This window comes from Aotus nancymaae, unplaced genomic scaffold, assembly GCF_030222135.1.
Source record: "Aotus nancymaae isolate 86718 unplaced genomic scaffold, 86718_ANA_hifiasm-v0.15.2.pri h1tg000028l, whole genome shotgun sequence".
In the NCBI taxonomy this organism is placed as follows: Eukaryota; Metazoa; Chordata; class Mammalia; order Primates; family Aotidae; genus Aotus; species Aotus nancymaae.
Genome location: NW_026988441.1, coordinates 2,545,060 through 2,616,739, shown reverse-complemented (window position 1 = coordinate 2,616,739; position 71,680 = coordinate 2,545,060). Strand labels below are relative to the sequence as shown.

Genomic DNA, 71,680 nt, shown 5'->3' with positions numbered 1-71,680 from the left:
AAAGACCAGGTATAGACACATAATTTGTAATCATTGCATAATTCTACTGAACATTTTTTTTTTTTTAAAGATGGGGTTTCACCATGTTGGTCAGGCTGGTCTTGAACTCCCGACCTCAGGTGATCCACCCGTCTTGGCCTCCAAAGTGCTTGGATTACAGGCATGAGCCACCACGCCCGGCCTGTACTGAACATTTAATGAAGAATTAACACCAATCCTTCTCAATTCCAAATAACTAAAGAGAAAACACACAAAAAAAATCCCTTCAATGACACCACCATTACTATCATACAACACACTCAGAAATACATGACAGCAAAACTATAGTCCAATATCCCTGAAAATACTGATGAAAAAGTCCTGAACATAATATTAGTATTGGGAAACTAAATTGTATAGCACATTAACAGGGACCATGACCAAATGGGATGACAAGGATGGTTTAAGAGAAGAAAGAGCCGGGCGCGGTGGCTCACGCCTGTAATCCCAGCACTTTGGGAGGCCGAGGCGGGTGGATCACGAGGTCAAGAGATCGAGACCATCCTGGTCAACATGGTGAAACCCTGTCTCTACTAAAACTACAAAAAAAAATTAGCTGGGCATGGTGGCGCGTGCCTGTAATCCCAGCTACTCGGGAGGCTGAGGCAGGAGAATTGCCTGAACCCAGGAGGCGGAGGTTGCGGTGAGCCGAGGTCGCGCCATTGCACTCCAGCTTGGGTAACAAGAGCGAAACTCTGCCTCAAAAAAAAAAAAAAGATACCACACTGATACAGTGAAGGACAAAAATCACATGATCATCTCAACTTATGCAAAAAAAGTATCTGACAAAATTCAGTACAGTTCACGATAAAGACAAGAAAACACACGACAAACTAGGAAGAGAAGAAAATACGAGAACATGTGATTTGGCCATGATTTCCTGGCTATGATACCAAAAGCACTGGCAGAAAAGCAAAAACGGATGAATGGAACTACATCCAAGTGAAAACCTTCTGTGCATCCAGAGAGAACGCTCCAGCGAGGGTGTAGAACAGCAAGCTCGTTTCCCAACACAAAAACTAAAATTGTCAAAACTTGCAAGTTAAAATATCACATCAAAACAGTCACTGAAAACTTTTTAAAAAATCTCCTAATAAAGGCCAGGCATGGTGGCTCACGCCTGTAATTCCAGCACTTTGGGAGGTGAGGCAGGCATATCATGAGGTGAGGAGTTCAAGACCAGCCTGGCCAAAATGGTGAAACCCAGTCTCTACTAAAATACAAAACATTAGCTGGGCATGGTGGTGCATGCCTGTAATCCCAGCTACTTGGGAGGCTGAGGCAGGGGAATCACTTGAACCTGAGAGGTGGAGGATGTAGTGAGCCAAGATCACGCCACTGCAATCCAATCTGGTGACAGAGCGAGACTTGGTCTCAAAAAAAAAAAAAAAAAGAATATGAAGTCAGAAACACAGTGACTCACTCGTAAAGTTTCAAATATAATATAAATGAGGTAGGAAAGCTTTCCCCACAGTGTTCTCATTTTAAAGCATTTAGCAGGAATTTGTGCACAGTAATATCTGACTTCATGGGCAGCCTCTTGAATCCTGTTCTACAAGGAGGTGGCATGCATCCAGATGTGGTCCCTAAACAATCCCTGCTGCCCAGCATACAACCCACACAAATATATGACAAGAAAATGAAACTACAGCCGGGCGCAGTGGCTCAGGCCTGTAATCCCAGCACTTTGGGAGGCCGAGGTGGGCAGATCACCAAGTCAGGACTTCGAGACCAGCCTGGCCAATATGGTGAAACCCCGTCTGTTCTAAAGATACAAAAAATTAGCCAGTGTGGTGGCACGCACCTGTAGTCCCAGCTACTCGGGAGGCTGAGGCAGAAGAATCCTTAAACTCGGGAGGCAGAGGTTGCAGTGAGCCAAGATCACGCCACTGCACTTCAGCCTGGGTGACAGAGCAAGACTCTGTCTAAAAATAAAAGAAGAAAACAAAACTATAGACTAACGTCCCTGAAAATACTGGTGAAAAAGTCCTGAACATAATATTAGGGGGCTACACCCCATCTCCAACCCATGCCTGGGTATTAACCCTTTCCAAGCACCCTTTCCCAAGTTCATGCCATTAGGTCGTGCGTCACGGAATCTAAGTGAGATGAGAGGGACGGACAGACGACATGGGTGAGTGAGCAAGCATGTGAGGCAGGGTGCTTCAGACTCAAAGACTTGCAACTCCAAAGAATGGCATTGTTACAGTAGGCAGCTCTTCTGGTGTGAGTAGGGCAGGGCAGGAGAGGGCTCCCCCTCCCCATACACACACAACAGGAACGTCAGGCCACCATTAGGTGATGGTCAGGTCGTTGCTAACTGTCTCTCTAAAATAATAATTAGTCACAGCCAGCACCAAGGAAAGGCAGGCTCCTCATAGATAGAAAACGCCTGAAACTGGTGATCAGCTGCTTCCCATGGGATCTCAGGAGGTGGGCGTGTGGGCTCAAGCACGCGAATGAGGACAGCCCACCCCAAGGGAAGAATCAGGGAAGCAAGACCCCTGCAGTATACCAACATATAAAACCCCGAGTCAAAAGGCCAAACTGCACGCTTGTCTCTCACGACGCCCACTTGGCAATCTCCCAAGCAGACTTTCCTTCCTTTCAGTTCTGCTGTAAAGTTTTGTTTTTTTTTTTTTTTTGAGACAGGGCGTTGCTCTGTCACCCAGACTAGAGTGCCATGGCATCATCTTGGCTCACTGCCGACCTCCGCATCCCAGGATCAAAGCATTCTCCTGCCTCAGCCTCCCAAGCAGCGGGGACTACAGGCATGCACCACCACACCTGGCTAATTTTTGTCTTTTTTGTAGAGATGGGGTTTTGCCATGCTGCCCAGGTTGGTTTCGAACTGCAGGATCAAGCGAGACGCCCACCTCAGCCTACCAACTCATTGGGATGACAGTGTGAGCCACTGTGCCTGGCCATTTCTGCGCTAAAACTTGCCTCAGTCTCTCCTTCTGCCTTGTGCCCCTCAGTTGAATTTTTTTCTTCTCAGGAGGCAAGAATTGAGGTTGGTGCAGACCTGTATGGATATGGATTCGCCGCCCGTAACAGTTTCAGAAATAAAAGAAATAAAAATCAACTGATAATGTTACTTTGCCTGAGTAAGAGCCATCCCAGTTTCCTTTTCTTTCTCTTTCTCCTGTTCCAGGCATCTTTCTTGGGTAACAGGAAGAAGCCTTTAGAAGTCAATCCTGAATGTCCAAAATATGCTGTTTAATGACTAGACTCAACATCTTCTTTTTTTTTTTTTTTTTCAAAACGAGGTTTCACCATGTTGGTCAGGCTGGTCTTGAACTCCCGACCTCAGGTGATCCGCCCGCCTTGGCCTCCAAAGTGCTTGGATTACAGGCGTGAGCCACCGCGCCCGGCCTTCTTTTTTTTTTTTTTTTTGAGACGACATCTCCCTCTGTCACCCAGGCTGGAGTGCAATGCCATGATCTCAGCTCACTGCAACCTCTGCATCCTGGCTTCAAGCGATTCTCTTGCCTCAGCCTCTGGAGTAGCTGAGGCTACAGGTGTGTGCCACCACACCTGACTAATTTTTGTATTTTTAGTAGAGACAGGGTTTCACCATGTTGGTCAGGCTGGTCTTGAGCTTCTGACCTTGTGATCCGCCCACCTCGGCCTCCCAAAGTGCTGGGATTACAGGCCTGAGCCACTGCGCCCGGCCAACACTTTCATTTCTATGCCTCAAACACCCATCCAGGGAAGGCTGTGCCTGGCCAACACCTTCATTTTTGTGCTTCAAACACCCATCCAGGGAAGGCCTCATTGTGGAAAGCCAGTCCTCTGCAAGTCACTGCACCAAATGGGACACAGACTCCTACAGGAAGACCAATAAGTGAGTTTCTGGCCCCTTTCTTCAGAACCCATTCCCCTTCTGGAGAGGCCCACACACACGCTGCAGCAGTGGGGGGCTGAGATGGACTGAGCTCCCCTTCAGGGCACAGACCCCACACTAACCAAACCCCATGCAGTCCCCTCCCCTCTCTGTGGATCCCAGGCTGATCTCAGCCTTCAGAAATAAACTGCAGAGCCTTGGAGCTCAATGCTGAACACACATGGACTCATTTTAGATATGATTAAGGACAGGCCCCAATGTATTTGAATGAAAACTTCAGGTAAGGGGGCACCAGAGGGGTACCTGCAAAATGCCCCAGTATTATAATGTGAAGCCAGGGTTGGGTTCTGCCCGGAGGGGGCAAGCCCAGCACACCCCACACCTTCTGGCTCTGCTCGCCCCCTTCGGCCTTGTCATCATGATCAAAACAGTACACAGCAAAGGAGACGAAGAAACACCCACAGCAGCCAATACGAACCCAGAGGTGGGGGGAGCGTGTGGCTGGAGTGGTGAATTGGGGTGGGAGCCCACAGAAGTGCCCTCTAAGAAGGTGGTATCAGCAGAAAGACCTAAGGAAGGGTTTTTTTTTCCCCTGCAGTTGAGGGGCCAGGGAGTCCTAGGCAGAAGGAGAGCCCAAATGAAGGTCCTGAGGCAGGAGCAACGTGGGGAAGGAAGCGAGTTCCACATGCAGCAGAGGGGCCAGAGAGTTCTAGGACAGCCCTGGCAGAGGCCCTTAGGCAAGGGCAATATTAGCACCAGAGAAAGGAAAGAGGCCTGCATGGCAGGAAGAGGCAGGAGATGATGTCAGAGAGGTCCTGGGAGAACAGATAAACGTAGCAAGCAGGCCGGGGGCGGTGGCTCACGTCTGTAATTCCAGCACTGTGGGAGGCTGAGGCGGGTGGATCACCTGAGGTCAGGAGATCGAGACCATCCTGGCCAACATGGTGAAACCCCGTCTCTACTAAAAATACAAAAATTAGCCGGGCATAGTGGCATGCACCTGTAATCCCAAGCTACTCGGGAGGCTGAGGCAGGAGAATCGCTTGAACCCAGGAGGTGGAGGCTGCAGTGAGCCGAGATCTCACCATTGCACTCCAGCCTGGGCGACATTGAGTGAGACTCCATCTCAAAAAATAAAAGGATCAAAGAAAGTATGTACAAATGTATACCCAATTCAAGCTCATGAGACACATTCTGTGGAAAAAGTCCCCACTAAGAAGGTGATATCAGAACAAAGACGGGGGGAGGGTGGGGAAGGAGGCGTGTCTGCACCTGCAGCTGAGGGGCCAGCGAGTTCCAGCAGAGACACGGCCCACATGAAGGCCTGGAGGCAGGAGCACCCTCGGCCCCAGGAACAGGAAAGAGGCCTGTGTGGCTGGAGCAGAGGGAGCGAGGAGGACACAGGCAGGAGATGAGGTCAGAGAGGTCCTGGGGACACAGATCAGACACGGGGGAGGTCTTCAAACATTTTTCTCCCACAACTCCAAAGAATCTAGAAATGACTTATTTCCTGTTTTGTACCCTTTTCTTTCTCTCATAAATTAACACACTAATGATGTCATTATTTAATAATTTTAATACCTATTGACAAGTTCAGCTAAGTCGCCCGAAATCCAGAGTCGCCCTCATCTGAGATGTGCAGGATTGCAGGGGGAATGTGTCTGGGAAGTTCAGGCCACTTTTGGACACATCAAAGTGGAGATGCCTGCTGGACTCCCAGAGGAGAGCTGAGGAGACAACTGGACACAGGTTCCAGTGTTCAGGGGAAAGGTCTGCAGGGAACACGGAGCCCTGCAGGAGGGTTTAAAGCCATGAGATGAGATGATGAGGAAGGGCAGTGGGTGTGGACAGATACCAGAAGTCCAAGGGGTAAGCTGAGGGTCACTCCATTCAGAGAACAGAGCTCAAGATATACTAGAAGAGAAAAGTGTAAAGTGATCAGGGAGGCAAGAAGAAAATCAAGAGAAATATATTTTTGTTATTTGTTAATTAAAAAAAAATTTTTTTTTTTTTTTTTTGAGACAGAGTCTTGCTCTGTCGCCCAGTCTGGAGTGCAATGGTGAGATCTCGGCTCACTGCAACCTCCTCCTCCCGAGATCAAGCGATTCTCCTGCCTCAGCCTCCGAGTAGCTGAGATTACAGGCGTGCAGCACCACACCCGGATAACTTTTTTGTAGAAACGCGGTTTCACCATGTTGGGGAGCCTGGTGTCGAACTCCTAACCTCAAGTGATCCACCCGCCTCGGCCTCCCAAAGTGCTGGGATCACAGGCGTGAGCCACCGCGCGCAGCTCCTCCTTTCACTCTTCCAGCCTCTTTGCAAATCCCGACCCACCCTCTGCTCTGCCATGTGTTTACAGATTTCTCTCATTCTTTCCTCTGTCTCATTTTTCTACTTCTGTCTCTGTGTCTCTCTGTCTCCCGATCCCCTCGGCCCACACATTCACAGGAGGGTTTGGAGTAAGACGCATGCATCCTGGAGGGGCGCATTTTCCAGGGGGTGGAACTGGGCAGGCCAGAAGACCGGGTGTCACAGGGCAGGCCCGGCACGAGGAGGAGGGAGGTGTGGGACGGCGCCTTCGGACAGGGGTGGGGTCTGCAGGATCCCAGGGCCAGGCAGAGGACGCGCCTCCTCGGGACCCGGGCTGCGCGCTGCGCTCCAGGGGCCCACGAGGGCGAGGCTGGGGGTCGCCCAGGGCGGGAATCCAGCTCACCGGTGACGACTTTTAAAAGCGCGGGGTGGGAGGAGGGGACAGGAAAGGGAAGGAGACGCGAAAAGCAGCGGACAGGGACCAGTCTCAGACGGAGACTCACCTACATGGCGAGGTCTGTATTTACCTGGGGTGGAGGGCGCGGTGTGGGGACTTTAAGGTCAGCAGAGACCCCCGGGCACCGAGGTGTGGAAACGGGGGACGGCGAATCGAAGGTTTAAGCTACACAGACGGACACTCACGCTCGTCGGCGTCACCTGCCCACACTGCGACCCACTTCCGCGACTGCAGGAAACTGCGCATGCGCACAGAGAAGAGCCAGGTAGCCCGGGGCGGGGCCGGGGGGCGGGGCCTGTGCAGTTTTAAGGTAAAAGCTTAGTGTTGTGGGGGCCCCTTGTGTTGGAAAGGAAAATGTTTTCCCCTTACCAAGATGAAAACGGTTTATCTCAAAACTATTTTTGCCAGCGGGTTGGACCGGATTCTGCTAGGGAGTTTCCTGCAGCTCAGCGGTCTGGGAACTGGGAATTCCGTGGGGGATCCAGGAGGAACTGTGATTGGATCTGGGAAAGTTCCTGCAGTTCAATTTAATTCAAGTAATTTACTTTAAAAGCTCTGAAAGTATCTGTGAAGGGGATGTAAACTAGACTGTGAAATGCAAAACTCTGCCCAGAAGGAATGTGACACTAACGCTATTGTCCAAAGGATCCTCCTTTCCATTTTTTTTTTTTTTTTTTTTTTTCTGAGACGGACTCTCGCTCTGTCGCCCACAGGCTGGAGTGCAGCGACACAATCTTGGCTCACTGCAACCCTGCCTCCTGGGTTCAAGGGATTCTCCTGCCTCAGCCTCCCGAGTAGCTGGGATGATGGGAGCCCACCACCACTCCTTGCTAATGTGTAATATTTTTAGTAGAGATGGGGTTTCACTATGTTGGCCAGGCTGGTCTCGAACTCCTGACCTCGTGATCTGCCTGCCTCAGCCTCCCAAAGTGCTGGGATTACAGGTGTGAACCACCGCACCCGGCATATCTGGCTTTTTTCTATGTAAACAAGAATATTCTCATTAGACTTGAGGACGCCTCACTGGAAAACGTGGTTCTTTGCATTAAGCTCTTTTCAATAACACAAAGGGTTGCAATGAGTTCTTTAATCTTTGCTATTTTCCAGAATTATAGGTTAAGAATATACTTCAACATTGTCACCCCATTCCATAGTCCATTTTCTGTTGATTATAAGAGTACCTGAAACCAGGTAATTTTGATGGAAAGATACTTCGCACAGTTCTAGAGGCTGAGAAAGTCTAAGAACCAGGGGATACATTTGGTGAGAGCCCCCTTCCTGGTGGCAACCGTCCAAAGTCTTGAGGGGTGGGCACAAGGCATCATATGGCCAGAGGGCTGTGGATAATGGCTTAAGTCTCTCTCTTATTATAAAGCCACCAGTCCCACTCCAGTGATAATCTATTGGTCATTAACCCATTAATTCATTAATTCATGAATGGATTAATTCACTCACGAGGGCAGAGCCCTGATGACCCAATCACTTCTTACCTCTGTCTCCCAGGTTCAAGCGATTCTCTTGCCTCAGTCTCCCGAGTAGCTGGAATCACAGACGTGCACCAACACACCTGGCTAGTTTTTTTTTTTTTTTTTTTTTTTTTTGTATTTTTAGTGGAGATGGGGGTTTCGCCATGTTGGCCAGGCTGGTCTTGAACTCCTCATCTCAAGGGATCCACCTTCCTTGGCCTCCCAAAGTGCTGAGATTACATGTGTGAGTCACCGTGCCCGGCCCATGAATCCTTTCTTTATTCACCTTTTTTCCCCACTATTTTCCCCCATCCATTCTCTTCTTAATTAACTTGATATTGTTGACACTTGAAAGTTCCAACAGGCGATGTGGAGACAGCAAATTTGATAAGGCTTCCGGAGCTGTCTTTTCGTTTTGTAGAAGTAAGGTCCCATGGAATGCACACATTCAAGGAACAACCTTAAACTATTTTTATCCCCTTTCTTTAGTTCTCAAGAATAACTTCAGGATGTATTGGGAATGTAACACCCTGAAATATGAAGAAACTGGCCAAAGCAGCCTGGGCTCCATTCCAGAGCCTCCTTCCCCTCTTTCAAAGAACAGGATGTCTTTCAGTGCTTTAGGGAAGGTCATCACGAGGCCATGTGCCATAAAACCCTAGGGTGGGCTGCTTTCTGGGGTCCCTCAGCTTCAGAGCCAGTGGGACACAAGTGGATGAGACTCCATCTTCCCCAAGCAGTTTTCTTGAGCCTTGGGAGACCAGCTTGCAGTGAAGCAATCCTAGGCTTCTACTGCCCCTTGTTGCCTGCAGTAGTCAACTCACTCTGCTGAACTTGTGTGCATGGGTTCTGTCTCACTGGAGTCAGACAATTTGGTAACCAGTGCGAAGTGAACCTCCTTCACAGGCAAGGAAGGTTTGTAATCCTCCTACACTTGCTGGTGAGAATGTAAATGGCACACCCACTATGGAAAACAGTATGTTGAAAAACTTCCTAGAGTACCTACAAAACCTTATAGCAAACATCATACATCATGGTCAAAAAGTGAAAGATTCCTTCCAAAGGGTGGGGACACGGCAAAGATGTACACTCTTACCACTTCTATTGCACATAGTGTTAGCAATCCTTGGCTGGGTGTAGTGGCTCACATCTGTAATACCAGCACTTTGGGAGGCTGAGGCAGGAGAATTGCTTGAGTCCAGGATTTTGAGATCACCCTGGGCAAGATAGGGAGACCCCATCTCTACAAAAAAAAAAAAATTGAAAATTGGCTGGTGGCGGGGCAAGGTGGCTCACACCCGTAATCTCAGCACTTTGGAAGGCTGAGGCAGGAGGATCCCTTGAGCCCAAGTCTTCAAGGCTGCAGTAAGCTCTTGACTGCACCACTGCACTCCAGCCTGGGAAACAAAGCAAGATCCCATCTAGAAAAGACTACTACTACTAATAGTGAAATAAGAAAAATAAGAGACCAAAAACGAAGACATAACAGTGTACCCATGAGCACAGGACATGATGGTTGTGGTAAGCTAATGACCTCCACCCGAAAAGATATACATACAAAGGATTTCCTTATCAATAGCCCTAGAACCTGTATTACATGGTCTCTCAAAGCAGAGTTTGCAGATGTGATCTGGTTGAGGATCTTGAGATGGCAGAATATCCAGGATTATTTGATTAAAGCAGTATAATCACTAGAGTCCACATAGGAAAAATACAGGTGGAGGTAGAATCACAGAGAATTGGCAACGCTTGCATAGCAAAGAGACAGAGATTCTATAGCGCTGCCTTCTGACTGAAAACGGAAGAAGTAGGCCAGGGGGTGGAGGATGTGAGTGGCCTCTGGAACCTAGCAAGGGTAAAGAAATCAACTCTCTCCTAGAGATTCAAGAAGGATGATAGTTCTATAAACCTGTTTGACTTCTGACCACCACACATTGACAGCATAAATCTTTTTTTTTTTTTTTTTTGAGATGGAGTTTTGCTCTTGTTGCCCAGGCTGGAGTGCAGTGGCACGATCTTGGCTCACTACAACCTCCACCTCCCAGGTTCAAGGGATTCTCCTGCCTCAGCCTCCTGAGTAGCTGGGATTACAGGCATGCACCACCATGCCCAGCTAATTTTGTATTTTTAGTAGAGACAGGGTTTCACCATGTTGGACAGCCTGGTTTCGAACTCCTGACCTCAAGTGATCCACCTGCCCAAAGTGCTGGGATTACAGGCATGAGTCACCATGCCCGGCCAAATCTTTGTTGTTTTAAGCCACTCACTTTGTGGTGATGGTTACAGCAGCAATGGGAAATTAATAAAATGGTTTATGTAGAAAAGCCTAAGAAATCTAAAAAATCTGGAGAATGAGTGAGATTTTAAGGAAATAGACTACAAAATCAACATACAAAAATCTACTTTATTTCTATATACTATCAATTAATACATGGAAATTGAAAATAAAAAAACAATACTCGTCTGGTTTGAATATCCCCAACAAAACTCATTTGGAAACTTGATCCCCAATGTGGCCATATTGAGAGATGGGGCCTTTAAGAGGTCATTAGATCATGAGAGCTCAGCTGTCATGGATGAATCAATCCATGCACAGATTAAGGGACTGTGCTATCATGGGCGCAGAAGTGATGGTTCTATAGGAGGAAGAAGGGAGATCTGAGCAAACAGTATACTCAGCCCTCTCACAATGTGATGTGCTGTGTTGCTTCAGGATGCTGCAGTGTCCACCGAGAAACCCTTATCAGCGTTGACCAAAAAGGTCACAAAATGTCTAATTTTAGCAAAGAGACCTTTATTTCTTACAAAGGGTTGCAGCCAGCAGGCTAGCCATCCAGCAGGCTGGGAAGCGCAGTCTCTGCCAGAAACGACACAGGCAGTTCAGAGGAGGAAAGCCGAGGCAGGAATTTATGTTTAATAGCAATGTGTTCAATATTAAGTAAACATACTAATGGGTTATGGGAGGGTCATGCATGTATAAGCAAACATGCATGTTCCTAGTTTATCTACCAGAGCAAAATAAAATTCCCATTTTCTATACTCTTGAAGGAAACTCATGATCATTAATCTTTTCAAATTACATCAATAATCCAAGAACATCATGAAGGAGGTTTTATCTTTATTCTACATCACTTTTTTTATTTTTATATTTTTATTTGGAGATGGCGTTTTGCTCTTGTTGCCCAGGCTGGAGTGCAGTGGTGCGATCTCGGCTCACAGCAACCTCCACCTCCCGGGTTCAAGCAATTCTCCTGCCTCAGTCTCCCAAGTAGCTGGGATTACAGGCGTCCGCCACCATGCTGGGATAATTTTTGTATTTTTAGTAGAGACAGGGTTTCACCATGTTGGCCAGACTGGTCTTGAGCTCCTGACCTCAGGTGATCCACCTGCCTTGGCCTCCCAAAGTGCTGGGATTACAGGCATGAGCCACTGCACCCAGCCAACTTTATTTCATATTTTTTTTTTTTTTTTGAGGCTGAGTTTCACTGTTATTGCCCAGGCTGGAGTGTAATGGTGTGATCTTGGCTCACTGCAACCTCTGCCTCCCAGGTTCAAGTGATTCTCCTGCCTCAGCCTCCCAAGTAGCTAGGACTACAAGCATGTGCCACTAAGCCCAGCTAATTTCGTATTTTTAGTAGAGATGTGATTTCACCATGCTGGCCAGGCTGGTCTCGAACTTCTGACCTCACGTGATCTGCTTGCCTTGGCCTCCCAAAGCAATGGGATTACAGGCATGAGTCACTGTGCCTGGCCTATTTCATATTTCTCATATTTTTACTATGTATCTTCACTTCACGGACACCAAGATGCATAGTATGGGTCTTACTTGGCACACAAGAAACTGACATGGAAATATAATATGGTGCATATGCATCAATGGCAATGCAGATTTTGGGGTGTGATAATGTGAAATTAACTTGCAGTAGGATTTTTCTTATACTCCAATAAGTATCCTAAGCCACAGTGTGGGGCACATAATTCAAGCACAAAGTGCGGTTATAGGTTTCCAAAACTGTGTTATTTGATTTCACCACACACACACAAAAATTGTTCCTGATCCTTTAACAGCCTAGCAGTACACTGTTATTCTGTTATGAAGTATCCTACTGAGACAGGATACAACTATGTTGGTAGAAAGAATGTGATTCATTCATAGAGAAAAGCCAATTCCATTTTATTAGTTAAAACATATCTATGATACATTCTGAATAAAACATTAGCAAAATGTACTTCAAGCAGATAATGTGAGTTCTACTGAAGAATATGTTACTCTAGTTCTGTTGATTAAACTCTTGACTCTGACAACTACTCTCTCTTCAATTTCTTTTAAGACGGAGTTTAGCTTTTGTGGCCCAGGCTGGAGTGCAATCGCGCGATCTTGGCTCACCACCACCTCCACCTCCTGGGTTCAAGCGATTCTCCTGCTGCAGCGTCCCAAATAGCTGGGATTACAGGCATGCGCCACCACACGTGGCTAATTTTGTATTTTTCGTAGAGACGGGGTTTCTCCATGTTGGTCAGGCTGGTCTGAAACTCCCGGCCTCAGGTGACCCACCCACCTCAGCCTCCCAAAGTGCTGGAATTATAGGCGTAAGCCACCGCACCCGTCCTCTCTCTTCAATTTCAAAAACAAGACTAATTTTTCATCACTCTTTGCTAAACAACAGGTATTGCTCTTTAAAGGATAAGGGGCGACCTTTTCTCCTGCATTATTTCTACCACACAGCCTCTAATCCCCTATTACTCTCCTCCCACAAAAGTCCTGGGGTGTTGGCCTGCTCCATCGCATGTTCAGCTGATAGACCATTTCTTTCCTCTAAACCACAGTACTCTCCTGGTAGGAGAAAGGCACCCTGGACATAATCAGAATGGTGAGTGACATCATAGTTTTACACTGTTTTTCACCACTCCGAAACGCTAATTCAGACAATATTTAATTTTAAAAGCAAAGTCCCTCCTTCTTCGCAAACTGGATAGCAATAATCCTTCCCCCAATCAAGTGAGTGCTTCTATCCCAATGATTTTTCCAAAAAACCACCATGGAAGGTGGCTAAGGATGCACAATAACAGATTTCAAAGTTCACACTGAAACTCAATAGCAGGTTTAAAAAAAAAAAAAAAAACCGTAAATAATTCAATACAACATCTTATAAGCTGAAGGTAACTGTCTGCCTACAAATATCCTGCAACCTTTTCATATATGAGTTAAAAATATATAATTTTTAGCATATTTGGACTTGAAAGTATTCTACAGTGTATAACATCAAAGGCAAACAGGGAAACCAGAGACAGTTATTCCTCATAGGAATCCTCACTTACCGTTCGTCACTGGGTACTGGTCAGTTAGTCACTGGATGCACATTACATGTGTTTGGTTTCATCAAAGACATAAATTTTGATGCCTAGTAACCTGTGAGGCCTAGATAAACCCTCTGCCACATACGTGTACATGATGCCTCTTTCTTACGGCCTCTCGTATCTTTTAATGCTTAAACCCATGAGGGCTGGCCACTGTCACTGCATTTGTAAGGATTCTCTCAAGAATGAATTAACCGATGTGAAAGGAGTGAACTGTGACTAATGGCCTTGCCACACTCATTTGTAAGGTTTTTCTCCAGTGTGCATTCTGTGATGACTTGCAAGATTTGAACTCTGCCTGAAGACCTTGCCACATTCATTACATTTGTAACGTTTTTCTCCAGTGTGGATTGCCATATGGGTAGTCAGACTTGACCGTACCCTAAAGGCTTTCCCACACTCTGTACACCTGTAAGGTTTCTCTCCAGTATGAATTCTTCGGTGATTGGCCAGGTGCGCATTTTGAGTGAAGACCTTGCCACATTCATTACATTTGTAAGGTTTCCTTCCGGTATGGATTGCCTGATGGGTGGTTAGGCTTGAACGAACACTGAAGGCTTTCCCACACTCATTGCATCGGTAAGGTTTCTCTCCAGTGTGAGTCCTTTGATGATTTGCAAGGTGTGAATTCTGAGTGAAGACCTTGCCACATTCATTACATTTGTAAGGCTTCTCTCCAGTATGGATGACCTTATGGGTAGTTAGGTTTGAATGCATACTAAAGGCTTTGCCACACTCATTACACTTGTAAGGTTTCTCTCCAGTATGAATTCGCCGATGAGTTGCAAGGTATGAATTGTGCCTAAAAACCTTGCCACATTCATGACACTTGTAAGGTTTCTCTCCAGTATGTATTGCCTGATGAAAAGTTAGGCTCGAACGATCACTAAAGGCTCTACCACAGTCATTACACTTGTAAGGCTTTTCTCCAGTATGAACTCTCCAATGCCTTGCAAGTTGTGACGTTTGAGCAAAGACTTTACCACATTCACTACACTTGTAAGGTTTCTCTCCGGAATGAATTCCCCGATGACTTCTAAGGTGTGATTTCTGAGTGAAGCTCTTGCCACATTCAATACATTTGTAAGGTTTCTCTCCAGAATGGATTGCCTGATGGGTAGTTAGGCTTGAACGAACACTGAAGGCTTTCCCACACTCATTACACTTGTAAGGTTTCTCTCCAGTATGAATTCTTCGATGATTTGCAAGTTGTGAATTTTGAGTGAAAACCTTGCTGCATTCATTACATTTGAAAGGTTTTGTTCCAGTATGAATGACCTGATGGGTAGCTAGGTTTGAATGCATACTAAAGGCTTTGCCACATTCATTACACTTGTAGGGTTTCTCACCAGTATGAACTCTCCGATGCCTTCCAAGGTAAGAATTGTACCTAAAGACTTTGCCACACTCATTACATTTGTAAGGCTTTTCTCCAGTGTGGATTGTCTGATGAATAGCTAGGCTTGAACGGACACTAAAGGCTTTACCGCACTCACTGCACTTGTAAGGTTTCTCTCCAGTGTGAATTCTCCAATGACTTATAAGGTGTGAATTCTGAGTGAAGAGCTTGCCACATTCATTACATTTGAACGGTTTTTCTCCAGTATGGATTAACTGATGGGTAGTTAGGTTTGAATGTCCTCTAAAGGCTTTTCCACACTCATTACACTTGTAAGGTTTCTCTCCAGTATGAATTCGCCGATGAGTTGCAAGGTATGAATTGTGCCTGAAGACCTTGCCACACTCATGACACTTGTAAGGTTTCTCTCCAGTATGGATTACCTGATGAATAGTTAGGTTTGAACGAACAGTAAAGGTTTTGCCACACTCACTGCATTTGTAAGGCTTTTCTCCACTATGAATTCTCCTATGACTTGTAAGGTTTGAATTCTGGGTGAACGCCTTGCCACATTCATTACATTTGTAAGGTTTTCCACAATTGTTTGCTTTTCGTCTTTGAGTGAGTAGTGAAAAATGGTTAAGGTCATTATATTTTTTAGACCTGTGGGTTTGGACACTAGAAGGCATTTGCTGAAGGGGTGACACTGAGGAACCGTTGTTGGCAGACTTCTCAACTTGATTACATCCATACATTTTCCCTTCACCTTCAAACAGCTGCAGTTCAGGCAGATGCGAACGAAAGCTTACTCCCAGCTGACTGTTAAGAAGCTTGTTTTCTACGTCTCTTCTATCGTGTTGATCTCTTTTCCCTTCTTTCTGGGTCATAAGCACTCCCTTGTGATTTTCTGTGTCATCTCCCCATTGACACTCAAAGTCATGTATATTTTTCTGGAGTTCCTTAAAGGAGAAGTCTTCGATGTCAGGGCTTCCACGTCTTTCCAACATCACTGTGTGGAATGCTGCTTCTGTACTGCTCTGCTCTTTTGGTAGCAGATCCTTGATTGTACATTTAGGAGGGATATCTACAAGAGAGAAAGAACCACACATTTCCAATTAATTACAGTATATAAACAAACATTTTACACTGAAAACACATTCCACCAAAAGTAACACTTACACTGAACTGACTTTGGAACTTCAGAACCGTGAATTTCAATTTTTAGGAACAAAAAGATAGTATTTTTTAACACAGAAAATGCAGTTATGTGTAATTCAAGTATTTGGGAAGGGCTGTGTGTTGTGGCTCATGCCTATAATCCCAATGCTTTGGGAGCCTACGGTGGGAGGATCACAGGAGGCCATGAGTTTGAGTCCAGCCTGGGCAGCATGGCAAGACCCCATCTCTACAAAAACAATTTAAAAATTAAGCCAGGCATGGTGGCTCACGCCTGTAATCCTAGCACTTTGGGCGGCTGAGGCAGGTGGATCACGAGGTTGGGAAATTGAGATCATCCTGGCCAACATGGTGAAACCCCATCTCCTCACCTCCCCTAACCCTAACTCTAACCCTAACCCTACTAAAATATAAAAATTAGCCGGGTGTGATGGCGTGTGCTGTAGTCCTGGCTTCTCAGGAGGCTGAGGCAGGAGAATCGCTTGAACCCAGAAAGTGGGGGTTACAGTGAGCCAAGATCATGCCACTGCACTCCAGCCTGGGCAACAGAGGGAGATTCTTTTTCAAAAAAAAAAAAAAATTAGCTCGGCATGCCAGCATGTGCCTGTAGTTCTGGATACTCAAGAGGCTGAGGCATGAGGACTGCCTTAGCCCAGGAGTTGAAGGTTACAGTGAGCTATGACTGCACCACTGCACCACTGCACTACAGCCTTTGAGGCAGTGAGATGTCTCAAAAAAAAAAAAAATTGCGGCAGCCTAGATTCAGACTACCTATGACCAGAACACTCACGCTGTGCAATCCTATGTTAGCCATCAAAGGATTATTTCTCCACCATGACCTCAGGCACATACCAGTTGGCCAAAAACATATGGCTATCTCAATGGAAGAAAAATAAGCTATACACATGTAAAGCATATTCATTAAATACAAATACATACTAAAGTACAATGTAATAAACTGTAATGGCAAAGAGCTCACAGAAACGTAATTAAGAAGCGGCAATTTTGAATTGCAAAACAGGAACAGCACCAGGAAAATGAATATTCAATAAAATCATGTCAGAAAAAATACTGTTTTAAATACCTGTTACATAACCATATCCACACAGAGCAGGCATTTTGCAACAGGAATAGGTGGTACATGGCGGCCATATTTCCTAATGCATGCTGAAAACCACAATGTGTTAATTTTATGAAAATCAACTAATAAGATATTCTAGCAGCCCATGATAAGAGGAATTGAGGGGAATCACTGCACACATAAAATGCTCTTTTGTTTAATGCCATGTGTGGAAACTTAAAAAAAAAATGACTAGAATAATACAGTTTTCTCTTGAGAGAAAGAAGGATTTCTATTTCAGAGCCAGCACAGATAACAATAACTGGAATATGATTTTTTTTTTTTTTTTCAGACAGAGTCTCACTCTGTTGCCCAGGCTGGAGTGCAGTGCTGTGATCTTGGCTCACTGCAACCTCTGCCTCCCAGGTTCAAGCGATTTCCTGCCTCTGCCTCCTGAGTAGCTGGGACTACAGGCGCGACAGGTGTGCTCCACCAAGTCCGGCTAATTTTAGTATTTTTTTTTTTTTTTTTTTTTTGAGACGGAGTTTTTGCTCTTGTTACCCAGGCTGGAGTGCAATGGCGCAATCTCAGCTCACCGCAACCTCCACCTCCTGGGTTCAGGCAATTCTCCTGCCTCAGCCTCCTGAGGAGCTGGGATTACAGGCACGCGCCACCGTGCCCAGCTAATTTTTTGTATTTTTAGTAGAGATGGGGGTTTCACCATGTTGACCAGGATGGTCTCGATCTCTTGACCTCGTGATCCACCCGCCTCGGCCTCCCAAAGTGCTGGGATTACAGGAGTGAGCCACCGCGCCCGGCTAATTTTAGTATTTTTAGTAGATATGGGGTTTCACCATGTTGGTTAGGCTGGTCTCCAACTCCTGACCTCATGATCCACCCGCCTTGGCCTCCGAAAGTGCTAGGATTACAGGCATTAGCCACTGCGCCTGGGCTAAATAAGTTTTTTTAAAAATATTCTATATTGACAAATTATACTTATATATATTTACAGGAAACAAACTGATATCCTGTTATAGGCATACAATGTGGATTGATGGAAACAAGTTTATTACCATACAAGTCTTCTCAAAAACACATCCTTTACTCCTAATGATTTCACCCCGTGACTGACTTCTCCCTCTTCCCTTCAGCCCCCAACCTTTGTAACCAACATTCCACTCTTCGCTGCCTTTCATTTTACTGGTTTAGATTCCATATATAGTGAGGGTATTTCTGGGCTAAAACCTGGAGAAACAGAACAGGCACCCCATGTAGGACTGAGCATCAGCGAGAGAAGGATTTCTGTAGGTGTCTTTACAGTTACGGTGAGAAGAGTCTCAGAAGATGTGACCCACTCCCTCATCACACACCCTGTGAAGAGTGGCAGAAGCAGAATGAAAGAAATGGCTGAGGGGCCTCGACAGGCAGAGAGGGCTGGAGACACTTCCATGAGGTTTGGGGCCGCAGACACAAAGGAGGAGCAGCCAGTGTTTCCGTCTCCTGAGCAGGTCTTCACGCACAGGAAATGGCACGGAACAGAAATAGGTCTAGATACCAGTGTAAGGTTTGAATGAAGCAACTAAGATTTAAATGAGGCAACTGAGGCTAGTTACTGGAATAAAGAAATTTAATCAGCTCCTGGGCGAGGTTCTATGGTCCGACAGGAGGGCCGGAGAAGTCGCGCTTCTCTTCTTGGGGCGTGGGGTTTTATAGGGAGTAGAAGTAGCTGATTGACTACGGGGGAAACAAAGACAAGGTAGTTCTATTGGGTATTAAAAGACTGGGGACGGGCGAGGTGAACAAAGCGGGGGCATTTCCATTGGGTATGAAGGGAGTGAGCACAGACGAGGGGCTGGCCGAGGACGTACGGTGGAGCTACCATAGGGCAGGTTCTTGGCGGGCCTTTTCAGAATTTCTGGCGGGTGCAGGGCTGAGATTGGAATGTGGAAATGGGCAAGGGGGAGCCCGCGTGGAGAGGGCAAATGCTGAGCAATGTGCTTAGAATGATGACGTAGTTTTTAGGCGTGGAGAGAGAAGGGCATGTCCATTCGGCTCCCAAGGAGGCACCGGCCTTACAGCCAGGACTAAGGACTATGGACGCTTCACGTCTGATCTACATGGACTGAGAACTGAGCACCATATGGAAATAAATACAGACAGACCATGAAAGAAAGCAAACCCTTCAAAAGGAACCAGAGCGTCCAAATGACAGGGTGTTTCCATCACGATCAAGACTCTGCCTCTGTCTCTGAAGCAACTTATTTTCCCAAAGAACTTTCCCATTTGCAGAGAGTTTCCGTACTCTATTTATTTATTTATTTAGAGACAGTTTCGCTCTGTCACCCAGGCTGGAGTGCAGTGGCGTGATCTCAGCTCACTGCAACCTCCGCCTCCCAGGTTCAAGCAATTCTCTTGCCTCAGCCTCCTAAGTAGCTAGGATTACAGGGCGCCCGCCACCGTGCCTGTCTGATTTTTTTGTATTTTTAGCAGAGATGGGGTTTCACCATGTTGGGTCAGGCTGGTCTCGAACTCTTGACCTCAAGTGATCTGTCTGCCTTGGCTTCCCATAGTGTTGGGATTACAGGCGTGAGCCCCTGCGTCCAGCCTCCCACACTCTATTTAATGAGTGGCCTTCTCTCTGCCCATCTGAGCTCTTACCTGTGACCACATCTTTGACACATTGCCGCATTCTTGGTTTTCTTGCTATTTTCATACAGCTCTTCACAGTCCAGGGCTCTTTCCCTTCCTCCAACATGGAGATAATATTCATATCAAAATGACACAGTCCTGTTTATAAAAAGGAAGGATCACAATGTGCCAGGGCTTTTCCAGAATCCCAGCCCTATGTTTACATGAGAAGACATTACAAGCGGATCTAAGAAAACTTCAGAAATTCATCCACTGAATGCCTCCTTCTGAAGACCCAGGAAACACGGTAACATGCACATAGAAGGTTCTATTCCACCAACCACTGAATCCAAAGCAGAGAGGCAGAAAACAGGAAATCTGACGTTTCAAAAGTCCCACATAAGGTATTATGCATACAAAAGCTCTGAAACCTCAAATGCTGAAGCCCGAAGGAGGCAGAACATTTGAGAAAGGGGAAGACTGAATTCCAGGCTTCCCATTATTAAGTTTTCCATTTCAGAGTCAACAGGACTTCCATCTCAGCCAAGCAATGCAGGGGTTCTCCAGGAACTCAGAGGGGAGAATGCAAAGATAGACAAGAACAGAGCCTGACTTTTGGGAGAAAGCCATCCTCACCCAGAGAAACAAGGCTCCAGTAGTTCTCCAGCATCACGTCCCTGTACAAAGCCCTCTGAGTGGGCTCCAGACATTTCCACTCCTCCTGAGAGAATTCTACGGCCACATCCCTGAATGTCAACCGTACCTAAAATGAAAAACACATTTCACCAAGTGGCTAAGGGGAGAGTTCTAAACTTCATGTAAAAGGAGAAGAGGTGAAAATGATGATAACAAGTCAAACTGAAGTGGGTGGGCTGACAGCTCCAGATTGTGACAATGTGACATACAGATTTGGTCTTCATCCCCCTCTCCTGACAAAAGAGCTCACTTGAAATCTGTGGAGTGGAGTGTGAAGTATCTTTTTGTACATTAATGGGATAATTGGTGGCTGGAGGCACCTGGGTAGCTTCAGGATGGAGGGTGGTCACCGAACCAAGGCTCAGAGGGTGGTCATTCGAAAGAATGAAGCTCGGTTAGACTAAGTATCTGTCCCCTCGGGGGAGCAGAGGGAATGAAGGTTCAATTGATCACGAATGGCCAATGACGGAAGCAATGCCTATGTAATGGGGCCTCCATGAAAACTCAAAAAAGACAGACTACAGCCAGGCGCGGTGGCTCACACCTATAATCCCAGCACTTTGGGAGGCTGAGGCAGGTGGATCACAAGGTCAAGAGATCAAGACCATCCTGGCCAACATGGTGAAACCCCATCTCTACTAAAAGTACAAAAATTAGCTGGCTATGGTGGTATACGCCTGTGGTCCCAGGTACTCAGGAGGCTCAGGCAGGAGAATCACTTGAACCCAGGACGCAGAGGTTGCCATGAGCTGAGGTCAAGCCACTGCACTCCAGCCTGGCAACAGAGTGAAACTCTATCTCAAAAAAAAAAAAAAAAAAGAATACATGAGAATACATCCCAGCTCCTCACTCCTTCTCTCATACCTCAACTGATAGACTACTTCCATCTGGATGTTCACCTGTAGCATCTTCCATGATAGATAGGTAAACAGAAGGACAGTGTTTCCCTGTGTTCTGTGAGCCACTCAAGCAAACTAACTGATTCCAAGGAAGGAGTCATAGGAATTCACAGTTCACAGCTGGTCACTGAGAAGCACAGGCCACAACCTGTATTTGCAACTGGCATTAAAGTGCATGCGCGGCTGTGGGATTGAGCCCTGAGCCTATGGGAGCTGACCCTATATCCAGGTAGACAGTGTCAGAATGGAATCGAATGTGAGAACACGCATTTTGTGTCCACTGCAGAATTGCTTACTTGCTGTGTGGAGGAAAACCCAACACATCCAAGATCACAGAAGTATTCTGTATTATGGAAGCAAAGTAGGAGAAACTGAGTCTGCTTTTCCCATATTTTCCTACACATTAAGGACTTTTGAGCAAGGTATGTCTCCCTAATTCTGTTTTATTACTCTTTTTTTTCTCTCTCTCTCTTTTTTTGAGACGGAGTTTCGCTCTTGTTACCCAGGCTGGAGTGCAATGGCGCGATCTCGGCTCACCACAACCTCCGCCTCCTGGATTCAGGCAATTCTCCTGCCTCAGCCTCCTGAGGAGCTGGGATTACAGGCACGTGCCACCATGCCCAGCTAATTTTTTGTATTTTTTAGTAGAGACGGGGTTTCACCATGTTGACCAGGATGGTCTCGATCTCTTGACCTCGTGATCCACCCGCCTCGGCCTCCCAAAGTGCTGGGATTACAGGCGTAAGCCACCGCGCCCGGCCTTTTATTATTCTTTTAACTAAGAGGCTGTGATATCCTCTGTATCAGTGTTGATTTCTCAGTTTTATGGACAACACAATAAGCATACATAGAATAAACTGAAAACAAGGGTATCTCTACGGAAGTGTTAGATATTACGTTTGACATACCAAGTGATATTCAATATCCACATGAACTAAGGCACAACTTATGTCTTAAGAAATGATGACACAGGCCAGGTACAGCAGCTTATGCCTGTAATCCCAGCACTTTGGGAGGCTGAGGCAGGTGGATCACCAAGTCAGGAGTTCAAGACCAGCCTGGCCAACATGGTGAAACCTCATCTTTATAAAAATTACAGAACTTAGTCGGGTGTAGTGGCCCGTGCCTGTAATCCCAGCTACTCAGGAGGCTGAGGCAGGAGAATCACTTGAACCCAGGAGGCAGAGGTTGCAGAGCCAAGATTGTGCCACTGCACTCCAGCCTGGGCAACAGAGTCAGGCTCCATCTCAAAAAATAAAAAAGAAGAAATGATGATGCATACCATGACTTTAAAGAAAGGTCAGAATCTAAAAACTGATGGTGACAGTAATAGCAATGACAGATATTTCTGAACACTGTCCACGTGCATGGCATTATTCTAAATACTGCATGTGTATTCATCTGTATAAAAACTCAATGGCTCATGAGAAAGATCTGTTGCCATTTTGCTAGGAAAGAACCGTATCCGAGACACTCTAAGAAACTCCCCTCAGCTCAAACAGCTAAAAATGACAGAGCAAGCACTTGCACCCAGACATCCAGAAATTAAAATGAAACTTAAAAGAATAAAACAGATAAGTAATAAATATACCATCAAAAGTAAACTGACATGACCAGCATGGCCAAAATGGTGAAACTCCGTTTCTACTACAAATACAAAAATTACCCAGGCGTGGTAGTAGGAGCCCATAATCCCAGCTACTTAGGAGGCTGAGGCAGGAAAATCACCTGAACCCGGGAGGCAAAGGTTGCAGTGAGTCCAGACTGTGCCACTGCACTCCAGCCTGGGCGACAGAGTGAGACTTTGTCTCAAATTTAAGAAAAAAGAAAAGAAGAGAAAAAAGAGAGTAAATTGACAGTACGTTACCTAACTGAACAAAGTTGAAATAAGTTCAAGAACAATAACTGGAACTTCGTAAAAGGCCTTTACATGCACAGACACATTCCTGCCCTTCATCATTACGACTCTTACTGTTAGTTCATTAACGTGCCAGCGTAGAACACATTTAAGGTCAGAGAAGATATTTAAGACACAATTTAACTTACTGATACGTAAAACTATTTTTTTTTTTTTTGAGACAGAGTTTCACTCTGTCGCCCAGGCTGAAGTACAGTGGCGTGACCTCAGCTTCCCGCTTCCCGCAACCTCTGCCTCCTGGGTTCAAGATATTCTCCTGCCTCAGACTCCTGAGTAGCTGGGATTACAGGCATGTGCCATCATGCCCGGCTACTTTTTATGTTTTTAGTAGAGACAGGGTTTCATCGTGTTGGCCAGGCTGGCCTTGAACTCCTGACCTCAAGTGATCTGCCTTCCTTGGCCTCCCAGAATGCTGGGATTACAGGTTCGGAGGCAGCACGCCTGGCCTGATTTAGATTGTTAAAAGTATGTATCATAGCAGTACTTACTTGAAGAAATTATTGGATGATTAAAAATCATGCCAAAAAGGAAATTTGGGGGGAAAAAAATCTAATACTAGACAAGAAAACCCCAGCAGACATTATAATCAACAGTACACACTACATTTCCTCTAAGGTGAAGGAAATGGGGCTGTTCCAACCAAATACGTCAGAGTATGCCTGAACACAGACCAGGAAAGAGGGGTGGGTGAAAGAAGGACAAAGCGCAAGAGCTGGATCTGTGAGAATCGGAGCAGATGACATCATCACAACCTCAAAAGAGGATATAATTTAAGTACGAGAACTAATAAAAATACAGCGAAGACAATCTTTCTCCTTTAGTAGCTCTCATTACACACACACAGGATACAGCCAGCAATTCCTGCAGAAAACATACCATGCTATTAAAGTACCTTTCCAGACCTATAAAAAGAAATTAGAAAACTGCACAGAGACTGGGCGTGGTGCCTCAGGCCTGTCATCCTAGCACTTTGGGAGGTTGAGGCGGGCGGATTGCCTGAGCGCAGGAGTTCGAGAGCAGCCTGGGCAACACAGTGAAACTCCATCTCTACTAAAATACAAAAATTAGCCAGGCATGGTGGCGTGCGCCTGTAGTCCCAGCTACTCAGGAGGCTGAAGCAGAAGAACTGCTTGAACCCGGGAGATGGAGGTTGCAATGCGCTGAGATGGCACCGTTGCACTCCAGCCCAGGCGACAGAGTGAGACTCCATCTAAAACAAAAACAAAAACAAAAACAGGCTGGGTGCGGTGGCTCATGCCTGTAATCCTAGCACTTTGGGAAGCCAAGGCGGGCGGATCACTTGAGGTCAGGAGTTTGAGACCAGCCTGGCCAACATGGTGAAAGCCTGTCTCTACTAAAAATACACAAATTAGCTGGACATGGTGGTGGGCACCTGTAATCCTAGCTACTCAGGAGGCTGAGGCAGGAGAATCACTTAAACACAGGAAGTCCCAAACACTACCTCCACCGTGGAGACACAGATTTAATGGACCAAATTGCCTTGGTGGGACACCTGGCAACCACATCAGAGTCTGGAGCTCTGGAAACACCTGCTCACCTGAGGCCCTACCCTGGCATGATGCAGCATACTTCCACTTTCTCCTGGGGAGAGAAAGTACTGGGATATCCATCTAGCATTCTGACTTCTTCTCTTTTCTTCTGTAACACCACACAAGGCTCATAACGTTCTGACTTTTCAGGACACTGATAAGGCACAAGTTTCTGTCTTGCCTCAACATCAGAACTGAAGTAACAGGCTTACTAAGAACAAAGTTTAAAACCAAAAACTAGAATAGTGGCTGATTAGTGAATTGCTGAGGTCCCAAAAGGAGGTAACAAGAGAAGAAAAAAGGAAACATGGACCACACACAGCAACATATTAAACCACCACCAAGTGATACTAAAGAGGTGGAGACATGTATATTATCAGACAAAGAAGTAACAATCAGACTCCTAAAGCCGCTCAATGTATGACGACGGTGCTTGTAAACAACTTCATAAAATCTGAAAAACAAAGAGATAAAAACTATGAAGAAGGAACAGAAATTCCAAAGTTGAAAAACATAACTAAACTGAAAAACACACTAGAGCCAGGCATGGTGGCTCACACCTGTAATCCCAGCACTCTGGAAGGCCAAGGCGGGTGGATCACCTGAAGTCAGGAGTTCAAGACCAGTCTGGCCAACATGGTGAAACCCCGTCTCTACTAAAAATACAAAAATTAGCCAGGCATGGTGGTGCGTGCCTGTAGTTCCAGCTACCCAGGAGGCTGATGCAGGAGAATCGCTTGAATCTGGGAGGTGGAGGTTGTAGTGAGCCGAGATTGTGCCACTGCACTCCAGCCTGGGCAACAGAGACTCCATCTCAGAAAAGAAGAGAAAAAAAGAAGAAAGAGAAACACACTAGAGGTGGTTAAAAAGCAGACTTGTCCAGGTGTGGTGACTCACGCCTGTAATCCCAGGACTTTGGGAGGCTGAGCCGAGAGGACTGCTTGAGCCTGTGAGTTCAAAACCAACCTGGGCAACATAGTAAGACCGTGTCTCTACAACAAAACATTAAAAATTAGCTGGGCATGGTGGCATGCATCTTTAGTCCCAGCTACTTGAGAGGCTGAGTTGGGAAGCTTGCTTGAGCCCAGGAGTTCAAGGTTGCAATGAACTATGATCGTGCCACTGCACTCCAGCCTGGGTGACAGAATAAGATTCTGCTCAAAAAAAAAAAAAAAAAAGAAAAGGAAAAAAAAAGGGAGACTTGACCATGCAGTAAACTAAACTAAAAAAGGAGAAAATGAGGCTAGCCACGGTGGCTGACGCCCCTTCTCCCAAGGCCTCAGGATGCTGAGGGAGGAGGGCCGCTGGAATTTACTACTCAACCCAGCAATCCCATTACTGGACATGTACCCAGAGGAAAATAAATTGTTCTATCAAAGACACCTGTATTCATATGTTTATCGCAGCACGATTCACAATAGCAAAGATATGGGATCAACCTAGGGGCCCATCAACAGTGGATCGATAAAGAAAATATAGTAGACATATGCCCTGTTTCCACATGCACTATGCAGCCATAAAAACAAAACCATGTCCTTTGCAACAACATGGACGCAGCTGGAGGCCATTGTCCCTAGCGAATTAATGCACAACCAGAAAAACAAGTACGCGTGTTCTCACAATGGAAGCTAAACACTGGGTGCACACGAACACGAACGTGACAACAGTAGACACTGGAGACGCCAAGAAGGAACAGGAAGGAAGAGGGGAAGGGCTGAAGAACTATCTATCGGGTACTATGTTCACTGCTTGGCTGATGGGATCTTTGGAAGACTAACCCTCAACATCATAAAATCTACTCACGTAAGAAACCGCACAGGCACCCCTGACTCTAAAAGAAATAGTACCAAATGAATCAACTAAATACCAATGTGCACACACAAATTCAAATTCATGAGACACATTCTGTGGAAAAATCAAATTGTTTCTCCTACTGTACCATCAGAAATGCTTCTAAAATCAGATGTGGCCAGGCACAGCGGCTCACGCCTGCAATCCCAGCACTTGAGGAGGCCGAGGCAGGAGGGATTGCTTGAGCTCAGGAGACAGCCTGGGCAATACAATGAAACCTCACCTCTATAAAAAAAATCAAGCTGGGTGTGGTGGCACGTGCCTATCGTCTCAGTTACTCCAGAGGCTAAGGTGGGAGGATCACTTGAGCCCCGGAGATCCAGGCTGCAGTGAACTGCGATCATACCACTGGACTCCAGCCTGGATGACAGAGACCTTGTCTCAAAACAATAAATAAATAAACAGATGTAGTTTCCCCCAATACCAGCAAGCAATCAATTGTGCAGCAGACACTGCCTGGTGTCCTCCAACCCGTTTGATTTCAACACCATCTACCTGAAGATAGCATCAGATCCCACGGGTTGAGGGTTCAGTCCTACTTCAGGTGCCAATGGCAAGCCCCAGGTTGTTTTTCCTGTGCTTTTGACTATTAATCAGAGTTCCTGTAACTCCTTCATTGGGTAACAGTTAATTTGCTAGGGTGGCTCACAGACCTCAGGGATACACTTTATGTACATTTACCCATTTATTATAAAGTATATTACAACAAGTATACATGAAGAAATGTACACAGTGAGGAATGGGAAAAGGGGCTGAACTTCCATGCCCTCCCTGGGTGCACCACCCTCAGGAATCTCCATGTGTTCACCTACTTGAAGCTCTCCGAACCGTGTGCTTTTGGGTTTTCACAGAAACTTCATGAAGTAGGCATGACTAAACCATTGGCCACTGGTGATCCACTTAACCTTCATCGCCTCTCCCCTCCCTGGTAGCTGAGGGGTAGAGTTTGAAGTCCCAATCTTCCAATCTTGTCTTGGATGTTCTGGTGACCCAGGCCCCATCCTGAAGCTTGTGAGAGGCTGCCAGCTCTCAGTCAATACGTCAGCATACAAAAAGACACTTTGGAAACTACAGATTTTAGAAGCTTTATATGCCAGGAACTGGGTCAAAGACAAAGGGCATGTGATAAAGCATTTCACTTCATAAGGCCTTTCAAAGCAAGATAAACTGAACAAATAAGTGAGAAAAGGGTGAGCAAAGATTGATTCTTTTTACAGTAGAATAATGTATCATCAAAAGTAAGAAAACAGTACGTATGTAAAGAACGAAACCAAGCGGGGCACGACGGCTGATGCCCATTATCCCAGCACTTCAGGAGGCACAGCCAGGAGGACTGCCTGAGCCCAGGAGATCGAGACCAGCCTGGACAACATAGTGAGATCCTGTCTCTACAAAGCACAAAAACATAAAAAATTAGCTGGGTGTCGCAGCACACAACTGTAGTCCCAGCTACTCAGGAGACTGAGGTGGGACAATTGCTTGAGCCCAGCAGGTCAAGGCTACAGTGAGTCATGACTATCCTGTGACCTGAATTCCAGGAACAGAAAATGGAGCAAAGTATAAAAATTCATTTCATATATACACATTCACAAAGTAATGCAACCCACTCAGACTCAAAGGAATTAGAAAATGAAAATATGATGGGCTGCATTATCCCCAGATTTTCATAATGTAAAATGAACACAGTGGCAAGTTAGCTTAATGAGGGGAAATCTTATGTGGTACTGGTGGGAGAGGGCTCCTCTGCACCTGGGGTAGGGACAGATCTAGCAGCATGGGAAATGCACCATCCTAGAAGAGATCACTCTTTAATCGCCCAACCTGGAGGAACCCTCCAATATCTGTAGTGAAACTGGCATGATCCTACCACCTGGGCCTCCACAAGTGCTGGGATGATGGGTGTGAGCCACCATGCAGCACCCTGTGTGGTGTTCTTTATAAAAGTGAAAACGTGAAAGGATCCACCTGTCTTCGTTCCCAGATGCTCCAACAAGGATGTAGAAAAGTGAGCTCCTGTTTCCTGACACGAAAACATGTAAATGTTCGAAACTTGCAGGTTAAAATATCACAAAACATTCATTGAGGGATTTGTTTAAATTTCACAATGATGTAAAAATACATTTCTGTAGGACTCGCACTGACCCTTCCCAAGAACTGAGAACAGTGGCTCCCCGCTGAGATGTCAAGGAGGGTGGAAGGCTGACGGGAAAGGGGATGCTTTACCTCTTGGCACATATATGCGTCATTTCACTATCAAACAAATATATACACGTTTAAAATAAAAGAAGTGGAATGTTGAATCGTAACTGGTAAAACAAAAATACAGTTCCAGTCTCTCTAATGGCAAGGCTGTTCTGCTCATATATCTGAACAAAACTACCTACAATACCTGATGGACCAAGGTTCCTGTAAGAACACCACAGTCTCCGTGAGATAGATTTTCTGATAGTTTAATGAATCTTGTGTTGCTATACATTTACGTTGACGTCATACACTAAAATGATGAAATGGAAGAATCATCTATCTCTGACGTCTGTGTCTAAACTTTCCATTCTGTTCCAAGTCTTTAAGAGTTTGGAGTCGGAAACATGGTGACTCACTTGTTCAACTTGAAATGCAATATAAGTATGAGGCAGGAAAGCTTTCCCCTTAGTGTTCTCACTCTATACCAGTGAGCAGGTACTTCTGCACAGTAAGGCCTGACTTCACGGGCAGCTGCTGTTACCATGGTTTACACAGAGCTGACGGTGCATCCAGGTGTGGCCCCTGAACAACCCCTGCTGCCGAAGAGCCCTGACACCACAGAACTCATGCCCCGTCTCCATCCATGTCTGGGGTGAGCCCTTCCCAGGACCATGCCCAGTGCAGCCTCTTCCCAAGCTCATGTCACTGGGTCCCGATGAGATGGAATCTAAGTGAGAGGAGAGGGACTGAGGGAAGGCATGGGTGAGTGTCAGCAAACGTGTCCAGCAGGACGCTTCAGATTCAGAGATTCGCAACTCCAAAGCCCAGCATTTCAGGAAGAAATAAAAGAACAATCCACCAGGAATATCACTTTACCTGAGTGAGAGCCATCCCTGACTTCTTTTCCTTTCTCCTCCTCTTCTTCCAGACTTCTTCCTTGGGTAATATAAGAGAGTATTTATAAGTCAACACTGAATATCCAAAATATGCTGGTTAGGGCTTAGCATCTATACATCCCCTTCATGTGCCACAATCACACACACAGAAGACTGCACGCTGTGGAAATATGGTCCTCTGCGGCCCAGTGCAGCAGAGGGGATACAGGGACGAGAAACTCCTAGAGGAAGAACAAGTGAGTTTCTGGCCCCTTTCTTCAGAACCCACTGCCCTCCTGGAGAAGCCCCACACACCAGGCAGCAGTGGGGAGCTGGGCTGGACTGAGCTCCCCTTCAGGGCACAGACCCAGCCCTGACCAAACCCCACGCACAGCACAGCCCCTCCCCTCCCTGTGGATCACAGGCTCGGCTCAGCCCTCAGAAATGAAAGCGAGGGCTTGGTACTATGCTGCATACAGAATAGAGTCAACTTTAAATATTACTCAGACTGGACTCTAAAAAAAAAAACACCTAAATGAAAATATATCAACAGGCCACAAGAGATGTTCCTGCAAAATGCCTGGGCACTCTAATGTGAAGCCAGGGTTGAGCTCCACTGAGGGGGCAAGCCCAGCACAGCCCACCTTCTGGCTCTGCTCTCCTGTTGGGAACCTGTTCTCTCCAGGATCCAGACTGGATGTTGAAGGAGCAAAAAGAATCACACAGAACAGGCAACAGGAACCAGAGGTGGGGGGAAGGTGGAGCTGCAATGTCAAATGGGGGGCTGTGGGACATCACAAAGGTTTCCACAGAGAAAAGCGGTGTCAGAACAAAGACCTAGGGAAGAAAGGCTGCTTGTCACTTGTAGCTGAGGGGCTAGAGAGTCCTAGGCAGTGGGCCAGCCCACGTGGAAGCTTTCACGCAGGAGCAACCTTGGCTCCAGGAACAGGAAAGAGGCCTGTTTGGCTGGAGCAGAGGGAGTGGGGAGGACACAGGCAGGAGATGACGTCAGAGAGATCCTGGGGGAGCAGATCGCGCAGGGAGAGGTTTTCAAACATTTTTCTCCCACACCTCAAAAGAATTTCTGAAGCCACATATTTCCTCACCTGTTTGAAGTAAATGAATAACTTTTTCTTCATTTTACAAAGTAACACACTTACAATGTAATATCTTATGTATTTTAAACATGACAGAAGGCTGGGCACGGTGGCTCACGCCTGTAATCTCAGCACTTTGGGAGGCCGAGGCGGGCGGCTCACGAGGTCAGGAGTTCGAGACCAGCCTGGCCTACATAGTGAAACCCCGTCTCTTAAAAAAAAAAAAAAGTTAACAAAAAACAAACAAACAAACAAAAACATGACAGGAAGTTCAGTTGAGCCCCAGGAAGTACAGGGTTGCCCTCAGCTGAGATGTGCGGGACTGCAGCGGTGAACATGTTTGGAAGAGTTTGGGAAGTCACTTTATTTAATTCATTCATTCATTCATTCACTCATGAGACGGTGTTTCGCTCTTGTTGCCCAGGCTGGAGTGCAATGGCTCAATCTTGGCTCACTGCAACCTCAGCCTCCCGGGTTCAAGTGATTCTCCTGCCTCAGCCTCCTGAGTAGCTGGGATTACAGGTATGCACCACCACACCCGGCTAATTTTTGTATTTTTAGTAGAGGCCGGGTTTCACCATGTTGGCCAGGCTGATCTGGAACTCCTGGCCTCAGGTGATCCGCCCACCTCGTGCTCCCAAATTGCCGGATTACAGGCGTGAGCCACCGCCTGGCCAGGAAGTCACTTTGAGACACATGAAGATGGAGATGCCTGCTGGGACATTCCTGCAGAGAGCTTTGGAGACAAGCGGACGCAGGATTCTAGACCTCAGGGGAGGGTCTGCAGGGCACGGAGCCTTGTAGTAACAGGTGGGGCAGAAAGGCACGGGATGAGACAATAAGGAAACGCAGTGAGTGTGGATGGAGACAAGAAGAGGTGTAAGGACTGAGCCAAGAACACTCGCACATTCAGAGAACAGGAAGTCCTGGAGACACCAGAAGAGGAGAGCGGAAAGTGATCCGAGTGGCAAGAAGACTGAATAGATGGTATTCAATCTTCTTGTAAAAGTAATGGGGTGTCATAAAAGCCAAGACAACAGAATAGGAAGTGACCAGCTGTGCTACATGCTACTGACAGGAAGAGAAAGATGAGGACAGGACATGAGCTATGGCATTGAGATGGGGAGGTCCCTGATGACGGAAAAAGGAAGAATCAGTGGAATGCTGGTATGAAAGCCAGATTCAAGCAGTAATTCAAAGGTTTAAGCCAAAGTGGCCAGACTCAGTGGCTCACACTTGTAATCCCAGTACTTTGGGAGGCTGAAGTGGAAAGACTACTTAAGCCCAGGAGTTCGAGACCAGCCTGGGCAACAGAGTGAGATCCTGTCTCTCTATATTGTTGAGTTTTGAAGACAAAGTAAAAACCGGTTTTTAGTACATTACGGTCTTAAATGGAGCATTAAAAGGCACTTATTACAGAGGGAAATGTAGTTGAGGGTATTTTTTGTTTAAAGATGGAAGAGTAGAAGGAAAAAAGTCTTTATTATACATTGGAGATCTGCTGAGAGGAAAAAACTCATTCATGCTACTCTCACACTCAACAGAGAATATTTCACCTCTAGTCACCAAAATATGTGTTGCTGTCCCCACAATGACCGGTTCTCCAGCAGCCTCCCAGCTAGGGCGACCTGCAGTTTCACTCAGTTCTGACACTGTCTATAAGACAGAATCAGACACCACTGCTTGAGAGCTCAGTCGCAGACTGCCATCACTTCAGATGCTGTATGCTCTGACTGGCCTGGTCAATACGCCTCCCTAACACTCTCCTTGGGTTGGAATCACTGGCTAGCACAGCTTCTCCATCTGGCTGTTCCTCTGTGTCCTTTGCAATATCCTTTATAACAAATGAGGAAACTAAGTGTTTTCCTGAGTTCGGTGAAGGGCCCTGGCAGATGACTACAACCTGAGGAGGAAGTCAAGGGAATCCCCAGTTTATAGTTGGTCACCCACAAGTTCAGGTCACAACCTGCGACTTGTGACTGGCATTTGAAGTGGGGGCAGCCCTGTGGAACTGACCAACCAGTAGCATCTGATCTGAATTCAAGCTGGACAGTGTCAGAATTGAGCTGAAATACAAGGTCATCAAGTTATCATCAAGTTAGCGTCGGACGGAAAATGCACCGCTGGTGGGAAGAAGTTCCTCCACATTTTGGTGATCAGTTTTCTGTGTTGCGTGTTCACTATTAAATATTGAGTGTACACTATTATACTGGTTTTTTTTTTTTTTTTTTGAGACGGAGTTTCGCTCTTGTTACCCAGGCTGGAGTGCAATGGCGCGATCTCGGCTCACCGCAACCTCCGCCTCCTGGGTTCAGGCAATTCTCCTGCCTCAGCCTCCTGAGTAGCTGCGATTACAGGCACGCACCACCATGCTCAGCTAATTTTTTGTATTTTTAGTAGAGATGAGGTTTCACCATGTTGACCAGGATGGTCTCGATCTCTTGACCTCGTGATCCACCCGTCTCGGCCTCCCAAAGTGCTGGGATTACAGGCATGAGCCACCGTGCCCGGCCCTATCTGTGTATTTTAAACATATTTAAAATCTGTTAGATTATAAAGACAGAAATCAACATGTCACAACTAAATCACGCATATCCAATCAACTCAGCACCCGCTGGAACCAGGGTCCCCTCTTTCCTCCTTCCCACGTGTTTCCCTCCCCCATTCTGGACATATCTCATGCTCACCTTCTCTCTGGCTCCTTCTGTTTCCCTGGCTTCTGCTCCTCGTTTTGTGCCCCTCTCCTCTCCTGCTCCTTCTCCCCTTCTTCCCTCCATTCCTTCTCTTCCACCTGTTCTGCTCCATTCTTACAGCTTCCTTCACCTCTTATTCCTCTTTCTGCCCAACCTTTTCATTGTTTCAATGCCAATCTCCACATATTTCTGCCACTTTCTTCCCCAACTTTGCTCCCCATCTGCTCCCTGTTAAATCCCCTCTTCCCTGCTACACCTCCCCATCCCCACTCTCTAGCATCCCAGATCCCAGGTCTCACGCTGCCGTGGTTCTCCCTCTGCTCTCCTTGTCACCAGCTGTCCCCTCTTGCCATCCCAGCACCACGCTGCCCTCTCTGCCCTGGCTCCAAATCCCTCCTTCTCTCCCCCACTCCCTGAGGAGCCTCCCCCTTTCTGCCCCTCTCCCTATCTTGCTGTCCTTCATCTCTCTGGAGACCCAGCTTTTCTCTCTGTTTCTCCAGCTGTTCCCCACCCCACACTTTCTCAGCTTTGTCTTTCACTCTCAATGTCTGTCTGAAATCCCCCACCATCCTCTGCGTTGCCATCTGTTCATGGTTCTCACCCGTCCTTTCTACTCCTTCTCAGTTTCTGTTTCCTCTGGGTTGCCCTCCTTTCTCCTGATCCCCTCTGGCCACGTGTTTATAGGGAAGGGAATGGAATAAGATGCCCACCTACTGAAAGCACGTTTTCTAGTGGGGTGGAATTTGGGACAAAAGAACATTGGAGGTGAACAGACTGGCTCAAGTCACTTCTTTCGATGCTGGGTCAGAGGAAGCCATGCTTAAGACGGGGAGGCCTTCAGGGCAGAAGGGCAAGGCTCAATGAGGGCAAGATGGGCGGGTGTCCAGGGGAGGGGTGGGATCTGTGGAATTCCAGGACCAGGGCAAGGACTCTTGCACCGGAGCTGCGGTGCTGCTGAGCAGAAGCAACGAAGGGCGAGGCTTAGGGGACCCAAAGGGTGAATGCAGCTCGAGGGTGAGGACCTTACAAGGCACAGGGTGGGAAATGAATAAAGGGTTTAAAGCAGGAAATGGTGTGAAAGGTGTCTACATGGGCTGAAGGCAGAGATACTGCGAGCAGGACCAGCCTGTGTGGCCCAATGGGAATTGGCCCCTGACATCTCATGGACACCTCTGAATTTACTTGGGGATGAGAGAACCATGAGGAGACATTAAGGTCTGTAGGACCCAGAGCGATGGCTCACACCTGTAATCCCAGCTGAGGCGGGAGGATCCCTTGAACCCAGGAGTTCAAGACCAGCTCAGGCAACATAGTGAGACCTCCTCTCTACTAAACATTTAAAAAAAATTATTTAGACATGGTGGTACACACCTGTGGTCCCAGCTACTCAGGAGGCTGAAGTGGGAGGATCGCTTGAGCCCAGGAGCTCCAGACCGCAGTAAACTACGATCTTGCCACAGTACTCCAGCCTGGGCTACAGAACCAGACCCTCTCTTAATTAATATAAATAAATAAGTAAATAAATGTCTCTAAGGACTGCCAGAAGTCAAGTATGGAAGTCCAGGAGTCTGGGAAGTCCAATTTTAACCTAAACAGAGGGAAACACATGTAAGGGCTTCACTCCAAGCAATCAGCTTCCAGAGTCTACAGGAATCTGCCAGAAGAGCTGGGTCCCCTGGAGGCCAGACCTGGGCTGGCCCAGTGTGCAGAGGGGCCAGGAGTTGGGAGGGGCCTGAGGGATGAAGTGTGGAGGGCTTGGGGAAATGGAGCGGCGTGAGAGGGTGGGGGCAGTATGCACCTGCGCTTCCCTCCGTCTGGCTCCCAGGAGTCTGTTTCCAGGGCTTTGGAGGAGAACCACCAGTGAGGCTGAAGCCACTCAGTGGGCTGGGAGCTGGGATCTCTCTAGGTTGTCCTGGGGCAGCGTTCGAATCCAGGAAAGTTTCTGCAATTAAAATTGAGCATTTAGAGAAACCCTGTAACTGTGAACGAGATGCAAACTAGAATGTGAAATGCAAAACCTGAGCTTAGCAGGGAGTGTACGATTTCATGCTGACCAACGGAATCTCCTTTCCATGACCATTCGCCACTCACCGAGGAAAGACAGTACCAACCTTCTGCTCAGTTCCACAGCAGGGCTAAGGCCTATGATTAGTTGGGCCAATAACCTGCTTTTTTAAAAGCAGTAACTTTTTACCAATAGAAATACATTCCATTGTTCTTCCTTTATCCCACTCCACTCTTGAGATAACACCGCCTCAAATACCTTTGAGACAAACTTTGGTCATCATAATATGCTTATGTCAATAGTTTCTACATATAATGTAATTTGGAATTCACTTTACATGCTTTCTGAAAGTACTTTAAGAAACAGAAGAGAAACCAAAGAGCTAACATAGGTTACAATTTTTTTTCTTTTTTTTTTTTTGAGACGGAGTTTCGCTCTTGTTACCCAGGCTGGAGTGCAATGGTGCAATCTCGGCTCACCACAACCTCCGCCTCCTGGGTTCAGACAATTCTCCTGCCTCAGCCTCCTGAGTAGCTGGGATTACAGGCACGCACCACCATGCCCAGCTAATTTTTTGTATTTTTAGTAGAGACGGGGTTTCACCATGTTGACCAGGATGGTCTCGATCTCTTGACCTCATGATCCACCCGCCTCAGCCTCCCAAAGTGCTGGGATTACAGGCGTGAGCCACCGCGCCCAGCCAGGTTACAATTTTTAAATAAAAATTGTTTTCTAAGTACTTATTTTCATCTGTTGTGGAAAAGAAGCCAGTAAAATCATCTTCAGAACACATTTATATTCACTTCAAGGGTAATTCTAAGGATATTTTATAGGGCATCCTTTTTTTTTTTTTTTTTTCAGATGGAGTCTCCCTCTGTCACTCAGGCTGGAGGGCAATGGAGTGATCTCACCTCACTGCAACCTCCGCCTCCTGGATTCAAGCTATTCTTCTGTCTCTGCCTCCCAAGTAACCAGGATTACAGACATGAGCCATCATGCCCAGCTAATTTTTTTGGTATTTTTAGTAGAGACAGGGGTTCACCACGTTGGCCAGGGTGGTCTTGAACTCCTAACCTCAAGTGATCCACCTGCCTTGGCCTCCCTGAGTGCTGGGATTACAGGTGTGAGCCACCACGCCCAGCTGGATATTCTCTTTTATATGAACAGTACACAAAGTAAAACTAGATTAACAAATATTAAATGGCATCATATGTACTAGCAATAATTTTATTTCAACATCTGTGAATTCACCTCCACTTTGAAGTATGTTTGCCTCTCACATCTCTACATGCGGAATATTTCATCGATGGAAAAGTGGTGATCAATTGAAAATATAATTGTTTAGATAGAAAAAATAGTATATTTAACCACTTTTTGTTTAAAATGAACAGGATGTCCTGTCAGGGCACAGAGATGAATATGAAAAGATATATCAACACAGCTTCAAAAGATACAGTGTGTGGGAGAGGTTTGGGAACTTTTGCAAGGTAGACTGTTCTATGCTATGCAATATTGCTAAGTACCTATGTTGCCAGGAAAGCAGTTTCAGCATGGACTTCCATGATTTCAAGGAAAGAAATGAGTTGACTGTGGATCCTTTCTTTTTTTTTTTTTAAAGATGGGGTTTCACCATTAATGCCAGGCTGGTCTTGAACTCCTGACCTCAGGTGATCCACCCACCTCAGCCTCCCAGAGTGCTAGGATTACAGGCGTGAGCCACCACGCCCGGTGACTGTGGATCCTTTCATTAAATTGAGAACAGTAGGGATGAATCTGATTATAGGTGAAAGCCATGAATCCATTTTGTATATACAGAGTTTAAATGCTTATAAAATACTCATTAAAGCAAAATCAACATAGTCATAAGAAATTTAAAAAGAGTATTTCCAGCTGGGCACGGTGATTCATGACTGTAATCCCAGCACTTCAGTCTGTGAGGCCAAGGCAGGTGGATCATTTGAGGTCAGCAGTTGGAGACAACCAATATGGTGATACCCCGTCTCTACTAAAAATACAAAAATTAGGCCGGGCGCAGTGGCTCACGCCTATAATCCCAGCACTTTGGGAGGCCGAGGCGGGTGGATCACGAGGTCAAGAAATCGAGACCATCCTGGTCAACATGGTAAAACCCCGTCTCTACTAAAAATACAAAAATTAGCTGGGCATGGTGGCACGTGCCTGTAATCCCAGCTACTCAGGAGGCTGAGGCAGGAGAATTGCCTGAACCCAGGAGGCGGAGGTTGCGGTGAGCTGAGATCGCGCCATTGCACTCCAGCCTGGGTAACAAGAGCGAGACTCCATCTCAAAAAAAAAAAAAAAAATACAAAAATTAGCCGGGCATGGTGGCTGAACCTGTAATCCCAGCTACTCGGGAGGCTGAGGCAGAGAACTGAACCCGGCGGGGGAGGCTATAGTGAGCCAAGATTGCACCACTCCACTCCAGCCTGAGGAACAGAGCAAGACTCCATCTCAGAGAAAAAAAAAAAGAAGAAAGGATGCAGAGGGGAGGCTTAACCTTTGCTATGCTAGGATTATAGGGTCAAAATAAGCTTCTACTTTGTCAACACATACTACCAAGTGAAATTCAAAAATAATGAATACGCATGTATTTGAAAATTGGAATATGACAAATTTTAAACTTATAATAATAGTAACACACTTGCCCTGGTACCTTGGCCTTTGAGAGGCATTGGTCCAGCCTGGGCAACAGAGTAAGACCCCATCTATACCCAAAAATTTAAAAATTGTCCAGGTGTGGTGGTGCATGTCTACAGTCCCAGCTATTCACGAGGCTGAAGTGAGAGAATCGCTTGAGCCTAGGAGTTTGAGATTGCAGTGAGCTATGATCACGCCACCCCAGCCTGGGAGGCAGAGCCTGTCTCAAAAAACAACCAACAAAAAAAGAAAAAAAGCACTGAAGGGCACTCAGTTTTCACTGTGGGTGTACTGACTGTTCCTATCACATACAAGAGACATCATTCACTGCTAAAACTTTAGCTAATTGAAAAAACTAGATGCACCAAGTTTGTTTCAAAGCCATATAAATGTAAAATTCCCTTACAATTGTGTAATAGATCAACTATTGAAATATAAGGAAACAAGGCATTAGTGATGCACATGCCCCAGTGAGACCCCAATATCATACAAGGTAACACCCCAAACTATCATTTTATCTTCCAAAACACACCTGAAAGCTGCTTGATCTACAACACAAAATACTCCAAAATACCAAAGGTAACCCAGAAAATTATCTCTTGAGATTTCCCCTCTAATTTCTTTATTTTAAAAGTATTCTCTCTTTATCTTTAAGGGAACGGTTGGTGACCTAAATTACTAGATACCCTTCCTCCACACACCCTGGTCCAGGGTCTTTGAAACATCCCTGGACCTAAGCCCAGAGTTCTCTCTCTCCCATCCCTGTGCCTGGCAGACAGAAATGGAAACGATGTTCTGATCCTGTCACTATGAAACTGAACACAGCACAAGCAGAAAGTTCACCTTCATCTCATCCTCTAAACAGACAAATCAGGTCCTGGATTAATTAAACAGTTGTAACTGCCAGCTCCAGGGTGAAACCACAGCCCCACAGGGACCATCTGCTGACGCCCCTGCACCCCTGCTGGTGCCCTGAGCTAAGATGAGTTGTGATCCTCTCAATGGTGGGATGCCTGTCTCCACCTGCAAACAAAATGAGTTTTTCACTTAAATCGTTTTCAATGTAAGAATAAAAAAACCTTAGCCTTCAAGTAAGTGGGCCAGTACAATCCTGTTCTTTTGCCTTAAATTATTTGAAATGCTGTATTAATTCAAAATAAGCAGGAAACATCCCTGCTTATTAACTGAAAATACGCATGAAGCATCCCCGCCTAATTTCAATTAGCTGAAATTTTCTTTCAGCAGTGCAATGCTGTTGTTCCAGTCCTAGTGGAGAGAAAATGCCCTGGGTCCAAGAGGAGTAGAGAGCCCAGATCCGCTCCTTTCCAGGCCCTGCCCGCTTCCCACAGCGCAGACTGCACCACAGCAGCTTCCACCCTCCCACCCCGCCCTCTTCTACCCCTTTCCCATTGCCTAGATCCGGCCCCATGGCGGCTCCTACCCTTCCCACCCCGCCCCCTCCCACACTGTCCAGGCCCCCACCCCCACAGCAGTTCCACCCTCCCACCCCACCCTCTTCCACCCCTTTTCCCATTGCCCAGACTCCACCCCACGGTGGCTTCTACCCACCCCACACTGGACCTACCCCACACTGGACCCACCCCACACTGTCCAGGTCTCACCCTCACGGTAGCTTCTACCCTTCCCACCCCGCCCCACCCCACTGCCCAGGCCCCGCCCCCACAGCGGCTTCCACGTTCCCACCTTGCCCCCTCCTCAATGTCCAGGCTCTGCCCCCACAGCAGTTCCACCCTCCCACCCCACCCTCTTCCACCCCTTTCCCATTGCCCAGCCCCCACCCCATGATGGCTTCCACCCTCCCCACCCTGGCCCCTCCCCACTAGCCAAGCCCCGCCCCTCACTGACCACAGCCCCCGCCCAGAATCCACTTCCAGTTTTCTCACCGGCAGGAGAGCATTCAAACCTGCCTTTCAGGGCTTCCAGTCCTGTCCAGCCACACTCGGAATCCCCCCTCCCACCAGACGTTAAAATCCCCAGGTGCGCCCATGGGACTGGTCGTAAGTCCCAGCGTTCCCGTGGGAAACTCTGAGACCCGGGGGCTCTACAGCTTTTCTATGATTTGAACCCTCCCCTTTGTCTCTGGAGACTGGATTGCTCTTTTTAATAATCCCAGTTGGTGGCTGGTGAGCACCTCTACCATAATCAGTGGATGCTTCCCACCTGTCTTCCGGTTTGTTCTCATGAGAGATGATCCAGTGTCTAGTCTTAGCTTTGCATAACAAATGAGGAATAGAAAAATGCCTTAATCTTATGAATATCCAAATTGTCTGTTTATGCACAATTATAAGTCACGTTACATGAGATCAGCATCTAAGACAGACAAAGCTTCTGTCACAATAACAGTATATAGTAATAGCAACATTAAATATTAGTATTGCTAAAATGGGGGTGTAGTAAAAATTAGGTAATTAAGTAAATAATTAAAAATAAATGAAATATTTGGCATTTTCATGGCCTTCACTTTGGTGGACTGATGTATGCAGGGGTCTTGTTTGTCCTTGGGGTAGTCTTCATCGTGAGGGGGGAGCTGAGCAGGACCAGCTGAGGGGCAGAGCCACAGGCCTTTCATGGAGCTCTGCTTACCTAACAGATGGAAGGGCAGGCAGCAGTTCAGCCAGGAATACATCTGGCTGACTTTGGGGTCACTGCCTGAGGCTGAGCACACCCACATGGCCAACAGAAGACCCTAAACTCTGCAAAAAGAAGAGAAACTTCTCTGTGCCCCGACCCCTATATGGAGAAAAGGTCCTGGGGTCTGAGATTTCTCACTTGGCAATGACACTGGCTTGAATATTACTCACAGACCCAAATCCCTGGGCCTTGTGTGGGGCAAACTGAAAGCAGGACTGCAGGAAGTGACATCTGAACAGACAGAGCAGCAGAAAGGAAGGCAGAGGACTCGAGGGAGGGGAAGAAGAAGAGACACAAACAAACCAACCCCTCCTCTCCCTCAGCCACCCACCTGGGGAAGCACCCATTTCCGCGTTAGAGAAGACGATGGGGAAACGCAGAAGTGTGTGCATAGGGTGAGACGTGTGTTGGGTGGACAGAAAAACTCCTTTCCCTCAATGGGACTCCAGTAGCTCACCTCACTCTACTGCACATTCCTGAGCAGAGGGGCACCCTGCGGGGATGAACACAGCTCTTCCTCTCTCTGCCCGCCATGACCAGGGCTGGAACCCTCAAACTCCCTTCCCAGGGCCCGGCGACCCCTCTGCACCGGAGAAAGATCCATGTTCCACAGTGGGTTTCAAGGACCTTGCCCCTCAGTTCCCCAGCTGCCTTGGGACTCTGGGACTCTCTGGGTTTTATTGTTGTTGTTTGAGATGGAGCCTCGCTCTGTCACCAGGCTGGAGTGCAGTGGTGCGATCTCGGCTCGCTGTAACCTCTGCCTCCCTGGTTCAAGCAATTCTCTTGCCTCAGCCTCCCAAGTAGCTGGAATTACAGGCATACGCTGCCATGCCCTGCTAATTTTTGTACTTTTTTTAGTAGAGATGGGGTTTCCACTGTGTTGCCCAGGCTGGCCGTGAACTCCTGAGCTCAGTCAATCCGCCCACTTAGGCCTCCCAAAGTGTTGGGATTACAGACGTGAGCCACCGTGCCTGTGACTCTCTGTTATCTTGGAATAAACAGGGAGAGGCCACTGGCTTGGCAGCAAGAAAGTGGCAGCTTTATCATCCCAAGGACAGACCCAGTGTAAGTCCCAGCCGTTGGGCTGCAGGTCTCTGCGCTGTTTCACTCTGATTCTTGGAAAAATCTTTCCCTAACTCTGGGACCCTGATCACCACTCCTTCTAGAGTTGCACCTGTCCATAGCAAACCCTCCCTCAGCAAGGCCCCCACAGCAAACCCTCCCTAATGAAAACCATCTGTGCCTGATTCTTAGGCCTCTCTGTTGCCCTTCTGGACACAGACGTGCTTACAAACTCCCACACTCCCCATATGCTTCATAAAGATCCCACACTCCCCAGATACTTCCCAAAGATCCAGAAGCCCTGCTATGAAATCTCACAAGCCCCAGTAACTCATGGAATAATGTCCATAAACATCCAGGGACTCACTGACCCAGGACAATGTATTTCCACTCATAGTGACTCCAACCACCCAGGAATACCACCAAAACCTACTGATGAAACAGACATGTCTCTAATAATGCACAGGTGCCAATGAGACCCCAGCAGCATAAAAGGAAGCATTCCAAATTATCCTTTCATCTTCCAAAATGCAACTGAAAGCTTATTGATCTGCAAAGTGCAAATACCCTGAATGCCAAAGGCAACCCAGAAAACAATCTCTGAGATTCCTCCTAGCTTTCCTCTATGGGTTTCAGGATGGTTTTTGCCCTCCTCAAAGCCTCCACAGAAATCGGATGCTGTGGGGCAGCACTGGGATCCACACCCTCAGGCCAAGGCGCCCGTCCTCCTGCTGCTGAAGCTCCCTGTGGGCTCAGCTTAGGCCTTGGTTCTAACTACACTTCAGGATGATATTTCTCTCTGCCTGATTCATTGCCTTCAGTACTCTTCACTGTGAGGATGAGTTTCCCAATCAAACTCCTGTGTACAAATCTCTGTGTCAGCATCTGTTTCCCAGGTAACCTGAGTCGAGACATTGGGGTATTAGAAAATGATCCTGCAGCCCACAACCACCCAAAAGCCCACTTCCAGGTGCTACAGGAGACCCGAGACTTCTTTCCAAGTACGCCACACACCCCGTGAGCCCACAATCATGCGTGGGACACATGCAGCATTCAGCCAGCCCACCCAAAGGCCCACCCTTGCTTCCACACCTCACGCGACACCTCTAAGGACTCCTTCCTTTGTCCCCATTGTTCTACTTCTCTTCCAGCCAAAGCACACCAGATTGAAAGGCCTCTGGACACAAACTGCCATCTGAAGGACAGTGGGCCTCGAGTATAGAGCCCAGGACGCTGGCCATGCTGGAAGGAATTGCCAGCAATGTGGGGACACCATGGGGTCCAGAATGAAGACTGGCTGGACTGAGCTGACGGAGAACGTCCAAGAAAAAGAGAGGCCCCAGATCTCCTGAGGGAGGCTGCCACTGTTCCCTTGTCTCTTTCTCACAGTCACCTCCAAAATTCCCCAGCTGTTTAGGGCGTGCCTCCTCCATGGCCCGTTTGGCTTCTGAACTGCTCGTCACCCTTCCTAGAAGAAACCCAGGACCCCTGACTCTCAGCACATCACCTGCTAGAAGACAAAGCCCCTGCCCCGGATGGCAACTGGGCCCTGGTGACGTGCAGAGCATGGAGGACGCGGAAGCTGGAGTTAGGCAGTGGGGATGCCTTGGCACTGCCTGAGGACACAGGGTCTGCAGGCCTCAGTGAGCCCTTCTGCCTTTATATAGACTGGAATAAACAGCCACAGGAGGTTTACATCAGTTAGAAGAAACTTCCACAAGAAACACGGGAGCATCCTCACACCCGCACCAGCCCCTCGGTCTCCCCTGAGGACTCCTCAGCCTGACCCCAGCCCCAGCATCTAAACCACAGCCCCAGAGCAGGTGCTAGGACTGTCCTGTGGCCAAGATGGAGACTGTGGGTCCTTCAACGGAGGAAGACACAAAACACTCGAAATAATCCATACAGAAGAGTATGTCTGATGTGGTAACTGATGCAGAGGTAATAAAACTTGAGTAACGTGATAGACACTGACAGGCAGAGAGAATGTCAGTTGGGGGTGGGAGGTCATGGGAGACATCTGAGCCTAGACCTGAAGGAGAAGAAAGGAACAGAGTTGTGATGATTTGGGGACACAGGGTAAGAGCAGGGACAAAGACTGAGACTGGAAAGTTTCTGGTGTTTGGGAAAAGAGAAAAGCAAACGTGACTGGGGCAGAGGGAGTCATGAGATGAGCACAGGCTACCAGGAGGAGGCTGGACACTGGCCGGGGCCCTGGACACAGGGCTGTGGAGCCACACTGAGGAGTCGGGCTTCTGTCCTGGGGAACACGGGAAGCCGGTGGAGGGCTCCCTACCAGGGACCGGCGTGACCTGCTATAGATTTAGCTGTGACAGCCTAATACAGAGAACGGCCTTCAAAGATGGTCTCTCTGACTCTGAGTTTATGCCCCAGCCTCCATCCATTAAACCTTCCATTTAAAACAAATTTAAAATTTGTTTTAAACTTTAGAGCACTAAATCCCCCCCCTTTTTTTTTGAGATGGAGTTTCACTCCTGCCCAGGCTGAAGTGCAACGGTGCGATCTTAGCTCACTGCAACCTCGGCCTCCCAGCTTCAAGTGGTTCTCCTGCCTCAGCCTCCCAGGTAGCTGGGATTACAGGCATATGCCACCACACCCGGCTAATTTTGTATTTTTATTAGAGATGGGGTTTCTCCATGTAGTCAGGCTGGTCTCAAACTCCCGACCTCAGGTGAACCGCCCGCTTTGGCCTCCCAAAGTGCTGGGATTACAGGCCTGAGCCACTGCGCCTGGCCCCATTTAAATTTTTTTTTTTTTTTTTGAGACGGAGTTTCGCTCTTGTTACCCAGGCTGGAGTGCAATGGCGCGATCTCGGCTCACCGCAACCTCCGCCTCCCGGGTTCAGGCAATTCTCCTGCCTCAGCCTCCTGAGTAGCTGGGATTACAGGCACGCGCCACTATGCCCAGCTAATTTTTTGTTTAAGAGACAGGGTTTCATCATGTTGACCAGCACGGTCTCGATCTCTTGACCTCATGATCCACCCGCCTCGGCCTCCCAAAGTGCTGGGATTACAGGCGTGAGGCACTGCGCCTGGCTCCATTTAAATTTTTAATTGCAGTGGGCACTCCCCTCTTCCTAGAAGAACTCCACGACACAAATGGATACCTAATTTTGCCAAACTTTAAGAGGGTCAGTGTTGCTCAGACTGAGGTATCTTGATTGAGGCGTTCACTTTCACGTTGCAGGTGGGTTTACTGAGGGCTGGAGTGGGAGACGTTTCACCATGTCAGCCTAGGTTGAATGAGAAGATGTGTCTGACTCTGATAAGACAGCCCTGAAGGGCCAATGGGAACACTAGACTTTCTCACACCTCCCCTGAAAAATTCCAGGACCTTCTTTCATATACCTGGGAAAACAAACAAACAAACAAACAAAAAACAAAACCTTCTCTTTCACGGCTTTGTCACATTAATCCCAAACATTTAATTCCGCTTTTCCAGAAAAACACAGCATACTTATGAAACGCAGAACTGTGAAAACATGGCTACTGGTGCTGAAAACAGTGAAAGACTGTCAGCTGTAGAAATGAGCTCTCAGCAAATTTTTTCATGAACATACAAGCTCTGCTGGAAAAAGGTTTTGAGTCAACCCAGCCACCCTTCCACATTTACAGAAAATGGAACTGGCAGAAGGGATCTGAGGGGGACATCTACTTAGCAGTTCACAGGTCACTATTTTAAGAGATGATATAAGGGAAGAAAAGTGACTAGTAACAAATTAGTGCCTAGGTTCTGATGTTAAGATTTAACAAAAAAAAGGTCATTGATATCTTTACCAAGTACACACTGATATCATCTAAAATTACCTACTGATGGCCGGCGCAGTGACTCACACCTGTAATCCCAGCATTTAGGGAGGCCAAGGAGGGCGGATTACTTGAGGTCAGGAGTTTGAGACCAGCCTGGCCAACATAATGAAACCCTGTCTCTACTAAAAATACAAAAATTGGCCAGGTGTAGTGGCAGGTGCCTATAGTCCCAGCTACTTGAGGAGGCTGAGGCACAATCACTTGAACCTGGGAGGTGGAGGTGGCAGCGAGCCAAGGTCACACCAGTGCACTCCAGACTGGGTGACAGAGTAACACTCCATCTCAAATAATAATAATAAGGGCTGGGTATGGTGGCTCATGCCTGTAATCCCAACACTTTTGGAGGCCGAGACAGGCAGATCACTTGGGGTCAGAGGTTTGAGACCAGCCCGGTCAACATAATGAAACTCTGTCTTTACTAAAAATACAAAAAATTAGCCAGGCATGGTAGCAGGCACCTGTACTCCCAGCTAGTGGGAAGCTGAGGCAGGAGAATTGCTTGAACCTGGCAGGCAGAGGTTGCAGTGAGCTGAGATCACGCCACAGCCCTTCAGCCTGGGTGACAGAGCGAGACTCTATCTCAAAAATAAATAATTAAAAATAAATGAATAAACTTATCTACTGACTACCAAAGAGTGTTTCCAATATATGATAAAGAGTAGAAAGCATGAAGAAGACAGGGCCGGGCGCAGTGGCTCACACCTGTAATCGCAGCACTTTGGGAGGCCAAGGTGGGTGGATCACAAGGTCAGGAGTTCGAGAGCAGCCTGACCAACAAGGTGAAACCCTGTCTCTACTAAAAATACAGAAATTACCTGGGCGTGGTGACACGTGCCTATAGTCCCAGCTACTCGGGAGGCTGAGCCAGGAGAATCACTTGAACCCAGGAGGCGGAGCTGAGATCAGCAGTGAGCTGAGATCACACCACTGCACTCCAGTCTGGCAACAGAACAAGACTCCGTCTCAAAAACAAAACAAAAAAGAAAAAAAGAAAGAAACTTTGCAGACCTCAATCTGAAAGCAACACAATAAACTTCAAATAGAAACCATTTTGAAAAAATATATATATCATTTAATATATATATTATTTAACTATATATACGGAATTCTACAAAGGAAAAAAAATTGAAAATATATCACATTAATAAAAGAATGACATGAGCTCATAGAGGATTCCACAAAAGCTTACTTCAGCAATAATTACATATAGAAAAATAAACTGAATTAGGTAAGATTCATCTCAACTTTCAACACGAACCGTGAATGAGATGAAAGGTAAATACCAGGCACCAGGCAGAGCCACAGTCAGTCACTCCTTGCCCTTCTGCACTGCCCCACACCCTACCCCATCCTAGGAAACAGGAAGAGGGAGACCCACGACTGAATGAGGCAAGTCACCGCTCAATGGCTGAACAGCAAGGGCAAGTGAAAGCTAGCCTCTGATGCTGTAACAAGCCTTATAAACAGAGCTCTGTCACTCTCATCCTTCTCCATAGGATTTAAACAATTAGATTATAATTTATTATATCATGAATAGAGAAATGGAATCGTCATATCCAGTGTCAGTTCACCACTCATCTGACCCCAGGGCGCCTCTCTTCGTTAATCACTGTGTTCCTCTCCCCCATTCTACACCTCTCACTTTCACCTTGCCGCTCCAGCCCTTCTTCTCTCCCTTTGCTTTTCCCCTAGGATTCTGCTGATTTTGTGCCTCATTTCTCTTCTGCTGTTTCTCCCTTCTTTGCTTTTTCCCTTACATCTGTTCTACTCCATTCTTGCAACTTCTTTCACCTCTTGCGGAGCTTTCTTTCCATCTTTTTGTTTGTTTGCTTTTGAGACAGAGTCTTGCTCTGTCGCCAGGCTAGAGTGCAGTGCCGCAATCTTGTCTCACTGCAGCCTCCACCTCCTGGGTTCAAGCGATTCTCCTGCCTCAGCCTCCTGAGTAGCTGGCATTTTAGACGCCCGCCACCACGCCCGGCTAATTTTTGTATTTTTAGTAGAGACGGGGTTTCACCATGTTCACCAGGATGGTATCGATCTCTTGACCTCGTGATCCACCTGCCTCGGCCTCCCAAAGTGCTGAGATTACAGGTGTGAGCCACCGCGCCCGGGCTCTTTCCAATCTTTTAATCGTCCCAATCTCCATGTATTTCTGCCTCTTTCTTCCCCCACCGCTGCGTCTCCTCTGCTCTCCCTGTTAAATTCCCTCTTCCTTGTTACACCCGCTTATCCCCACTCTCCGGCACTCCCAAATCCCTGGCCTCCCCGTGCTGTGGTTCTCCCTCTGTTCTCCTTGTCACCAGATGTCCCTATCTGCTTGTCCCAGCACCGCGCTGCTCTGTCTGCCCCGGCTCCAAATCCCTCCTCCTCTCCCAGACTCTCTGTTTAAGGAGCCTCCTCCTCTGCGGCCCCTCTCCTTATCTTGCTGTCCTTCATCTCTGGACATCGTGCTTTTCTGTCCCTGATACTTTCTTGACTGCTTCCTTCACTTTGTCTCTTTGCAAGTCCCTCACCCATCCTCCACTCTGCCATCTGTTTAGAGGTCTCCCTTATTTTTCTTTTCTCTTTCTTGGTTTTCCCATCTCCTCTCAGTTGCTCTTTGTCTCTCTTTCTCCGGACCCCACACATTCACAGGGGGGTTTGGAGTAAGACGCCTGCATCCAGGAGAAGCGCATTTTCCAGGGGCTGGAGCTGGGCAGGCAAGAACACAGGGTGTCACAGGACAGGCCCCGGGCACCTCCCCAACGAGGGCTCAGGGGAAGCGGTGACTGCGGAGAGGAGGCCTAGGGGAGCAGCAGGGCCGGGCACGAGGATGAGGGAGGCGGGGGCATGACGGCGCCTTAGGACAGGGGTGGAGTCTGCGGGATCCCAGGACCAGGCAGAGGACGCGGCCTCCCCGGGACTGGGGCTGCGGCGCTGCGCTCCAGAGGCCGATGAGGGCGAGGCTGGGAGGCGCCCAGGGCGGGTAGTGAGGACTTTAAGCGGCGGGACGGGAGGAGGAGTCAGTGAAAGATTTTAAGCAGGAAAATCCTGCTTAAACGTTTAAAAACCAGGAAAGGCCGTGTTTACTTGGCCCAGGGCAGAAAGATCCGGGGCAGGGACCAGCCTCAGGGCGACGTGAACCCAAAGGGAAGCGTCTCCGGGCCCACACCGCGAGGCCTGTGTTTACCTGAGGTGGAGGGCGCGGTGCGGAGACGTTAAGTCCGTAGCGACCGCGGGGCATCGGGTGTGCGAACGGGGGACGGCGAGGCGCAGGTTGAGGCTACACAGAGGAACATTCATACGCCATGGTGTGATGCTTGCTCCGCACGATCCACTTCCGGGTCTGGGGGCGAACTGCGCGTAGGGAAGCGACCGAACGGCCGGGGGCGGGGCCAGAGGGGGCGGAACCGGACGGGGTCGGAACCGGACGGGGTCGGGCCGTTGAGAGTTCCGGGCTGGGGCCCGGCCCGCGAGGCAGGGACCCCAGGGAAGGAGTGGCGAGGAGCCACGGGGGATGGTGGGGGTGGGGCGTGGTCGCGTGGGAGGCACCTGGGGGTGGGCCGAGGAGGAGCCGCCGGGGAAGGACGGGGAGGAACCGTGGGGAGGGGCCCGGGGGAGGGACCCGGGGAAAGGACCGCGGGGAGGGACCCAGAGGAGGGACCCACTAGCGTCTGCGATTTCGTGTGATGCCCACCGCCCACGCCCAGAGCCCAGAGCCTTTAGTCTGTCAAGTGTCTTGTGGAACGGCGTAGATATTTCAGTTTCAAGTTAAAAGCATAGCTGTTAGTTACTTATTTTGAAAATCAGTTTTCTTCTTAGATTGGAAAACTGTTTCTGTTGAAACCATTTTTTGCTAGCGCGTTTACCCAGTAATGGTATTGAGGCTGCAGCAGCCCAGGAGACTGGGAACGTGGGTCGACACGGAGCGGTGATGGATCCTGGAAAGTTTCTGCGATTAAAATTAATATAAGTAATTTCATTTAAAAGCCCTGAAATTAGCAATAACTTAAAGATATAAATTGCATTCTTTTTTATATTATTCTATTCCATACGACATGACAACCTCAAACACCTACACATTTTATTTTTGTCTTTTTTCGAGACAGAGTCTCACTCTTGTCGCCTAGGCTGGAGTGCAGTGTCATGATCTCTGCTCACTGCAATCTGGACCTCCGGGGTTCAAATCACTCTCCTGGTTCAGCCTCCCGAGTAGCTGGGATTACAGGCGCCTGCCACCACGCCCTTTAGTGGAGATGGGGTTTCACTATGTTGCACAGGCTGGTCTCGAACTCCTGACCTCAGGTGATCCACCTGCCTCAGCATCCCAAAGTGCTGGGATTACAGGCATGAGCCACCATGTCTGGTCGCAAGAACTACTTTTACCTACTGAATATATATTAAGCCTTTTGCCACAAAAAGAAAATATACATAATTTATCTTAGAACAGTTAAGATATTTACCACTGTAAATGACAAATTCAGACTTAGGGAAAGAAAGAGTTTATTCCAAAGGACTATTGCAATAGAGAGTGTTCCAATCACATGATATGAAAATGTCCAAGACATACAAACCGAAGAACTTTTTTTTCATATATGGAGGAGTAAACAAGACTAGAAAGCACAAGCACAAGTTATGGGGCTGTGGATGAGTGCTTGGCATGGCTGGTTATTCAGGGAAAGTATGTTATGTTATGTTATGTTATGTTATGTTATGTTATGTTATGTTTTATGTTACGTTATTGGAGACAGAGTCTTGCTCTGTCACCCAGGCTGGAGTGCAGCGGTATGATCTCTGCTCACTGCAACTTTCATTTACTAGGCTCAGGCAATCCTCCCACATCAATCTCCCCAGTAGCTGGGACTACAGGCACATGTCACCAAGCCTGGTTAATTTTTGTATTTTTTGTAGAGATGGCATTTCGCCATGTTGCTCAGGCTAGTCTTGAACTCCTGAGCTTGAGGGATCCGCTCACCTTGGCCTCCCAAAGTGCTGGGAATACAGACGTGAGACACCATGCCTGGTCTATTTATTTTTTGAAAAAGCATCTTGCTCTATTGCCCAGGCTATAGTGCAGTGTTGAGATCATAGCTCACTGCAGCCTTGAACTCCAGGGCTCAAGTGATCCTCCCACCTAAGCCTCCCAAGTAGCTAGGACTACAGGTTTGCACCACCACACTCCACTAATCTTTTCACTTTTTGTAGAGGCAGGTTTTTGCTATGATGCCCAGGCAGGTCTTGAACTTCTAGCCTCAACTGATCCTCCTGCCTCGACCTCCCAAAGTGTTGGGATTACAGGTGTGAGCCTAGCTCATCATGGAGTTCAAGACCAGTTTGGGCAACATAGCAAGACTCCTATTGCTATAGAAAATTTTGAAAAATTAGCTGGGCATGGTCGGACACACCTGTAGTCCCAACTACTCAGGAAGACTGCTTGAGCCCAGGAGTTTGAGGCTGCAATGAGCTATGATCCCAACACTGCACTCCATTCTGGGCAGCAGAGTGAGAACCTGTTTATCTTTAAAAAAAGAAAGAAAAAAGCCTACTCTTGGGAGGGGCTGTTGTTAAGTTGTTACAAATTACACTGACCAGGAATGTTTCAGTGGACCGGGCATAGTGGCTCATGCCTGCAATCCCTGCACTTTGGGAGGCCAACGTGGGCAGCTTACATGAGATCAGGAGTTCCAGATCAGCCTGGCCAACATGGTGAAACCCTGTCTCTACTCAAAATACAAAAATTAGCAGGGCATGGTGGTGCACACCTGTAATCCCAGCTACTCAGGAGGCTAAAGCAGGAGAATTGCTTGAACCAGGGAGATAGAAGCTACAGTGAGCCGAGATTGCATCACTGCACTCCAGCTTGGGTGACAGAGTGAGACTGTCTCAAAATAATAATAATAAACAAATAAGGCTGGGCGCAGTGGCTTACACCTGTAATCCCAGCACTTTGGGAGGCCAAGGAGGGCAGATCATGAGGTCAAAAGATAGAGACCATCCTGGCCAACATAGTGAAACTCCGTCTCTACTAAAAATACAAAAATTAGCTGGACATGGTGGTGCATGCCTGTAGTCCCAGCTACTCGGGAGGCTGAGGCAAGAGAATCACTTGAACCCTGGAGACAGAGGTTGCAGTAAGCCCAGATCACGCCACTGCACTTCAGCCTGGTAGACAGAGCGAGACTCCATCCCATCAAGAAAGAAGGAAAAAAGGAAAGAAGAAGGAAAGGAAAGGAAGGAAGGAAGGAAGGAAGGAAGGAAGGAAGGAAGGAAGGAAGGAAGGAAGGAAGGAAGGAACTGAATTAGTAATGAAAAACCTCAAAAGAGAAAAGTTTGTGGCTGGGTGTGATGGCTCATGCCTACAATCCCAGCACTTTGGGAGGCAGAGGCAGGCAGATCCCTTGAGCTCACGAGTTTGAGACCTGCCTGGTCTAAAAGGCGAAACGCTGTCTCTACAAAAATTGGCCAGGTGTGGTGGTGCACACCCGTAGTCCCAGCTACTCAGGAGGCTGGGGTGGATCACTTGATCCCAGCAGGTTAAGTTTGCAGTGAGCCAAGATCACACCACTGCATTCCACTGGGCAAAAGAGCAAGATTCTGTCTCAAAAAAAAGACTGTTTAAAAAGTTCTGGAGTTTGGGGCTGGGCGTGGTGGCTCATGCCTCTAATCCCAACACTTTGGAATGCCAAAGCAGGGGGGATCATGAGGTCAGGAGATCGAGACCATCCTGGCTAACATGGTGAAACCCTGTCTCTACTGAAATACAAAAAATTAGCTGGGCGTGGTGGCTCTTGGTCTATAATACCAGCTACTCAGGAGGCTGAGGCAGGGGAATTACTTGAACCCGGGAGGCAGAGGTTGCAGTGAGCCAAGATTGTGACACTGCACTCCAGCCTGGGCAACAAGAATGAAACTCTGTCTTAAGAAAAAAAAAGAAAAAAAGAAAAGAGCTGGGCGTGGTGGCTCACACCTGTAATCCTAGCACTTTGGGAGGCCGAGGTGGGTGGATCACCTGAGGTCAGGAGTTCAAGACCAGCCTGGCCATCATGGTGAAACCCCATCTTAAAAAATAGAAAGAAAAAAAGAAAAAAGAGAAGAAAAAAATAATAATCATCACACAGAGCAATAGTCACCAAGAGTGATAGAGCTGGCTGGGTGTGGCGGCTTATGCCTATAATCCCAGCACTCTGAGAGATCAAGGCAGGCAGATGACCTGAGGTGAGGGGTTTGAGACGAGCTTGGCCAACATGGTGAAACCCTGTCTCTGCTAAAAATACAAAATTAGCTGGCCATGGTGGCAGGGTGCCTATAATCCCAGCCACTTGGGAGGCTGAGGCAGGAGAATCGCTTGAACCAGGGAGGCAGAGGTTGCAGTGAGCTACCGTGCCACTGCACTTCAGCCTGGGCAACAGAACGAGACTCCATCTCTTAAAAAAAAAAAAAAAAAAGATACAGCTAAGGGTGTAAAACTTTCTTGGGATTTGCATTACATTCACATAAGTATCCTGAGGCAAGGAGTGGGGAGAACAACTCAAGTGCACCCCATAAGTGTATGTTCCCAACACTCTGTTGAAATTCCAAAAACAAAAAAAATTGTTCTCTCTTTCAGCCTTAAGAGCCTAATAATGTGTGGTTATTGTCTGTTACAAAGTAACCTACTGAGGTGCGATAAAACTCTTTTGGTACAAAGAACATGGTGCATTCATAGTTATGAAAAAATGGAATTTTATTCATTAGCACGAGATCTATGATACTTTGTGAATAAAACAGTAGCAAAATGTAATGCCAGCAGTACATGTGAATCCCTAATCAATAACATGCTATTGTGGTTCATCTTAAGGTTGCAGTTTCTATCGTGGTTTCAATCTTCCCTACACAACAGCGATGGCCATTCCCTGCAGAAGGTGGCCTCCATTTTCCCCTGAATTATTTCCACCATGGAATCAGTCACTAGTAGCCCATTACTCTCCTCCCACAAATCCCCGTGTCTAAGGTCTTGGGCTGCTCTATTTCAAGGTCAATTTGTGGGTCATCTCTTTCCTGTAACCCAACGTGCCCTCTGTTGGAGCACCCTGAACGCAATAAGGATGATGATCAACATGACCGTTTTGCTTTATTCTCTGTCTGCCCCCATGCTTGGTAATTTAATTTGCAAAGCAGAGTCCTGATTCTTCAAAGAATTTGAATAGAAATGATCCTCATCTCATGCAGTGAGCCCTTCCATCTTGCTGATTCTTTCCCAGACATCACCATGAAAGGCGGGTAAGTAGGCGTATCAACAGATTTCAAGGTTTAGGTTGAAAATCATAAATTCTAAAGTATAGAGCAGTTGCCTGCAAGACAGCTAAAATAACTAAATATTTTAAAATCTGAAGATAACCAGTGACTTCCAAACACCCTGCAACCTTTAATATACATCATATTGTAAGTTTTTTTTTTTTTGAGACGGAGTTTCGCTCTTGTTACCCAGGCTGGAGTGCTATGGCGCGATCTCGGCTCACCGCAACCTCCGCCTCCTGGGTTCAGGCAATTCTCCTGCCTCAGCCTCCCGAGTAGCTGGGATTACAGGCACGCGCCACCATGCCCAGCTAATTTTTGTATTTTTAGTAGAGACGGGGTTTGTAAGTTTTAACATATTTGGACTTGCAATTGTTCTACAATGTGTAATATGAAAAGTTTAGCATGCACAACTAGACCGGATGATTCCCCACATAAATCCTTGGATGTTTTAGTGTTCATCCCTGGGTAATCACTTCGACATGCGCAAAATATACAAAGATGTATATTTTGATGTCTAGTGAGTTGTGAGACTTAAATTAAGCCTCTGCCACATACATTACATTCATATGATTTCTCTTTAGATGGACTCTGATGTCAATGAATGCTTGAACTCATGATGAACGGTTTGTTGTACTTGTAAGGATTCTCTCAGGAATGAAATTCTCTGTTGCTGTGTAGGAGTGAACTGCGACTGAAAACCTCACCACGTGTATTATATTTGTAAGGTTTCTCTCTGATCTAAATTCTTTGATGACTCACAAGATTTAAACTTTGACCAAAGACCCTGCCATATTAATTTCTTTTATAAGGTTTCTCCTTAGTATGGATAATCTGATGTCTCAAGAGGTTTGGGCGCACACTAAAAGACTTCCCACAATCATCACATTTGTAAGGTTTCTTTCCAGTATGGACTATCTGATGTCTAGTGAGGTTTGGGCGCACACTGAAGGATTTGCCACACTCGTTACATTTGTAAGGTTTTTCTCCAGTATGGATGACCTGATGGGTGGTTAGGCTTGAATGTACACTGAAGGCTTTGCCACACTCATTACATTTGTAAGGCTTCTCTCCGGTATGGATGACCTGATGGGTAGTTAAGTTCGAATGCACACTAAAGGCTTTGCCACACTCAGTACACTTGTAAGGTTTCTCTCCAGTATGAACTCTCTGATGACTGGCAAGATGTGAATTGTAACTGAAAACCTTACCACATTCATTGCATTTGTAAGGTTTCTCTCCAGTATGAATTCTCCAATGCCTTGCAAGGCTTGAGGTTTGACTGAAGACTTTACCACATTCATTACACTTGTATGGTTTCTCCCCAGTGTGAATTCTCTGATGAGTAGCAAGGCTTGAAGACTGACTGAAGACCTTGCCACATTCATTGCATTTGTAAGGTTTCTCTCCACTGTGAGTTACCTGATGGTTGGTAAGTGTTGACCTCACACTAAAGGCTTTGCCACACTCATTACACTTGTAAGGTTTCTCTCCGATATGCATTTTCCGATGTAGTGCAAGGCACGAATTGCGACTGAAGACCTTGTCACATTCACAACACTTGTAAGGTTTCTCCCCAGTATGAACTCTCCGATGTAGCGCAAGGCATGAGTTGCGACTGAAACCTTTGTCACATTCATTACATTTGTAAGGTTTCTCCCCAGTATGAACTCTCCGATGACGCGCAAGGTTTGATTTTTGACTAAAGACCTTGCCACATAGATCACATTTATATCGTTTCTCTCCAGAATGACTTACCCGATGGACAGTCACGTGTGAGTCACGATTAAAGGCTTTGTCGTGCTCATATCGGTAAGGTTTTTGTCTGATGCATGATTTCTGTTCTTGTGTGAGTAATGAAGAACAGATGAAATCAGTCCCATATTTATTAGAAATATGGGTTTTGATGGCAGAAGAAATTATTTGGGGAGGTAGCACTGAGGAACCATGATTGACAGACTTCTCAACATGGTTACATTCATCAATTTTCCCTTCGGCTTGAAATTGCTGCAGCTCAGGGGGATGGGATAGAAAGCTTAATCCACGCTGATTTTTAATAGACTCGCTTTCTGTACCTTCTCTATCATGGTGGTCTCTTCTACAAGTACGATTTGCTGTTGGGGTCATCGTCACTTTATTGTAATTTCTTTCATCAAATCTCCACTGACAGTCGAAGTCGTGTATTTTTTTCCTGATTTCCCTGAAGCAAAACTCCTGCATGTCAGGTGTTTGATGCTGTTCCAATGCCACCGTGTGGAATACTTCTCCCATGTTACTTTTCTGTTTTGGTGCTAATTCCTTGATCACAGCGTTATGAGAGAGATCTATAAGAAATAAAAAACCATAGCTTTCCAAATAATTCGAAACAGTATATAAATATTTCCTTTTTTTTTTCTTTTTTCTCTTTTTTGAGACAGAGTCTTGCTCTGTCACCAGGCTGGAGTGCAGTGGTGCAATCTCAGCTCACTGCAACTGCCTCCCGGGTTCAAGTGATTCTCTTGCCTCAGCCTCCCGAGTAGCTGGGACTACAGGCACGCACCACCACATCCAGCTAATTTTTGTATTTTTAGTAGAGACAGGGTTTCACTGTGTTGGACAGGATGCTCTCGATCTCTTGACCTTGTGATCTGCCTGCCTCAGTCTCCCAAAGTGCTGGGATTACAGGCGTGAGCCACCGTACCTGGCATATATAAATATTTCATACCGAATAACAGTATTAAACAAAAACATTTATCTACGACAGAGTTATAAAACTTCCAAATCACGATCTTTAATTTTTAGGAACACAAAGGAATCACATTCTTTAGTAAAAGAAGAGTGATTTCATGTAATTCAAATCAATTTTAGAGAAGGACAGTTTCAAATACCCTATGACCAAAACACACTGTACAAACCTAAGTTTCTCTTGAAATGAGTATTTTTTTTACCTTGACAACAAAGTACACATCAATTGGCAGAAAACACATGGTTGCCTCATTACTGAAAAGAAATAAATATTACATCTTACCTAGCTACAGCACGTTTACCGTGCCCATATAAATGATACAAGTACTACACAATATATCATAATAGTAAATAAGCCACAACAAACTCAGGTAATGAATAATGTACATAAATGATAATTCTGAATTGCAAAACAGTAATAGCTCTGAGAAAATGAGAATAAAAAATAAAATACTGTTAAAAAAGCTAATTTTTCTGAATAGCTGTTATGAAACTATCTGTACCCATCCAGACCAGGCGTTTTTGACATTAATGAGTGATGCATGTCAGTTACATTGCATGAAATGTACTAAAAACCCATCATATGTAAATCATAACAATTAATTAATAAAACACTGTAGCAACCTGTGATAAAACCAGCAAACAAAAAAACTAGTAACTACACTTGTACAAAGTGACAGCCTGTAAATGAAAAAAGCAAGAACTATTTCAGAACTAGCACACAACCTGTGAACCGGAATAGATGAGTTTTTTGTTTGTTTGGTTGGTTGGTTTCTTTTGAGATGGAGTTTTGCTCTTGTTGCCTGACCTGGAGTGCAATGGCGTGATCCTGGCTCACCGCAACCTCTGCCTCCTGGGTTCAAGCAATTCTCTTACTTCAGCCTCCCAAGTAGCTGGGGATTACACAAGTATGCACCACCATCCCTGCCTAATTTTTTGTATTTTAGTAGAGAGAGGGTTTTACCATGTTGGTCAGGCTGGTCTCAAACTCCTGACCTCAGGTGATCAGCCCACCTAAACCTCCCAGAGTGCTGAGATTATAGGTGTAAGCCACCACACCTGGCCAAAAGTCAGTTTTCAGAGGAAAAATCATGCAAACTTAAGAGAAAAAAAAAATCAGGAAGAGCCAAGGTTTTTCTACAAGCATATAGTAGTAAGACCAATGGAAGAGAGAAAAAAATACAACACATGAGGCCAGATTCTGAAAGATCTTGAGATGGGATTGTCGGCTCCACCTACAGACAGATCCTAAGCTAAGAGCCTGAAAGACTAAGATATAATCCCTGTGTAGGACAGGAGATCACCATGAAGACTTGTCAACTGTTCTTACAGTTCTGCTGAGTGACAGTCTCAGAAGATCCAACCCCCTCCCCTGGTCCACACACCCACGAACTGTGGCAAAAGCAGAACAGAATGGCTGAGGGACCTCAACAGGCAGAAAGGGCTTGACATAGCTCCTTGCAGATCCCAGGGCGCCAGATGCAAAGAGGAGGAGATGTTTCCCATCTCCTGAGCAGGGCTTCCCAGCACCAGAAATGGGGTAGAGCATGCATAGCTCTAGGCATCAGGACTGTGGAGGCCTCAGCTCTGATCTATATGGAGAGTGAACCAAGCATCAGATGGCATCAAGAACAGGAGGGACCAAGGGAGAAGCAGACCCTTGTGATGTGGCTCTTCCTGGACCCCTTGGAGTAAAGGAGGCAGAGAGTTCACAGAAGCCAGATGGCACTGTTGTCCATCACGATGAACACTTCCACTTGTCTCTGAGCAGAGGCCCCACTACAGGGCAAAAGGATCAACTATTAGACATCTCAAGAGCAGAGGGATAAGGAGCGAGGTGGCGGGGGCAGAGTTTAAAACTTCCTGTAAGAGCTCACAGGACATAAACATTTGTTTTCTCATAGAACTTTCCCACTTGCTGAGAGTTTCTCAACACTATTTAATGGTGTGGCTTCCTCTCTCCCCATCTGAGGTCTTACCTATTTTTCACACCTTTGATCCATTCCCACCCTTTTGGTTTTCTTGCTATTTGCATTGGCTTTCCTGTGCTCCAACATGAGATAATACTCTGGCCAGGAAGAGAGTTTCCTGCTTATAAAATGAATGGAACATGAGGTGCTGTGGCTTTTCAAGAATCTCAACCCTTAGCTGGGCACGGTGGTTCACGCTTGTATTCCCAGCACTTTGAGAGGCCAAGTGGGCAGATCATGAGGTCAAGAGATCAACACCATCCTGGCCAAATGGTGAAACTCTGACTCTACTAAAAATATAAAAAATTAGGCTGTAGTCCCAGCTACTCGGGAGGCTGCGGCAGGAGGATCACTTGAACCCCAGGAGGCAGAAATTGCAGTGAGCCAAGATCATACCATTGCACTCCAGCCTGGCAAGAGAGCAAGACTCCATCTCTAAAAAAAAGAATCTGCCGGGCACGGTGGCTGACGCCTGTAATCCCAGCACTTTGGGAGGCCGAGGCGGGTGGACCACGAGGTCAAGAGATCGAGACCATCCTGGTCAACATGGTGAAACCCCGTCTCTACTAAAAATACAAAAAATTAGCTGGGCACGGTGGCGCGTGCCTGTAATCCCAGCTACTCAGGAGGCTGAGGCAGGAGAATTGCCTGAACCCAGGAGGCGGAGGTTGCACTCCAGCCTGGGTAACAAGAGCAAAACTCCGTATCAAAAAAAAAAAAAAATTAAATAAAATTAAAAAAAAAAAATCTCAGCCCTTTGCTTGGATAAGAAGAGAGGCTATCACAGGTGGATCTAGGAAAGTATCTCGCAAATTCTTTCACTGAATGCTTCAGGAGGACTGTCACATGCAGATATCTAGCTTTCTTCCAAGAACTACTGAATCAAAGCACAGGGGGGAAAACAAGAAGTGAATATTTCAAAAGTCTACCATAAGCTTTCATGGATACTTCAGCTCTGGAACCACCACTGTTGTATCATGAAGGAGTCAGAACATCTGAAAAGCGGATGGTTAGACTCCAGAGCCCACATTATGGAGCTTTTCATTTCAGCATCAACAAGGCTTTAAACTCAGTCAAGCAATGCAGGGGCTCCCAAGAGGCACACAAGGGAAAATGGAAAGATACAAGGGCAGATTTTGACTTCTGAAGGGACATTATCCTCACCCAGGGAGACCAGGTTCCTGTAGTTCTCCAACATCACGTCCCTGTATAAAGTCCTCTGAGCAGGGTCCAGGCATCTCCACTCCTCCTGAGAGAATTCGATGGCCACATCCCGGAATGTCAATAGACCCTGAAATGAAAACACATTATAACCACATGGTTATGGGAGGAGTTCTGATCTTTACAGAGAATGAGAAGAGGAGAGAGGTGAAAGCACGGATTTAATTGTAGGGAATGTTCTGACGAATGGAGAAAGGGATTTTTCACCACATTATGTCTTCCCAGTTGTGTTTATTATACTTTTTGAAGAGGTCATGATGCCCTCTCGGTATGGATTTCTTATGTTTGTGGATAATACAAGAAATACACAAACAAAAAATCAATGCAGAGTTTCTGTTATAGAAATGTTAGAAATTGTGATTGACACACCAAGTGACATTTAGTATCTAGGTGAGACAGAGCATGAGTGATGTCTTCAGAGATGACAACGTACACAACGAAAGGTCAGAAACTAAACTTCAGCTGGGCACAGTGGCACATGCCTGTAATCCCAGCTATACAGGAGGCTGAGGCAGGAGAACTGCTTCATCTTGGAAGGCAGAGGTTGCAGTGATCCAAGATCACACCACTGCACTCCAGCCTGGTCAACAGAAACTCCTTTTTAAAAAAAAAAAAAAAAATTAGTCAGGCACGGTGGCACACACCTGTGGTCCCAGCTATCTGGGAGGTTGAGGTGGGAGGACAGCTTGACCCTGAGGGTGGAGGTTGCAGTGAGCTAAGATCATGGTTCTGCACTCCAGCACGGGCAATAGAGGAAGACCCCATCTCGAAAGAAAATAAAATGCATTAAAGCAAAATTACCAAAAGTATAAAAATCTGCTTTGTATATATGCATGTCCACAAAATAAAACCTACACAGACTCACAAAAACTACATGGTAATAAAAAGTGTTGTCATCTTCTCCAGATTTTCAAAATATAAAAGATTTTTAAAATATATACGTGTAAAAAATAAAAATAAAAATAAAACATATACGTGTATGTATATATGCACGCATATATGTGTGTGTTTATATATACATACATAAAGGTTTTAACAATATAAAAAGTAGCAAGTTTTGTTTAACTGAAGAGGAATCTCATCTTGGTGGAAAAGGATACTTTGGCAGCTGGGGATGAGGGGATCTTGTCAGATCTAAGAAAACAGGGAATGCCCCTCCTAGAAGAAGAAATCACTCTTTCCACTGCCAGATCTGGAGGAATCTTCAGCTATCTGTAGTCATGCAGGCGCACACAGAGGCAGCCACTGTGGCACTGTTAACACAGAGGAAAATTGCACAGGACCCACATGTTGTCATCCAGCAGATTTCCAATGCAGATGTCAAAGAGCAAGCTAGCCATGTCTACTAACATGAGAACATGTAAAGTTTCACAACTGGCAGGATCAAATTTCAAAGTAAGATATTTACTGGAACACAAAGAACAAAAAAACAGGCACTGGGGTTTACTTGAGCGTGGAGGGTGGAGGAAGGAGAGGAGCAGAAAAATAACTACTGGAGGGCAGGATGGTGGCTGACACCTGTAATCTCAGCACTTTGGAAGGCTGAGGCAGGTGGATCACCTGAGGTCAGGAGTTTGAGACTAGCCTGGCCAACATGGTGAAACCTTGCCTCTAGTAAAAATACAACAATTGGCCAGGCGCAGTGACAGGCACCTGTAATACCAGCTACTTGGGAGACTGAGGCAGGAGAATCACTGGAACACAGGAGGTGGAGGGTACAGTGAGCTGAGATTATGCCACTATATTCCAGCTTGACTGACAAGAGCAAAACTCGGTCTCAAAAAAATAAAGAAATAAACTCACTATGGGGTACTGGGCTTAGTACCAGAGTGATTAAATAATCTGTACAAAAACCCCAGTGACATGACTTTACCCATGTAACAAACCTTCACATGTAGCCCCAAAGCTAAAGTAAAAAAGTAAATATGCAAAATTTTTTTTCAATTTACTGCAGAATTTTTTCTAAAGCATCATAACAATTCAGAAATACACGAGTACCAGACTTGCCCTGACACCTGACACAGAATTGACAGTAGTGGGTCCTGGGTGAGGCTGGAAGGAGGGTGGAGGACGTAACAGGGAAAGGAGGTGCTTTATGGCCAAGGGGCTAAGCTGTAGCTTTGCTTGGGGCTTTACCACAAAACAAATACATACATCACGTGGTGTTTAAATATAAAAATATATATTTAATAATTGGTAAGCTGGGAATAGTGGCTCACACTGGTAATCCCAACACTCTTGGAGGCCAAGGCGGGTGGATCACCTGAGGTCAGCAGTTTGAGATTAGCCTGCTAACATTGTGAAACTCCGTCTCTACTAATTAAACTTCAGAAAAAAATTAGCTGGGCTTGGTCGCATGTGCCTATAATCCCAGCTACTTGGGAGGCTGAGGCAGGAGAATCCCTTGAACCTGGAAGGCGGAGGTTGCAGTGAGCTGAGTTCATGCCACTGCACTCCAGCCTGAACAACAGAGAGAGATTCGGTCTCAAAAAATCATCATAATAATAGTTGGAATAAAAATATGGCTTCATCCCATAAGGACAAAAAAGACATATAATGATTGTGAAGGTGGTTTTTCCCGGAGCGAGGCTTATCCATTGCACTCCGTATGTGCTGACCCCTGAGATTTCCCCAGATGTGGGAAACTTGACTGCATAATCTGCGGTAGTAGGAGACTGCATTCATGCTTTCCCCTGAATTTAAAAAAAAAAAAAAGAAGTACTGCTCCTATATTTGAGAGAATTATAACCATTTTGACCAAAGACTCCCGTTTCACAAGCCTCTCCACAGTAACACCACAGTCTGCATGAGCTTAATGTGCTAAGAATGGTTTAATGAAAGTTTAATGGTTTAATGCTATTATTTAGGTTGGTTTCATATTCTTATAATAAAGATGGACTAAAACACCTTGTATCATTCCTATCTGTGTGTGAACTTTCCATTCTAATTAGTAAGATTTTTGGAGTCAAGAAAACAGTAACTCATTCAATTAGCGAAAAATGTAGTATAAAATCAGACAGAAAAAAAATTTTTTTTTTTTTTTTTAAGACGGAGTTTTGCTGTTGTTATCCAGACTGGAGTGCAATGGCGCGATCTCGGCTCACCGCAACGTCCGTCTCCTGGGTTCAGGCAATTCACCTGCCTCAGCCTCCCGAGTAGCTAGGACTACAGGCATGTGCCACCATGCCCAGCTAATTTTTGCATTTTTAGTAGAGACGGGGTTTCACCATGTTGACCAGGATGGTCTCGATCTCGTGATCCACCCACCTTGGCCTCCCAAAGTGCTGGGATTACAGGCATGAGCCAGCACGCCTGGCCAGAAAAAAATTTTTTTTTTTTTTTAAAGGAAATTTGCTTGTTTTATTCGTAAGTAATTAAACTAGGCAAAGCAGAACTGATGTCGTTATGATGCAGGAAATACAAGACATCTTTTCCCAAACATTAGCATAACCAAAAAATAGTGGCTATAGTACAACAGAGGCAAAAGGGCCGAGGGAATCAGTGAAGTATGTTACAGCGTGACCCTTCACCTCAATCACATCTTTTTTTGTTTTTTGAGACGGAGTCTCCGTCTGTTCCCCCGGCCTGGAGTGCACTGGCGGAACCTCGGCTCACTACAACCTGCACCTCCCAGTTCAAACAATTTTCCTGCCTCAGCCTCCCGAGTAGCTGGGACTACAGGCATGTGCCACTACGCCTGGTTAATTTTTTGTATTTGTTTGTTTTTGTTTTTTGAGACAGAGACTGGTTCTGCCACCAGACTGGAGTGCGGTGTTGTGATCTTGGCTCGATGCAACCTCTGCCTCCTGGGTTCGTGTGATTCTCCTGCCTCAGCCTCCCAAGTAGCTGGAACTCCAGGCACATGCTACCATGCCCAGTTAATTTTTGTAATTTTAGTGGAGACAGGGTTTCACCATTTTGGCCAGGCTGGTCTCAAACTCCTGATTTCAAGTGATCCACCCGCCTCGGTCTTCCAAAGTGCTGGGATTACAGGCGTGAGCTACCACACTTGGCCATTATTGGACTCCCTTTCTAGAATTTACCATGTACTTTGTGCACATTAATACGTGACTTCCATGGGCAGCTGCTCCACTCCTGGTCTACAGAGAGCTGACGGTGCATCCAGACGTGGCCCCTGAACACTCCCTGCTGCCCAGCAGCCCTGACACCATGGGGCCCACACCCCGTCTCCATCCACGTCTGGGGAGAGCCCTTCCCGGGACCATGCCCAGTGCAGCCTCTTCCCAAGCTCATGTCACTGGGTCACCAGAGATGGAATCTAGTTGCGATGAGAGGGACTGAGGGAAGGCATGGGTGAGCGCCAGCAAACCTGTCAGGCAGGAAGCTTCAGACTCAGAGAAGATTCCCAACTGCAAGCAGGAAGGAGACAGAACAATCCACCGAGAAGATCGTCTCACCTGAGGAAGAGCCATCCCTGACTCCTTTGCTTTCCTCTTCCTCTTCCGGGGTTCTTCCTCACGTATCAAGAGTCTTTAGAAGTCAATCCTGAATGTGAAAAATATGTTGTTTATTGCTCAGAATCAACACACCCCCTCCCTGGAACACCACGACACATACAAAGGAGACCTCACCCTGAGGAAATACAGTTCCCTCTGCTGCCCACTGCACCAGGGATGATAAACTCCTGCAGGAAAACTAAGTGATTTCGACCCTTTCTTCAGAACCCTCATCCCTCCTGGAGAAGCCCACACACACACCGCATCAGTGGGGAGCTGGGCTGGAATGAGCTCCCCTTCAGGGCACAGACCCAGCCCTCACCAGAGCCCAGCCAGAGGCTGGGTGCGGTGGCTCATGCCTGTACTCACAGAACGCTGGGAGGCTGAGGTGGTGGATCGCTTGAGCTCAGGAGTTTGAGACCAGCCTGGTCAATGTGGTGAAACCCCATCTCTACCAACAACACAAAAACTTAGCCAGGCATGCTGGTGCACGTCTGTGTCTGTGGTCCCAGCTACTTAGAAGTCCGAGGCCGGTGGATCACTTGATCTGTCAGGAGTTTGAGACCAGCCTGGTCAACATGGTGAAACTCTGTCTCTACTAAAAATACAAAAATTGTGCCAGGCGCAGTGGCTCATGCCTGTAATACTAACACTCTGGAAGGACGAGGCGGGCAGATTACTCGAGGTCAGGAATTACTCCATCTCTAACAAAAATACAAAAAGTAGCCGGGTTTGGTGGGTGTCTGTAATACCAGCTACTAGGGAGTCTGAGGCAGGAGAATCACTTTAACCTGGGAGGTAGAGGTTGCAGTCAGTCGAGATCGTGCCAGTGCACTCCAGCCTGGGTGACAGAGTGAGATTCAAAAATAAAATAAATAGGAAAATACAAAAATGAGCCCGGTGGCACACACATGTAATCTCAGCTACTTCGGAAGCTGAGACACAAGAACTGCTTGAACCCGGGAGACAGAGGTTGCAGTGAGCCAAGATCACGAGACTGCTCTCACAGCCTGGAAGATAGAGTGAGGCTCTCTCAAAAAAAAAAATAGACATATATATGGTGCTTCTGATGTGACTGATGCAGAGATAATAAAAGCTGAGTAATGTGACAGAGCCTGACAGGCAGAGGGAACTTCAGACGGGGGTGAGGGGATGGGAGACATCTCTGAGCCTAGACCTGAAAAAGGAGAAAGGGACAGGGCCGTCATCATTTAGGGACATAGCATAAGATCAGGGACAACGACTTGAGACAGGAAAGGTTTTGGTGTTTGGGAACAGAAAAGCAAACGTGACTGGGGCAGAGGGAGTCATGAGATGAGCACAGGCTCCCAGGAGGAGGCTGGACACTGGCCGGGGCCCTGGACACAGGGCTGTGGAGCCACACTGAGGAGTCGGGCTTTCGTCCTGGGGAACACGGGAAGCCGGTGGAGGGCTCCCTACCAGGGACCGGCGTGACCCGCTTTGGATTTACCTGGGACATCCGAATACAGAGAAAGGCGTTTGAACATAGTCTCTGTGTCTGAGTCTACACCTCTGTGTTTTTCATTCTTCTGCTTCTTTTCTTCATTTTTTAGATACTGCATCTCATTAAAAATTCTAATTACAACTGGCCACTCCCCTGTCCCAGGAGAAAAGCCACACCCAGCACACCCTCTATTCTGCCAATCATGTCCGGGGCCAGGGTCACTCAGGTGGAGTTTTCTGGTCTAGCCGCTCATCTCCAAGTTGTAGGGAGAGTCACTGAGGCTCAGAGAGGGAGACATTCACACCAAGTTACCCAGAGAAGGTCTGAGATGAGTGAGAAGGTGTCCCTGAATAGTTACATTACCAGACCGGAATGGCTAATGGGAAGGGTTGGCCTTTATCACCCTATCCTTGAAAATTAGAGAACCATCTTTCATATACCTGGACTAAAGAAACTTCTTTTGCAAGGTTCTGAGGCCACTGATTCCCAAAATTTAATTCTTCCTTATGAGAAAATTACAGTAACATTTATAAAATGCAGAAGTGTGAACACACAGCTATTGTCCTCGAAAATGGTGAGAAAAAAAAAAAAAGGTCAGCTATAGAACTAAGACATAAGCAAAATTTTTCAATCAAGAATACATAAGTGGCCAGGCAAGATGGCTCATGCCTGTAATCCCAGTACTTCGGGAGTCCGAGGTGGGTGGATCACCTGAGATCAGAGGCTCAAGACTAGGCTGGCCAACATGGTGACACCCCATCTCTACTAAAAATACAAAGAACTAGCCAGGCATTGTAATGAGTGCCTGTAACTCCAGCTATTTGGGAGGCTGGGGCAGGAGAATCGCTTGAACCCAGGAGGTGGAGGTTATAGTGAGCCGAGATCGTGCCATTGCACTCTAGCCTGGACAACAAAAGCAAAACTCAGTTTTAAAAAAAAAAAAAAATAGAGGCCAGGCGCGGTGGCTCATGCCTGTAATCCCAGCACTTTGGGAGGCCGAGGCAGGTGGATCATGAGGTCAAGGGATCGAGACCATCCTGGTCAACATGGTGAAACACCGTCTCTACTAATACAAAAAATTAGCTGGGCATGGTGGTGCGTGCCTGTAATCCCAGCTACTCAGGAGGCTGAGGCAGGAGAATTGCCTGAACCCAGGAGGCGGAGGTTGCGGTGAGCCGAGATCGCGCCATTGCACTCCAGCCTGGGTAACGAGCGAAACTCCGTCTCAAAAAAAAAAAATAGAAAAGAATACATGGGTGCTTTTGGAACAGAGTTCCATACCAATCCAGCCCATCTTTCGACATTTGTCTAGAATGAACCAGAAGGCATTGAAGGAAACATGCACTTAATAGCTCACAGCTTAGGCCAGGTGCGGTGGCTCCCTTGGGAGGCTGAGGCTGGTGGATCACGAGGTCAGGAGTTCAAGACCAGCCTGACCAACATGGTGAAACCCCATCTCTACTAAAAATACAAAAATTAGCCTGTTGTGATGGTGGACGTCTGTAATCCCAGCTACTCAGGAGGCTGGGGCGGGAAAATTATTAGAACCCGGGAGGCGGAGGTTACAGTGAGCCGAGATCATGCCATTGCAGCCTGGGAGACAGAGTGAGATTCCATCTCAAAAAAAAAAAAAGCTCACAGCTCAAGATTTTAACATATGACATAAGGAAAGTAAATTGAAAAATAGACTAACTGGTTAAACTACATTTGGATATTAAGGTAAAAGGTCACCGACATCTTTACCGAGGACGTACTTTAACAATCAAACTTTTTTCAGTGGCAAGTCACTTCTCTAAAAAAAAAAAAACAATCAAGCTTTTATGTCTTAGGTACCAAAGGTTTCCAATAAATAATGAAGACTAGAAAGCATTCAGACCTCGATCTACACTGGATGCAACTATTTCAAACAGAAATGATTTTGAAATTGTTAAAAAAAAATCCAACAAATTCTGGGATCAACAGGAAAATAACTGGAACATACACATGTACAGAAAAGAATGATGTCAGCTGATTACAGGATACCACAAAGGCATCTTTCAGAAGTGATTATGTATTAAAAAAGAAATGTTTAAAACTAAGACTCATCTCTAACTCAAACTGCAAAAAAAAATAAAGCAAGAAAGAAATGAAGAGAAACCAGAAAGAAGAAAAAGGAAATCTATTACACAATGAGAACAAAAGCACTTTTGATGTCCCTTTTGTTTTTTATGTCATTTTTGTTGTTGTTGTTTTGAGATAGTGTTCCGCACTCTGCCACTCAGGATGCAGTGCAGTGGCAGGATTTTGGCTCACTGCAACATCTACCTCCCAGGTTACAGTGATTCTTGTGCTTCAGACTCCCAAGTAGCTAGGACTACAGGTGCGTGCCACCACGCCAAGCTAACTTTTGTATTTTTAGTAGAGACAGAGTTTCACCATGTTTGGCCAGACTGGTCATGAACTCCTGACCTTACGTGATCCACTCACCTCGGTCTCCCAAAGTGATAAGATTACAGGTGTTAGCCACCATGCCCAGCTTGATGTCCCTTCAAAAAGTGCTATGTAGGCTAGGTGCAGTGGCTCATCCCTGTAATCCCAGTACTTTGGGAGGCCAAGGCAGAAGGATCCTTAGAGCCCAAGATTTCCAGACCAGCCTGGGAAACATAGTGAAACCTGGTTTCTACAAAAAAAAAAAAAATACAAAAACTAGCTGAAATTGGTGGCTTATGCCTGTGGTCCCAGCTACTCGGCAGACTTAGGAGGCTGAGGCTGCAGTTAGAGATCGCGCCACTGCACTCCAGCCTGAACATTTGAGCCAGACCCTGTCTCAAAATATTAATTAATTAAATTAGAAGTATTATGTAATAACACAAAGTGATTTTTTTTTTTCCCCCACTTTACTGTCCAACTTCCTACCCCAGCCTGGGAAAAGGGAAGACAGTGACTCACAACTGAGTCACTTACAGGCCGGGCACGGTGGCTCAACCCTGTAAGTCCAGCACTTTGGGAGGCCGGGGCAGGTGGATCACGATATCAGGAGTTCAAGACCAGCCTGACCAACATAGTGAAACCCCGTCTCTACCAGAAATACAAAAATGAGCCAGGCCTGGCAGTGGGCGCCTGGAGTCCCAGCACTTAGCTGACTGAAGCAGAAAAATGGCTTCCACCCGGGAGGTGGAGGTTGCAGTGAGCCGGGATTGGGCCACTGCACTCCAGCCCTCCAGCCTAGGTGACACAGTAAGACTCAGTCTTAAAAAAAAACAAAACTAGCCAGGCACGGTGGCTCATGCCTGTAATCCTAGCACTTTGGGAGGCTGAGGTGGGTGGATCATATGAGGTCAGGAGTTCAAGAGCCTGGCCATCATGGTGAAACCCCATCTTTTAAAAAAACAAAAACAAAAACTGAATAAGACACTGCCCTCTGGCTGAACAGGGATTCCAAGTGGAAGCTAACCTCTGATGGCAAGATTTATACAAAGTACAAGTCTTATAGATAGAAATGTTAAAATTCTCCATCTGTAGAATTTCAACGAGTTTTAAGTTAGTAGATTATATACACAGAAGCCAACATGTCACAACTAATCATACCCAATGAACTCACCCACTCAACTAAACTGCCTTTGTTTTTTTTTTTGAGACAGGGTCCCACTCTCTTGACCATGCTGCAGTACAGTGGCATAATCTCGGTTCACTGCAGCCTGGACCTCCTGTGCTCAAGTGATTCTCCTGCCCTGGCCTCCAGAGTAGCTGAGATTACAAATGCACACCATCACGCCCAGTTAATTTGTTTTCTTTTTTTGGCAGAGATTGGGGTCTCACTATGTTGCCCAGGTTGGCCTCAAACTCCTAGACTCAAGAAATCCCCCTTTCAGGTATAACCTTAAGACTGAAATTATTGCCAAAAAAAAAAAAAAAAAAGAAAGAAAGAAAGAAATCCCCTTGTCTAGGCCAGGTGCGGTGGTTCATGCCTGCAATCCCAGCATTTTGGGAGGCCGAGGCAGGCAGATAAGGACGTCAGGAGGTCAAGAGCAGCCTGGCCAACACGGAAAAAGCCCCGTCTCTACTAAAAATACAAAAATTAGCCAGGCGTGGTACACATGCCTGTAAAACCAGCTACTCGGGAGGCTGAGGCAAGATAATCGCTTGAACCCAGGAGGCCGAGGTTGTAGAGAGCCAAGATTGCGCCGTGTACTCCAACCTGGGTAACAAGAGCAAGATTCCGACTCAGAAAGAAAAAAAATATCCCCTTGCCTCAGTCTCCTAAAGTGCTGGGATAACAGGCGGCAGCCACTGCGCCCAGCCCCTTTGTTACTGTTGCCCTCCCTAATTCTGTACATATCTCTTATTCCCCCTTCTCTCTCGCTCTTGTTTCTTTTTCCCTGGGATTCTGCTCCTCACTTTGTACCCCTCTCCTCTCCTGCTGTTTATTCCCTTCTCCCCTCTAGTCCTTCTCGTCCATCACTTCTGCTCCATCCTCCCAATTTATTTAGCCTCTTTGTCGTTCAATCTCAGTATGTTTCCGCCTCTTCTCCCATCTCTGCGCCTCCACTGCTGTCCCCATTATACCCCCGTCCCCACTCTCTGGCACCCCACACCCGCAGGTGTCCTCCGTGCTGTGGTTCCCTCTGCTCTGTCTGCCCCGGCTCCAAGTCCCTCCTCCTCTCCCTCACTCTCATGAGCCTCCCTCTTTGCTGCCCCATCCCTACCTTGCTTCCTTCATCTCTGTACCTCTCGCTTTTCTCTACATTCTTCCAGTTGCTTTTCTTCTCTCTTTTTTTTTTTTTTCACTTTTGCTGTCTCTTGGCAAATCCCTCAACCATATTCTACTTTGCCATCTGTTCCCAGTGTCTCTCCTTCTTTTCTCTGTCTCAGGTTTTCTCCTGCCTTCTCTGTCTCCTGATCCCTTTGGCCCACACAATCACAGGAGGGATTGGAGTAGGACGCCTGCATCCCCGATAAGCGCATTTTCCAGGGTCTGGAGCTGGGCGGGCAAGAACATCCCGTGTCACAGGATAGACCTTGGGCACCTCCCCAACGCGGGCTCAGGGGAAGCGGTGACTGCGGAGGGGAGACCTGGGGAGCAGCAGGGCCCGGCACAAGGAGGGAGTGTGGGGGCGACGGGGCCTTAAGACAAGGGTGGGGTCTGCAGGATCCCGGGACCAGGCAGGGGAGCGACCTCCCCAGGCGGGACTGGGGCCGCGGCGCTGTGCTCCAGAAGCCGACTAGGGCGAGGGTGGGAGGCGCCCAGGGCGGGAATCCACCTCTAGGGTGAGGACTTTAAAAGGCGCGGGGCGGGAGGAATCAGAAAAAGGTTTTTTTTTGTATTGTTTTGTTTTGAAAGATGGGGTTTCTCCATGACGGCCAGGCTGCTCTTGAATTCCTGACCTCAGGTGATCCACCCGCCTCGGCCTCCCAAAGTGCTAGGATTACAGGCGTGAGCCACCGCGCCCGGCCCTCAGAAAAAGGTTTTGAGCAGGAAAACTTCGCGATAGGCAGTGTACACATTGCCCTATGGTGGAAAGACCGGGGACGGGACCAACCTCAGGGAGACTTTCAACCTTAAAGGAAGCGACCCCCGGACTCTCACGAGAATGTCTCAATTTGCTCTGGGTGAAGGAAGATGGGGGAGATTTCCAAGTCTGTGGGGACCCCACGTCCGAGGTACAGAACCCCGGGGACCTCGGAAAGGCAGACTTTACAAGACACAGCGAAACTCACAAGCTGCGGCGTGACCTCCCCTCCACGAGATCCGCTTCCGGTTTGTGCGAATCTGCGCACGCGGGAAGGAAGCCAAGCCTGGGCGGGGCCCACGCGCAGGCGGGCGGGGCCCACGCGCAGGCGGGCGGGGCCCGAGGCGGAGAGACCTTGCCCTTTAGAAATCGCAGAGGACCGGACGGGGTTGAACCTGTGCGTCTCTCACGCTCCCTCCCAGCGCCTTCATTTTTCAGGGTTTGGTGAGAAGAC

General features: G+C 46.9%; 2 protein-coding genes across 2 annotated transcripts; both read right to left on the bottom strand.

The window, feature by feature from the left end:
• Positions 1–13,261: 13,261 nt before the first annotated feature.
• Positions 13,262–48,455, bottom strand: LOC105734478 (zinc finger protein 160). Its single transcript, XM_064380899.1, has 6 exons — positions 46,463–48,455; positions 35,242–35,385; positions 29,655–29,714; positions 20,317–20,443; positions 19,711–19,839; positions 13,262–15,900 (listed from the first exon to the last, which is right to left on the bottom strand). The coding sequence occupies exons 3-6, from the start codon at positions 29,667–29,669 to the stop codon at positions 13,715–13,717; spliced, it is 2,457 nt and encodes an 818-aa protein (XP_064236969.1). The 5' UTR covers positions 29,670–29,714; positions 35,242–35,385; positions 46,463–48,455; the 3' UTR covers positions 13,262–13,714.
• Positions 48,456–53,328: 4,873 nt separating this feature from the next.
• LOC105734486 (zinc finger protein 415) lies at positions 53,329–71,467 on the bottom strand. Its single transcript, XM_064380901.1, has 4 exons — positions 71,435–71,467; positions 64,234–70,697; positions 59,759–59,885; positions 53,329–56,224 (listed from the first exon to the last, which is right to left on the bottom strand). Exons 2-4 carry the CDS (start codon positions 64,246–64,248, stop codon positions 54,696–54,698), a joined length of 1,671 nt encoding a protein of 556 aa, XP_064236971.1. The 5' UTR covers positions 64,249–70,697; positions 71,435–71,467; the 3' UTR covers positions 53,329–54,695.
• Positions 71,468–71,680: the final 213 nt, after the last annotated feature.

Bases quoted from the DNA above. Each gene is read 5' to 3' on its own strand.
- LOC105734478 (XM_064380899.1), bottom strand. The intron at 19,840-20,316 runs GTGAGGATGGCT...TTTTATAAACAG, and splicing joins CTGGAGCCTTGTTTCTCTGG to GACTGTGTCATTTTGATATG. The intron at 15,901-19,710 runs GTAAGAGCTCAG...TCTCTCTTGTAG, and splicing joins TGTCAAAGATGTGGTCACAG to ATATCCCTCCTAAATGTACA.
- LOC105734486 (XM_064380901.1), bottom strand. The intron at 56,225-59,758 runs GTGAGGATAATG...TATTTCTTATAG, and splicing joins CAGGAACCTGGTCTCCCTGG to ATCTCTCTCATAACGCTGTG.